At 46.2% G+C, this 72,089-nt stretch overlaps 2 protein-coding genes across 2 annotated transcripts; both read left to right on the top strand.

The window, feature by feature from the left end:
* Positions 1-23,750: 23,750 nt before the first annotated feature.
* LOC125756337 (arylsulfatase J-like) lies at positions 23,751-30,156 on the top strand. Its single transcript, XM_049410900.1, has 4 exons — positions 23,751-23,909; positions 25,550-25,662; positions 26,570-26,680; positions 30,032-30,156. Exons 2-4 carry the CDS (start codon positions 25,561-25,563, stop codon positions 30,098-30,100), a joined length of 282 nt encoding a protein of 93 aa, XP_049266857.1. The 5' UTR covers positions 23,751-23,909; positions 25,550-25,560; the 3' UTR covers positions 30,101-30,156.
* A 1,433-nt stretch (positions 30,157-31,589) lies between these two features.
* On the top strand, positions 31,590-53,788 carry LOC119375524 (arylsulfatase I). Its single transcript, XM_037645719.2, has 5 exons — positions 31,590-31,712; positions 35,035-35,340; positions 36,681-36,819; positions 38,620-38,965; positions 53,518-53,788. The coding sequence occupies exons 2-5, from the start codon at positions 35,049-35,051 to the stop codon at positions 53,680-53,682; spliced, it is 942 nt and encodes a 313-aa protein (XP_037501647.1). The 5' UTR covers positions 31,590-31,712; positions 35,035-35,048; the 3' UTR covers positions 53,683-53,788.
* Positions 53,789-72,089: the final 18,301 nt, after the last annotated feature.

The following is a 72,089-nucleotide window of genomic DNA, read 5'->3' as shown; positions in this document are numbered from 1 at the left end:
ACCGTACTGTGTTTCATACATTTACTTTTGAAATAGGAAAATGGAGATATGCTCGCGATGTACGCGTCTGACGATCACACTAATTGGGACCGCGTGCTCCCTTTCGTCACGTACGCCTACAACTCTGCGCCGCAAACTACCACCGGCTTCTATCCGTTCTTCCTTCTACACGGACGGGAACCCTTGTGCTCCACACACACACACACACACACACACACACACACACACACATACACACACACACACACATATATATATATATATATATATATATATATATATATATATATATATATATATATATATATATATATATATATATATATATATATATATGTCAGTGCTGGGCAGTATCCAGATACATGTATCTTAGATACTCTATGGGTATCTTGTATCTGTATCGCGATACGTCTCGCAAAACGAGTATCTGTATCTGTATTTCCGATACATTCGATAATGTATCGTGCATCTAAAGATACAAGATACTTCTATCGCAACACAACCGTGCGAAACAATAATAGCGGGCCAAGCTCCGCTTCTCAAGCTGGTACTGGTGCCACTAAGCCATCTGAATAAGTCTAAGGGCAGTGACGTTATTTTATTTTTACGGCGGAGTCATCCAGTGAAGGCCGAATATGAGGAAGACAAGCGCGCGGACGTGTACGCCGAGCCCACGTACCTTTTGTTTTCTCGTTTTTTCTTTCTTTTTGGTTGCGCCGATGCCGCGACACTTGCTCTTAGTCACAGTTCTGCGCCGCGTACTCCACTGCGTGCGGCGTCTATCGCGCAAATTTTGATGTTGCTACAGTGTCGTCATTGAAGATTCCCTTGTGTCTTGATTCGTAACGAAATGTAATGCGTGTGAGAATGGGGTTACTTTGCGTTTTGTGGATTTTACATATCAGCGATTTCGTGCATGTCGTTTGACTTACATGCAACGAATTAACTTATACGCAAAGATTCGGCAGATCCCACGCGTTGTGGGAATCGGTTTCATGCGAAGCGGTCAGCGAGTACTTCTATGCTGCACTTTATGGCTTAGAGCCAAGCGTTACGAGCTGGATTGACGTGTTTTTGTAAGTGTAATACCTATGTGCACATCGTGGACTTATCATGTACGTCGACAACACTGGCGGGTAACCTATGGTGCGACGTAACGTCAGCCCTCACGTTAGAGTACATACGTCAATATTATCGAAACTAATTGCACTTTATGATGCAATCATGTGAATATCACACGTAACATTCGTTAATGTATTCCACTGGGATCGAGCATTGCTTCAATATAGCTTGCTGAATCATAGGAATACAAATGTAATGTTTATTAGACTGCTATAAAAGCGGAGCCAACACTGGAACCACAGACGTTAATCTAATATGACGCCGGTATCGTAATAGTACATATGTAGTGTCTATTGCTTTCTTGTAAAATTAGATAGCCAGCACCATAAACACAACTGACGTTGCACCGACATTACGCCTACAGAGGCTCTTCATCCAAACCAGTTTATAGACCTGGCGTGGCTCTGTGGCAGAATACGTGATTGCCACGCAGAATGCTTGGGTTCGATTCCTGCTGGGGTCCTAATTCTTATTCTTTCCATTCGTTGTGTCAACGCTGCCGATGTCGGTTTTTATTAACGCTCTCTCATTTAAATTACCAATGTCCGTTCTCGCCGTTCGTGGGTAGATATAAGCTGTCAATCACCTGTGGCGCAAACCCGTACACCGTGGCCCGTGGTAAACGGATAGGCGCCACACGTGTCTGGAGGAAAGGGTTTCACGACGTACGCGACAGGATTTTCACGTTATTGATGTCATGACCCGACAGTCATATTCGTCGAATCCTCTTACCCTCCCATGCCAATTTTGGTCGGCACCAAGAAGGCGATCATGAGAGCACCCACACGTAGGCGGCTAGATAGATAGATATATAGATAGATAGATACGTAGATAGAAGCGGTCAAAGTGCCAAAGGTTCGCTAAGAAATGCTTCGGATTTAACAAGATTCTAACAACTTTAGCACCACTGGTACTGATGCTAGATCTAATACAGCAAGCGTTTACCTAACAGAAAATATTTTGGCGTACCGTATTTTTCAATTTCTGTTACACTTATTCAAAGAATTTATGAAATCATAATTTGATTATTAGCAGAAGTGCTTTCTTAGCTGTCATTTCGCATCCCATATGTTACCTAGGTCTCTACTGTTTTTCGACCTGGTCACTGAAGTATGTCTTTTGTAACGCGCTACCAAAATAAGATCTCTGCTTTATTCTTCTAACTCTCTGCTTTATTTCTCCTACTGCTTACACATTTACACGTTACCACGGCGATTTCGAAAACAAATATATAATTAGGTGGGCGTGCCTTGAGTATACAGTTACAAAACATTCTGCTTACCGCTTAGGAAAATAGCGAAATTGAGTTTGCATTTTAACAATGGAAGGTATTAGGAGCCATCTTAAAAATGTTAGGGATTCAAGAAACGTTGTTTTACTGAATGCTCCGTTTTACTTGTGAGCGTCCCAACGAGCCGTTTCAGGAAATTTTCCATAGGCACTTAATTTTCTATTGTCTCGACAGGATAAGTTGACGATACTTCATGCTCATAGCTATAAGGGCGCCGTCTGTATTGTTTTTATGCACTCATTCAATGTGAATGTTTGATACAGAACCACCTGTCTATTTTGCTTATATTTGTTTTCCTGTTTTAGGCCTTCCTAAATATTTTTTGTATTACTAATCGCCACGTAATGGGAGCTCTACGCGGCAATAGCGCGAATAGCGGCGGTGTCCTGCGACGCTTTATGCAACTAAACAAAGACTTCTGAGACGTTTCTGTGTTGCACATGTTCTCTCGTTGAAGATGAATTGCTAAAAAATTGCACGTTAGTGAGTATATCTACAAAGAATCCTTTACGCCAGCGGATAAGTCGAATATAAAAAATTCATTGCTCTTTTACGTCATCTACATATACACCAGGGGTCTCAAACTCAGCTTATAACCAGTGGGCCACAGTTGCTAAATTTAGTTACAAGGGCCGGGAAAGTGAAGATGGTGGGATCGGGGGTCGGAGATGGCTTGAACAAAATGACGTCGCCATTTTAAAGGAAGTCTTTCCCATATCTCATATATAGGTCATTTCTCATATATAGGTCATATATAGGTCATATATAGGTCATTTCTGAAGGGGTTTTGGAGTCATCATTCGAGAAACATCGACACCGATGTAACAAGTGAAATGTGGACGCGGATTCTGAAATATAGTTTTTGTTCCACTGTTATGTTTCAGCACATGGTGACCACACGTTCCTCACGGAAGGAATGCTTAAGACCAGTCATGTCTGTATAGCTCACGAACATACTTATTAAGAAAATAAGAACAAATGGGACGAAGACGGTCATGTGTGCGGGCCGGCAGCTAGCGAAAGGTCTCAAACCTCTAGTATACACCATGCCCCCCCCCCTAAAAATGTTGCTACCAGCGTTGTTGCTGATGTACACCCGTCCGGATATACGGTATTGCGTAAACTGTGTTTTACGGACAAGGTAAAGTCCACACCGGTATTTTCGCCGTCGTGCGAAGGCTTGTTATTGAATTTATTGTGATTATATGGCAACCCGCTAGTTGGTCGGCAGGCTGAGCAGCGACTCCAACCAATTGCAAAAATGACAAGCGAGAACCACTGTCAGCGAAGTGTATAAAGAGTTGTCCCGTGAAGAAGCTAAAACAAACCGCAATAAGTTTTTTTGGAGAAGAAAACTAATGTACTTTGAGCAAGAAGGGCAAAACTTTTGAGATGCTAACAGACATTTCATTCAAATGAAACAACATAGGTCGCAGTTGAGACATTTTCAAACAGACATTTTCGTGCATAGGCGTTTGCTGCTACATTATATGGATCTATAATAACAGATTTGAGAATGTATCGAAGTATCTTAAGATACAATTGCCGAGTATAGAATTGGATACAATTATTGCGGCAGTATCTTGTATCTGTATCTCCAATACTTCTTGCCTGAGTATCTTGTATCGTATCGAGATACAATTTTAACGTATCTTTGCCCAGCCCTGATATATATATATATATATATATATATATATATATATATATATATATGTGTGTGTGTGTGTGTGTGTGTGTGTGTGTGTGTGTGTGTGTGTGTGTGTGTGTGTGTGTGTGTGTGTGTGTGCATACATATATGTCGCCTCCCTAAGCGGGCGGGCACCCCCTTCAATGAAGGGAGACTTCAAGCCCTATTCGCAACAATACTTTACAATCGCTCTGCGACGTTCCCCTGCAGCGTGTTTTGGTTAAGGTAATTGAGAGAACAATTAATAAGAAGCGCCTGACACGTGCAATGTTTTTGAGCCCGACAGCCTCCTACCGGCCGTTCATGTATGTCCACAGATTGTGATGTCAGTTGCGTAGTACTCAGTATTGTACTCCCAGTGTGTTCATGCCAGCTGTACGGGCTAACCTATTTGCGTCACAAGAGAGAGGTCGCAGCAAAGAGCCATAAAAAAAAAAACGCTAGCTCACGCAACAGAGCTCTTTCAAAAACTGAAAAAACCAGCGTAGATCGCGTTATCGGTTTCTGGATTTTTTCAGTCGCTGCAGTGATATCGAACGTTATTGGACTCGAAAAGTGATGTGTTGGAGTCTCCTTCTCAGGTAAGCCTCAATGAACTTATTTCCCTACTTACCTTTTTAACCAAGCAACTGGAAAGTTCATTGGACCGTACAGTATTTCTTACATATATTTGTCAAATAGAAAAATTCCTAGCTAACATTTGGATTCTAGGTCAGCATGTACCACATATCAGAAAGGCGGAACGCAAGCTTCGCACACAGTATAACGTGTTCTGGATGTAATTGCGGCTGTCGTTCGGGCCATTAAACACGCTTCCAAGTTCATCATAAAACAGCGCGCACACACGAATACAAAAGAAGGAAAGAACCGAGGACACGAACACTGACTATCAACTCGCCCAAATAGCTACCTTGCTCAAGTTTTCGCTTCCAAGCCCTGCCTTACAACTAGCGTGTACTGTCGGCGTCAAATGAAACCCGAACAGCGGCAAGCATTCTCAGTGGTATAGTGCGCGTCCACCGGTTAACACCAAGGAGAGGAGTGCATATATGCGCAGTGCCGCCGAACCGGATGCGCGCGCCTGTCCATGGTGATAAACAGACGACGCGCACTATAACAATGCGAATGCGTGCCGCTGGTCGGGTTTCATGTGAAGCCGATTGTACCTGCGGCATTCGAGACCATCACGATCAGTAATTACCAGTTAAAATGATGGAGCTATCGCATCCATGTCTTTTTGCTGTCTGACTTTAGTGCCTATTTGAATGGTGAGTTAGTATGACTGCCTTGAAGAAGACAAGACCCCTTGCCGGCACGTTGTATCTAGCAACACCCCGTGTTCAAGGGTTTTTTTTTATCTCTTCTCGTTAACTTCTGATTTTTAAGGCTTTTGCACGTAACGCCGGAACTGCGGCAATTCCGGCTTCCCTCAACATACGCCCTCTGTGCACATTGTGTACATGTCCCTATCCAATACCATACATGTCACTTACGAAAACGGTCCCGCTATAAAGGCGAGACGTGTGTGAATCAATTAAGAGCCTCGCGAACGTTCCCCTTGAAAGTATTTTTAGTAATGGAGGTCTGCGAATAAAAGAAACCACTAAGAACAACATTATGTCACTTTTTAAGTTAACTTACAGAACATGAGTCACCAGGTTGACTAACGTGCTCGGTGGTTGGGATGAGCATGGATGCTCATATGCGAGCCACCTTGTATCAGGGACTTTGAGGTGAGCCGCCGTCGAGCAGAATTCAATTATTGCCTTCTCAGTTCCTAGCGTGAGCGCCATAAAGCGAAATTCCAGAACGCAGTGTCATCCTACCCATCAATTTCCTTTCTTAGACTTACAATATGGAAAATCCCGGCTGATTACATCAGCCAAACACCAACTTATGTATCAGCAGCAGGAATGTCTGGCATCTGCGTCAGCACTGTCTGCTGCAGCAGCAGCCATGAGTGGCGTCTCCACGGACTTCACAAGATTTTCAAATACCTACGGTCAGGCTATGCCACCAATAGTTACTCAAAAAGTCCGTGATTTTCCTGATATTAGAGTGTTCATACTTCATAGAGACTGTCGAGTGTGCACTGAATTCTACTAGAGCTGAATGCTAACAGCAACCTCAGGAAGGCCGTGATTCTTCATTTCACTGCTTGTTTGGTTCAGTGTCGCACGCAACTTGCAATTAAACTTTGACACCATACAGCAATCCTTCCATTGTGCCTGAGCTTCTTCAGGCAAGGTTCATATTCACTTACACTAGCAATATTGCACCGTGAGCCCGAACTTCATTGCCTGGATGTTCATCCCCATCGACACCAAAGTCGATACACCGGGTGTCCCAGCTATATTTAGCCAAGGGTTAAAAATACAATATCAGAAGCAGGCGAGTGAAATTAGTTACAAATTGCTGACAGCCCCTTGTGCACTACAGATAATTTTTGTTTTGTAATTAATAATCTGTTAACTTGGATTATTTGAATAAATTTCTAAATATTGACTTTAGGCAAGTAATGCGACTTGCAAAGCTCGAGAGCGTCTTCAAAAACCCCGACTGCATTATTTGCGACAAAGCAAGTCTCATGTATATCATTTTTTCCAAGCTGCAAAGAAATCCCACGAGATACAGGAAAAAAAAAAACACGTGACTATCGTATTCGCGCGCAGTGAACATGCTGCTCTCAGGCGTGGTTTGAGCGAATAAAGTTAGCTGTGGCCGCCACTCGCCGACTCCGCTGCAATGGTAGGCTGATAAGTTGGCGGTAGTTTCTTGGCCCGCGTCAGCCATTTGGCGCACTTGATGGTGCAAGTTGAGCGAGCGCGTGCCAAGAAAACACCGTTAACGTTTCGGCCTACCGCTGCAACGGAGCCGGCGAGTCGCGGCCGCAGCTGATTTCGTTCGCTCAAACCACGGCTGAGAGCAGCATGTTCGCTGCGCGCGAATGCGCTAGTCGCGTGGTTGTTTTTGAATTTAGTGGGCGTCTTTGCAGCTTGGAAAAAATTGTATAGGTGAGAATTTCGTTGTGCTCGGCCTTAAGATACTTCGCATCTAAAAGAGTGTGTGGAGAGTACTCGTTGAGTGCGGACGTTTCTTCTGCTTCGGCGCTTCGCGCCAAACCGCGTGTTCGGGCTGGCTGGCGTCCCCGCCGGTCGCGTTGGTCACCGCCGGTCTTGCCTGCTGCTGCGCCGGGACTACCAGCCCGCAACACGGCATTCACGTTTCCCGACGTATTGCCAGATGGCGTTCATATCTCACGCAGCGCCTCTTCTATCGTCTTTACACGACATTTGCAGCGAAGCACGCAGATACGCGGCCAATTTTTTATGACTAGGGCTCCATGTTTTTGGTTCTATCCGAAAAAGTCGGATAAACACTCGCCGGTAAAATGTTTGACAATTCGGATTTATCCGACAAACTCCAATTTCAAGGGCCACTACGACCTCGACCAAAACCAACCCGCCCGACGTTTTATTATACTGGTTCCGTTCTTTATCGAAAGGGCAAGTTCTAAGCGCTCATTGATGCATCTTCTGGGTTGAGAGATTTAAAGTTTACCGCGCGTAGTTGTATTTCGCGACGTAGCTGTATTGTGCTCCGACTCAGCTTCCTACATGCAGAAGCGTCACATACACTTGCAACTCTCCAACCTCGAATTCAAGGCACTTCAAAGATCCGTGCCACCTACTCAACAACGCCCTGGAGGATGGAATCAGGACGAGCTCGTTTAACGCGCAGCTCAGCATTATGTTGTGCACTTTCCTGCCCTGTTAAAGTCGTCGCGGGAGCTGCGCCGTAAGTTTGGTCTTGTGTGCTTGGCCATGGGCATGTCCATCAAGTCGGTGAAAACCATATGTCCATCGGGGTGGTTCTCGTTTACAGCGAAAGCTGTTATGAGATCATTTCAGCGGCCGTTTTTCGCGCCGTAGTTGTACGCGCCGTAGTTGTACGCGCCGTAGTTGTCCCGTAGCGTCTTGGCCTTGAACTGCAGAGGCAACTAGAATAGGCAAAAATGAGTACTTATCTTCATTGGCTGACAAATTAAATCTAACTGGCATACAGGTTGGCGCTACGTTAATTCTAATAAAGAGAGTGCCACTGGCAGCCTTGTAATAGTGATCAGCGGCGATGTTGTAAACGATGAGACGCATGAAAAGCTGAATGTTTTTTGACGTAGTTTTATTCTGTTTTCTCAGCCCCAATGGTTCTTTCCCAGTAAACATAGAGGGTAATGATAAGACGGCACTCACGCAATTACCTGATATGTGTGAAATTCATATAACTGAGGATGGGTGATGATGGATGAGTAAACTTTATTTTGGTCCCTCGGAACGCGCCCTGGCACGCTGCGGGCCGCTCCCACGTCGGAACAGAAATGCCAAGTCTCTCTGCTACGTCGAGGGCCCGTCGGACTGCCATAGCTGTTCTTCGAGTTCGGAGCTGGTAAAAGCAGCCTCCCATTTCGATTGCGCGTTACTTCGCCGCCGCGTAACGCGGGGCACCGCCAGAGTATGTGTTCTAGATTCGCTATAACCGCGCATAATGAACACGCATTAGTTGGCTATATTTGTGGATAAACCTTGTGCAATAGCGCGGGGTTAGGGTACGACCCGACCTGAAATAGCCTGAGTGTCACAGGCTGTGCTCTGTGTTCTGTGTGACTGAGGGTACTGTCTCCCGCCCCAGGTAAAAACGTTTGGTGAGTTGGGAGGGTCCCGATCCTCCACAACCTCAGCGCCGCGCCCTCCGGTAACTACGCCATCTTCTAGTCCTCGCGCAGCTATGTGGGCCGAATCATTGAGAATGGGCGGGTCTCTTTCGATCTCTCTCATGTGAGCTGGGAACCAGACGAGTGTGTGTGGCTTGATGTTCTTGTCCCGGAGGATCCGCAAGGCCTGTTCCGAGATGGTGCCCTCGAGTCGCTGTAAATCGTGGACCTCCTGTTATCCAGCAAGGCCAACTCAATCGCAGCTTGCTCCGCTATTTCGGCCGCCGTCGTCCGGACCATCGTCGAGATTGTGCTTATCCCCTCGTGGTTCATGCTGACTGCCGCATACGCCTTCCCCTCGGGATACGCGACGCGTCAACGAAGCAACAGTCCCCGGCCTGATCGTGAGCCCTTTCTAGAAGAGTCTTCCCAGCCAGTTCTCCCAGTACCTGATTGTCCGAGGACCCTTGCCCAGCGACATGAAGTATGTGAGTCAGTGTGTATCTGTGGTTTCATTTGGTGGCGTTATCGTTCAGAAGGCGCTTTAAAAGGTTCCAAGGGCCTCCCCTCCGCATCTGTCCGTCTACCGAATTGCAAACCTCGTCCCATTGCTGCTTATAAAGTACCTTACAGTGTTCATCAATGTTTTTGTTTACCTTGGCTATCTTTTTGCGAAGCCTGCGATTGAGGCTTCCACCTGACCAGGAGGGACTGCTTGGCCTCGAGAAGATGAGCTAGTCCGCTGTCCACCTTTTCTACGGGGAGGCCCGTGGCCCTCAGACCTCTCCTCTCTTAGCTTGCGGAACTTGTTCCAGTCGGTCACTCGAAACTAGGGTTGTCTTGTCCGTCCAGCCCCCAAGACAGTGGCCAAGAGGAGGTCGCTGCCAAAGTCCACGTTGAGGTTAGTCCACTTGACCGGCGTTTGTAATCTTTTACATAAACTGAACCCTCACTCTGCTCAAGGCCCCGATGGTATATTTAATCACATTGTAAATCGCTCCGCAGATCACAATGCTCCTTTTTTTAGTTATTATCTGTCGTGTTTCACTGTGACAAAGAAAACTTTCACGTGATTGGCAAATGGCAGATATTGCGCCAATACAAAAAGACGGCGATACAGTACAAGTATGTAACTACAGGCCACTATCCTTAACATCAGTCTGCTTTAAGATACTGGAGCACATCATTTATTCATGCCTTGTAAAACATTTCCACAATTTACTTTTTGCACGTCCATCTCAACATGGTTTTCGTGCACGGTTTTAAGATACAACGCAACTAACTGATTCCGTACATGACATTGCTACATGTTTAGGCAACGGTGTACAACTACATGCCGTTTTTCTTGATTTTAGGAAGGCATTTGATGTAGTGCCGCACAATCTCCTTCTTTTGAAATTGTCGTTCCCTAGAATTTCAGGCTCTTAGAATGGCTGAATGACTATCTCATAGAGAAGCAACAGTGTATCGTTATAAATGGTATGATCTCATCATCTGCACGTGTGCTATATGGTGTACCCCCGTGCTCGGTTCTGGGTCCCCTGCTGTTTTTCATTTTTATAAAGGATTTTGCACATAATCTTTCATCTACCATGAGACTCTATGCTGATGACTGTGTGTTATATTATCCCGTAAAATGTGTTAATGACGCTGCTCTATTTACAACCCGACCTCGAGAAAGTTTCGTCTTGGTGCGATAACGGGCACATGAATCTAAATTTACGAAAGTGTTTCCACTTAGCTTTACCAATAACAAAACCCCGAAATTGGAAAGGGTGCAGAAACAAGCTGCGAGATTTGTGACCAGCAATTATGATTACACCAACAGAAGCCCGGAGATTATGAACAAGTTAGCTGAAAACAAGTAGAGTCTCATCGAAAACTTCCAAGCCTTAAGCTTATATTTAGTATTTATTATGATTTAACAGGAATTGAGAAAGAGAGATATATCAAGGAACATTTTATGTGTCAGCAAGGTGTGATCACGCAAAAAAAAATTAGGGAGCACAATTTCCACCTAGGTTTATTCAAGTTATCATTTTTTAGTCCTACTACTAGTGCTTAGAATGAGCTTCCTACAGAGATAGCTTTGATTCCTTGCTTCGCAAATGTTATTTTGTCTGTTGGTAATGTTGTTAAGATGCTTCTAGAATTCTGACTACCATTTGTTGTGCGTTTTCTATATCATGTCAGTGTTTCCCAAGTGCGGCTGAGCCTTATTGCCGCTGCGAGAATGTTTCCGCGCGAAGTAGGTGTTTCACTACATAATTCAATAAACATATATATATATATATATATATATATATATATATATATATATATATATATATATATATATATATATATACGGCCACGAATTTAATTAGCCAATTTTTTTTTAAATTCTTGCTCAATTCCGTAAAATAATACCTTTACGTGTCGCATCTCACCTCAAATAACCCCACAAATCAAGGATACAATTTTTTGCTGAAATCTGTTTCGTTGTTTTTTTCCGAGAAAAAACAAGCGTGCAAATCTCGCCAAATATGAAACAGACGCGCGCCCGCGCGCCGCCACTTCAGCGCTTCCTAGCGTTGTTTAGTTGATCACCTTCAATGAAGGCTGAGCTGTCAGTTGGCGCTGTGACAAGTCTTGCTCTTTCGTCGTTCATGTAGTCATTTAAAAGACCCATGTGGAGGTTGAAGGTAAGCTCGCTTGCACTCAATATTCCATTAAAATAGAGCATGCATCAGTCTTCTAAAAATCTACGCACAAAGGTCAATTATGAGAGCTGGTCACATTTTTCCTCTTTTCTTGCTTTCTTTCTTCACCTGCATGGGAAGCGCCACCATATGCTTATCCTTCGGACACGCTGAGACGGAACAGGGCAGCAAAACTTCCAGGCGTCCTCATATTATCTTCCTCCTGGCAGACGACATGGTAAGTATAAGAGGGACTATTTTTATCGAACTCCAACGTGGACAGGTCATCGCTAAGGCAGATAAATGTGCTAATAATTGCAAAAGTCGTGTTGCGTTCAAAACATTTCGAGTGTTAAGCAATTCCATGACTATTTCATTTTCCCAGCTTCATTGATGCCTAAGGTATCACACGCCTCGTGCGTATGAATCATGATGTTTAAATAATTGGTTATAGAAGAATGGTTCAAGAAGCAAGCAGGTGTTCTTGGTGAATCCCCAAATTACTTCTCCACGGCAATTGTAGTATGATGCCCCCTTTGGCACACTCGGCCTGGGGCCTTGCACAGCGCTGTCGTTCGACGACACCTTACCCTTTCTCGCTAGAACAAAGTAAGTCATCGCCTAACAACGGTTCTGCGCAATTAATATAGAGTTTAGCGCTGCACATAGACCCATACTCGCAGAATAGTAGCAATATGGAAAGGAATTCGGTGAGCAGATCGAACAATACTGCATTAAACGAGAACTGCGCTGTGCACATCGCCGGTACGAATGTTTGCTGGATAACTACATTCGCACATTACAATCACTCAATACATTCATTCCAGAGTTTATAGGCGAATTTTTAAGGCGGTCTGGTGCCGCCGAACCAACTGATATTGCTTGAAATTAAAATATGAAAGACATAGCTGTTTATAACAATGACTGCACTGAGTGTACAGTGTGACGAAAATATCCAGATTTGTTACAGCTATCAGTTTGCTTGCAATTCTTCGTTTTAATAGGCATAAAAAAGCGTCGGTAGCACTAAGGAGACATACATGACAATCATCGTGATGAATCTCGGGCATGGCGCGCAAGCAGAACAGATAGTCAGCGCGGAATAGGTGGATGGTGAACCTGTCGCCTACATCATAACGAACACTAATGGCCTTTCCGACCTCATGGTAACAAGGGCACCTGATTTTACAAATTAGCTCACGACATCCACTGCAGCCAATTGCCTTATGCAGGAGCACCGTTAATGTATGTAGTCAGTAACACCACACAACACGCTCGGCAGCGAAATAGCTCGCACAGTAAAATGTATGCTGCACAAACATGAGCGCGGATGTGGCCGCCGCCATGGCATTGCTGACACTGCCACACAGGTGAAGAGGGTCACTGTAGATAAAGCTATCACCAGCGTTAAGGTGTTTGTAGAACTCCTTTCACTAGCCTTCACCGCATAATTTCTCCAATTCAATGAAAACTAAGTTCAATAAATCGGCTCAGTGCTCTTCTTGGCGTACTGATCTACTGGTCTCGTGTGACTGCGACTAACGAGAATCGGACCATTCATTCCATCTTCATTCCCATGTCGGCAATTCCTTATTGCCACGTACAATTATCATACAGTGCGTATCCTTGTTTATTCCAACTGTGGGGGGACAGAAAAGCACCCTCAACGCTGAAAACGTTTTCCGTGCATAATTAGTGTCCGTATTATTTTGGTGATTTTTAGGATCCAGAACATATACCCAGAAAGCAATGGCCATCTTGTGAGCCTATATTCCCCATACAAATTCAATAGCACGTGAGGTATCTTGTGGCATTGTTTGAAAAGCCAAATCTAGGTTGAGAAGCATTCCTCATACACAGACATCGCCATGCAGCTGTTGCCTTATGGCGTCATCACGATACTGTCGTCGTCAGCAATGCTCCACATACACTCTCACGCTTCACGAAATTGCTGTATTTTGTACACCACCTGGGACATTAATCGTTTTTCTGTGACAATGTGTTTTTGCAAGTGGGACGCTCCAAGCCATAGACGTATTATTATTTTTATTCATTTGTACGCATCGCAACATGTTCCAATAAATACAGTTGGCTCGTGCAAACGAAACAAGTAGAGAATCAAAAGTTACATCAGCTTGCAGCGAATGAAGGGAAGTGCAAGACAGTTTAGGAGCCCATTATTGCATATAACATTTTGCGAATGTGAGCAAAGTATTCTGATGCAAATATTGATGGATTAAAACCCAGAAGTTTCTGCTCACGGACTAGTTGGTATATTTCTATTGGAAGCCAGACAACGCTAGTTCTGTATTCCTTTACCGCCACAGGTTTGCTTCGCGCTATGCCTACGTTGTTCCACAAATGAAATATAACCTCCTAAAATACAATTGAGCAAAATGCGTGACATGGCCTGCGTTACTCATGAAAGTTCAACGACGCTTTGGCACTGTTGCCTCGATGAAATGTCGGTAATTGCCTGTATGAAATGTACTCGCTAGATCTTAACGCTCAGGTCCACCATATGAAGTACGCACGTTTCTGAGAACACAAGACCTTCTATAGGTTAGAAGTCACGAATATATAGTACTAGTCCTTCATAAAAGAGCGACCGATAAAAAAATTGGCCGCGTATCTGCGTGCTTCGCTGCAAATGTCGTCTAAAGACGATAGAAGAGGCGCTGCGTGAGATATGGACGCCATCTGGCAATACGTCGGGAAACATGAGTGCTGTGTTGCGGGCTGGTAGTCCCGGCGCAGCGGCAGGCGAAGACCGGCGGTGACCGACGCGACCGGTACGTGGAAACGCCGGCCAGCCCGGACACGCTGTTTGGCGCGATGCGCCGAAGGAGAAGAAACGTCCGCACTCAACGAGTACTCTCCACAAACTCTCTTAGTTACACGTCGCCTTGGTAAAACAGGAATGCCAGAGCGGCGCCCTCTGTCATTCGTACAATGCAATACTGAACCGAAACCGAAACACAACATGAGCTTGTGCAGAGGGCACGGAGGAAGACAAGTTTCAGCGCAGTCGCATTTTCAGCGCACCTTAGGAAACTAGAGTTGTAACATTGTAGGGCGAGTAGGGCCAGAAGGAGCGTCACGACGAAAACCTGCCTCCTCAGTCGTATTCGCCTGGAACGTTGGTGTGGCTTCGCGTTCCCTCCTCCGCTCCTGGCCTTTCCACAAAGCTACTGCCTAAGTAGGAGGGCTCCTACCGCGTCCTACGTCAAGCATCCCCAGTTAACTATATGATTGAGCCTGTTCAATCATCTACGGACCGCCTTCGTCGCGGCCGCGAGACTGTTCACGTCGATCGACTGAAGCCGCATTATGGCCCACCAGTTGTACCTGTTCCTTAGGTCGCCAGGATGGCTCAGAGCGCAGATAAGAACGCCTGCGAAAGAAGAAGAAGAAGACGAAGACGGTTGTTGTTGGCGCTCGCGCTTGCTGGGCTTGGACCGCTGATCGCTTCAGCTGTGGCGATCTTTTAATAAACGCGTTACTGTCTCAACGTTAAACGCATACCATCAAGGTCTTTAAAAGTGCGTATCTATGTATTTTCTATTAAAGGAACACACCACCTAATGCTTACCTAATGATGTTACGCCTCAGATATGCGTAATATTTACTTTTTGATCGACAACATTCACAAGTATGAACAGCCGTACCAGTTCAAGATGGGTGGGCGGTAAGCAAGTGGTTCAACTTTGGCCGATTTGCTGAATCGGGTGACGTGCCGACAAATAGAAAGACAGAAAGACAGACCAAAATTTCTGCGTATAAGTTCCCCAAGAAAGACTATCGTCTTTAAAATTGTTCCCGTATCTGCGTGCTTCGCTGCAAGTTTCGTCGAAAGACGATAGTGAGTCCTCCTCCTCTTCTATGTTGAATCGCCGCATCTGGCTCATAGCGTCGCATTTTCAGCATAGCCTCGAAAACACTGCCATTTTCAGCGCAGCCTAAGAAACATTAGGGTCTTTAGACTTGCGTAGTTATGTATTTTCTACTAAAGGAACACGCCACCTAATATTTATGCAGAGATGTTGCGTTCAGGTATGCGTAACATTTGCTTTTTGATCGACAATGCTCACAAGGGTGAACCCCTGCTACCAGTGCAAGACGGCTGGGCGTTCAGCAAGTGGTTAAACTTTGTCCGAGTGGCTGATTCCGATGACACACAGACAGACAAAAGACACCAAAATTTCTGCGGTTAAGTTCCCTAGGAAAGACTATCGTCTTAAAAACCGCCCCGTTTGCGCGGAAATCGCAACACAGCCACAGCGAAAGCTGGAACAGCGGCATTTCTAGAGCCTTTATAAAATGTCTTGCGGCTACTAATCGAAGTACACTAGCAACACACCCACTACGGCACAAATCAATTTTTGTGAAGTTGGGAAGCACCCACCACGACATTATCCGTTATTCTGCGAAGAAGCGGGTTACCACCTCTTAGTTGATGCGGCGGTTGATGACGATGAACAATTATGGCTGAGCCCTTTGCAATGGGTTGGAAGCTTTAAACGACCCACTAGTTACGTAATTCGCATTATGTGACGCCCGGTCGTTCTTTAACTCTCCCACCCTTATAATATACGTTAACGTGAGAAAGAGAGAGAGGGGGGAATGAACTTTATAGAGACCCCGAGGAAATGGATCATGGGGACCTTATAGGCTGCCTTGGCAACCATTACAAGTGCACTTGCTAGGAACCTATTATACTATAAATCATCATATTTTATTAAAGTAGGGAACCAGCGCCACGCCTTTTTTAATACGAAAGTGTTTTATGCCGGGGTTCACAGACATTCATGACGTACTTCTGTCACGGAAGTATGTCAGCAAAATGAATGCCATCAGATGGCAAAGAAAAAATATAAGGAAAGCTTCCGTTACCTGGAGTCAAACCCATGACCACTCGGTCTGCGACGATGGCTGGCGGGCATTTAGCCGACTGAGTTACCTCCAAACACATTGCGGAGGCTACATGAACGCGCCTTTTACCTTTCACGCTTTCCTCTCACAGTGCTCTTCGATGGATGGATGAATGCTATGAGCGTCCCCTTTATAAAGGGGTGGCGACATCTGTGCCACCAGGCTAGAAAAAAACCGCCGTTGCTACGAACGTCCCATTCGGTGCGTTTTCAATACGAGTTTAACTTCGTCAAAGCTTCAACACACTGTGAGGTGACGGCTTGAGCCACAGCCTCCCGCATAGCATCCATCCATAACGAAAAACACCTCTCCGACTCTCGCCTGGCTGTCGCAACGCGTTCCCTGCTTGCCCTGTGAAAATTAAAGGCCAGGCTAGAGGGAACACACGACGCGCGTAGCGTTTCTCTTCGCATTTCACGACGCTTTGAAGGAGTGCATATCGAGTTTCGGTGTTTATTATGGGCTTGTTGATGTCATCTTTGCGCGGGATTCACCATATGCGGTGTCCACGTATATGTTGACTCCAGCTACCGCAAGGGTTAGAACATGATCATAGGCGTTAGTCGTCGTTACGGAGATGTGCCACTAGGCGTCAACATGAGTTCGATGCGTCCACATAAATCGGTGATATGTCTGCCAAAGAACAGTAGACACTGTAGAAGCTCTCATATACACCTTTTCAAATTCTCACGCCAGGGAGGCGCCATATTGAAATGCGCGCCGTCTAACGTGCAAGATTGGCGAAATCGCCATCTTGGGCTGCGCGTACTCGAACCGGCGCGCTATTTGTTGGTGTGAGGTCCCTGCTAAAGCCTGTGTTTGCTGATTTTTCGTTTATTTAAGCTGTTTTGTTTGGTATCGTCGCTGCCATTGACTTATTTGTCGCTGTCTTAACCGTTCAGCGGCGCGCATTCGCCCGTGCGACGCAAGAATTAGCTCCGCGTCAGCGAACGGCAGTGCTTTGTCGTCTGTACCAGTAGCATACTCGTTCGCGGCGCGTAAGTTTGTCAGCTGTAAACTGTAAACACCGCACAATCCTTCTTCACAGATACAGTTGACCTACATTCACCCCGACGACGTCGAAGACTAGGTCGAGGAGACCTGTGAGTGGCCAGAAATACCGCGAGCGAACATTTGCGTGGGGTCTTCGCCAGGTGTGCAACTACGAGGCACTGGAGTCGCGCAGCTACGTGCAGTTTGACTGTGTGGGTCAGTCGCTGGCGCACAGTGTGAAGGAAAAAGTCGTGCTGGTGAAGGGGAATGTGACACCGTCGCAAGCCGTGAACAGTAGGCCCCATCGCGCGTGGGTTTCCGCGAGGCCGTCCGCTGAAGTACGGCGCGCGCAGGCTGCACATGCGTAACCGGGCAAGGCGGAGTTTGGAGCCGTGTCGGCCGCTGGGTTATGGATGATATGAAGTGTGAATCCGCAACATTCTCACGAGTTAGTAGGTGAGTCAGCTTGCGTACCTTTCTTTCCTATCTAGGATGCTGCTTGGGAACGTTGTTCTCGTCTTTTTCTTGCCGCCAACGAAATACCGGGAACAGAGGCGTGACCAGGGCGACACGCGCAAGTTCTTACTATTTAGTGAAGCCACCCACTGCTGCCGCAATTCAGGCGACGAAGGAAAACGATGCAGCGGCGCGAACATGCCACGCTTGCACTCATCGCGTGGCGTACATGCGCTGCGGACACACGATTGCACCTTAAATATTTCTCTTTCGCTGCTTGTTCGTTCACCCGTACACGACACAGTGATGACCAGATGACTTGCTATGCGAATGCAGTAAATTTTCTGCCATGGTAGTCACTTCGTATCGGACACAGGCGCATAACACAGTCACACAAACGCGTACCGAAGCAACACACACACATCACTGGCGCAGCCCAAAGCACGGAAGTTTTTCCGATTTACCGACGCCACCCATTTCTTCTGCAATTCCGGCGACGACGGAAAGTGATACAGCGAGAACATGTCACACTTGCAATCCTCACGCGGCGTGCTGTGCTGCGGGCACACAATCACGCCTAAAATGTTCCTTTTCTGCTGATTGTTCGTGCACCCGTGCACGACACAGTGATGGCCAGACGATCGGTTCTTTGAATACGCACCATTTCCGGCCATGACAATCGCTTTTTATCGCAAAGAAGGGCCTAATTCACACACAACATCCAAGCGTACCAAGCGTACAGATACAACATGCGCAGCCCAAAGCGCGATGGCAACACTGAAAACATACCCTCTACCCCTGCAGCGCACTGGTGCGAGCATGGGTGCGAGGGTGCTCCTGTGAAAAGGTGCATACCAATGCACTATAAATTACAAACTACTTCTGTTACGACACGTCTCATTTTAATGTTATACCGATTCCTATGATGGAGGGATCAACCAACCATATTTTTCGTCATTCTGCGGATAAGCGTGGTACCCGCTAAACACCAGTAAGGCATTATGTGCACACTGTTGAGTCTGTGGCTGATGACAATGAAGAATTATGGTAGAGCCCTTTGTAATGGGTTGGAAGCAATCAAAACACACTCGTTGCGCAATTCGCATTGTGTGACACCTGGTTACGGAATTCGCGTTGTGTGACGCCTGACTCTTATTTTATTCTTCTACCACACTACATTACATATGTTAATGCGGTTCCTTCCAGACTTGAAGCCTGTATAGGATCTATTTGCAAAGCTCTTTCAAGCGCGTGCATGGATCCGAGGTAGAATACTGGGCCCCCTTTTTTTTTCCCATGCAGAGGGTCCAGGTTCGAACCTCATTCCTTCCGCAATTTTTTTTCTTATTTAGTTTTTTCTTATTTCGCGCGATAGTGGTCACGGACAGCGGCGGCGGCGGCGGACAACTACGGCGCCAAAAACGGCCCTTGTGACCTCAAAAATGCCTCGCTGTAAAATTGCAGCTTGGAGGATAATCAGAAGAGCTTAACTGCATTGCGATTGAATACAAAATGTGAAACTGGAGACGAAATAAATATGTAATCGTAAAAACTCTCGTGAGAAGCTAAGCTACACGATGTATATTGTACCAACATTTCTAAGGAAAGAAAAACGGGCGTTTTACGAGCTGTGGCAAGAGCATCACGTCCTCAAAGCTTCACATTTACTGCACAAATGACCTCAACTAACCACAAAAATTGCGGAAATAATCATGCATGTTCATCGAAACAATACCTGAGATGTTCAATTCTTTCGCTGCGTAGTGAATCGTGAGATAATTACGGGTTTCGGTGGAGATACGCTCCACCTTTCAGAGATTTCCGTCAACGTACTTTCTACCTAATCCATGCATTCTTTTTTTTCTTCTCCGCGAAGCAGCTATGGTTAAAGAATTTCTTGAGCGATCTATATTTATGAAGGACAAATAGCTACATCACAAATTCAAATTTATATTTTTCCTTAGACGAATATTCGCCTTTGCGGGAAAGTCAGATTTTAATTCAGAATGAGATGCATGTCCAAGTTTGTGCGGTTCATGTGAAAACTTCGAATCTTGGGAAATGCTCCTTGTAGAAGATATTGACAGCTAAAAAAATCACGAAGTACTAAGCGAAGGGACAAAGGTAAGCGCTCTGTGTGTCCTCTCGCTTCGTCCTTCGTGCAATCTTCGCGCTGTCAATATCTTGTGCGATGGAGTACCAATTGGCCTAAACCTTCACGCAAATTCTCCTAGTGACCTTAACAAAAACGTATTCATGCAACGTTCAGCCTTCGACTTTCATCAAGACTCCTTCGAGGTGACGCTACCGTTCTGTGCAGACTATGGTTGGGCGTCACGTTTACACGTGCGTACGAGTTCCGCATAGGGATGGCTGACAGCACCGCCTGCGTATACTGCCGAGATGAAGAAACGATCCGTAATGCTCTGTACGACTGCCCGGAGTATAGCACACAAAGACAATATCTTTTTAATGCACTCAACAAGTTATATGACCAGCCGCTATCAGAGGAAAAATTGTTACGCCATTGTCCAGACCTAACGTCACAGAAGAAGGCCGTAGAAGCCTTACGAAGCTTCCTGCGATCTACTGGCCTGTCCGAACGACTCTGAGTGGAACGCTGTCCTGTGTGTGGATATATATATATATATATATATATATATATATATATATATATGTGTGTGTGTGTGTGTGTGTTAATCTAATATTCACCCACTCCTGTGCAGGATAGCATACCAGATACTACCACCTAGTTCACCTCCCTCCCTTCCTCTTCTCTCTCTCTCTCGCTCTATTCATTGATTTTTAAGATCAGCATTCGTGATCGATACGTTACGGTTTTTAAGTTGAATTCTCGCACACAGAATGCAGAAATGATTATTTTCGCAAGTACTTGAGTCTGGCCTTGTTGCTTTTGAATATCAGCCAACTGACGCGAAAGTGACGCGGAATCTATGAATAACTTTTTTTCTAGACTTGTGTTTGGTACAAGTTGGATAACTATTTTCATTGAGCATACCATTGCAGGCATGGAGTGATTGGGTGAATAGTGCCACATTTAGGAACTGCCTCGCCAGGTTCTTAAGCTAGGGCGAAGTCCCGCGCCGTAACCTGCATCCATTTCTCCCTCTAGCTTGGCTCAGCGCACGCTCGCGCGAAAGAGAAGTATTCTTCCTCTTGTTCTTCGAGCGCCTTGATAATGATGATATTAACGCAGGCAAAACCACATATACCATTGCAGGCATGGAGTGATTGGGTGAATAGTGCCACATTTAGGAACTGCCTCGCCAGGTTCTTAAGCTAGGGCGAAGTCCCGCGCCGTAACCTGCATCCATTTCTCCCTCTAGCTTGGCTCAGCGCACGCTCGCGCGAAAGAGAAGTATTCTTCCTCTTGTTCTTCGAGCGCCTTGATAATGATGATATTAACGCAGGCAAAACCACATATACCATAGCCAACTGTAGCATGCGGCGCTCACTCCACTCCGGCGCATACTAATAAAATGAGCAAAGAAGACAAGGCGGCGGAGTGGAGGGCTCGCAAGGCAGCACCAGCGTGGGCACGCCGTCAAGACCCTGCGGTGAGACCTCGCGAGGCCGCAGAGAGACGTCAGCCTCGTGCGCACCCCGATATCAAGCCCGCGAAGCCGAAGCAGGCAAGAGAACCTCGAAGAGGTACGGGCCTGGGATGCAGCGGCCAAGCGCCGAAAGCGGTCGTTACCTGAAGTTGCGGTCGCTACCTCAATCGGGTTGCTGAATGCAAAACAGGTTACCTGGCCAAATTCTCTGTCGAGGAAACTTCCAGGCCGAGGATCGTCAAGGCAACGAACGTAACACATTGCATGAAGGATGATGGCCAGTTCGGCGTGCTGGTATACGTTCATAATGGCGAAGAGCTAGAAAGCTACAAAGAAGGGATGCTTCAGGCGTTCTTCTAAAGCCTCCGTTTCTTTGTGGTGGTTCACCGTCATGTACATGAAGGATATTGGCCACAGGAACGTCGCGCACCCAATGTTGTGCCATTCGCTGCAACGTGTATAGACGCTGAAAAAGACTTGCTGACAGCCCCTTTGGTTATATGTTTGTGCGCAGCAGGCGGGGGCAGGGGGTGCGGTGGCTGTCACCCTATTGATCCAAGAGGGGCGCCAAGTTTTGTTTACACATTTACTCGGATCTTGTGGGTCAATGTTTAAAGTTCAGGGTTATGAACACGCAGATTTCGGACGATACTGGCAGCCAAGGAGCACAGATGTTGCACTTCAATAGCTGTTAACCTTTATCTCCCGCAAGCAAAGGACCAGAGACAGGCACTGTTAGCAATCATGCCCCAGCTGCGTCTTCATTTTTGCATCAGCTGTGAAGATTGTTTTCTTTCGGACTCGCTCAACGGGGCTCGGCGGTGAATCTTCCCTCCCCCTAATCGGGGAGCCTTCGCAAACCTATGTCTTCGGCTACGCTTGGACACTAAGCTCACTGCACCAATTCTTTTCGATTTGCGGAATACTCCAGTGACTGCAGTACAGTATCCGATCATGTATCCCCATCGCGAGTCGATAGAAGACTTTCGTATGAATACCAAGCGTTACGATTCGCACAGTTATTTCAAGATGCCTATTTTTGTCGAGTGCCGATGGTTTCGCAATAGCGACAAACACTGAGCATTCAAGAAATTTATTCTTGAATGCTTGTTGGGAACGACGCATAAAAGTCGCGTGATCGTAAATGACGTAATTAGGACGTCATCATGACGTCACACAACATGTTACATAATGATGTTATCATGTGACACCGTCGATTGGTCAAATGTGGCCCGATACGGAGGCTTTGCAACACCACGTAACTGCAGAAAGGTTTAGTGCGGTGGAAGAATCAATACAATCGAATGAAAAGAAAAAGAAGATGACGGCCTTTGCCTTCGAATCATCATACGTGAATGCATGTCACCATGTAACTTTTTACTTCGTCCTATCAACCTATAACTGACTATTACAATGTTCGTTTCCTCTCAAATGCTAAGCAATTTCTTTTGAATAATAACCAACGAATCTTTGAGCACATCATTACGCCTTCTAGTTCATTCGGAAGGGACTGTTTACTATATTCTATTGGCTGATAAAATTACCAGCTTCTTTCAGCCTTTTTAATTATTTCACTACGATTACGGATGCTTCGCATTTAAGCGAAGGTACTGGCCCTTATCTTTCTTACCCACTTCAAATGTTTGCTTTGTTTGAAATAACTAAGATTCTGTGATCTCACAGCGCTAATTCCTCAAATAGCGCCATGGAAATACCTTTATTACTTCTCCCATCAAACTCACGGCGATTGCTCAGGCACTTGCGTAAACGAGGCGCCCGCTCAAAAAACGCGGAATTTTTGCGTATTTCAAATTTTCTCTGAACTGCTTCCGCTTTAGATAACTTTCATCTGTCCCACTAATAGCTTTTCTGTATTCGTCCAAGCAATGATTCGCTCTCACTAAGGACGGACAGTGGTGCTCAATATTAGCTGCAACTCGCTAACCACAATTGAAGGGGCCCAAAGCCCATACTTTAACACAGGCAGACGTGAAATTTGTTTTGGAAATAACAGTAGTCTAAACAGTGTTTACATCACTCATTCTTTTCTATGTCGGCGCCATCGCATAGTGTTGGCGCCGCTTTGACCATGGGCAGCATGTTGCAGCTCATATTGGGCGCGACTGTACATCACTTTATCTAGATGACGATGCTCTGCAGCGCAACACGAGTTTTTATGTAACAAATCACCCAAACCACTTGATAAAATTTCCCTGGAAGCCGAAACTTTCTGTCTACCACAAACGCTGTTACGGTGTGCTTACTGATGCCACGCTATTTTTTCACGCCTCTGATCTTCAGGGATGGAACGACGTCAGTTTTCACGGGTCCCGGCAGATACCGACTCCGAATATAGACGCCCTGGCCGCTAGTGGCGTCGTTCTACAGCGCCACTACGCGACGCCTGTGTGTACGCCATCCCGGGCAGCTTTCGTCACAGCGCGCTACCCTACACGCGTTGGTAAGGAAATGTTCATAGTTATGGCGGTTGCCATGCTTCCCTGGCAGAAGTCCTCGAAAGAGCAAACAGTTATGCCACTTGAGAAATACGCAGCTCGGACAAGTTTCTATCGCGGGTTCATTTTATGTGAATCACTGTTGGCGTCCAGTAAAATTTACGTTCTAATTACTACACAGCAGTTAAACACAGCAATTAATGTCCTGTATGCTTCCTTGGCCTAATTGCCTGTTGGATTCATTTACGAGTGTATCAAGTTAGATTCTGTTTTCCATGCAAAACATTCATTTTAATTTGAATATTTCGCGTAATACGTCTATATGGCGTGATATCTAGGCGCTTGGGATTGATAGGTGCTATGAGAGTTTCGTGAACCACAATTATATATATTTAGCAGAATAAATAAATGAGAACAGATTTGCCAAGTGCATTCATGACCATAAACAAAATATTTCCTTTACATTCCAAGAGGACAATCGATCGCATAAAATTTCTTGATATTAAAATGATTGGTAACTTGAATATAACTGATTTGCCGTATCTTCGTCCTGTCACAGCTCGAAAAACAAGACACACTAGACATTCATTCATTGCAACAGATTTTGCAAAAACTAAGGCATTTCAAAATAGTTTGGTCCCCAGAATTTTAGCAGACTGGAATAGACTTCCAGATTCAGTAACCATGTCGCCAAATTTCGTTCAGTCTCTGAAAGAGCATATTTTCGGTTAGATTTGATGTTTCTTTGCTGCTGATGTTGTGTTTCATTTTGCTATATGAGTGCTCTAAATGATTATGCAAATATTGTCTTTTGCTGTTGTTATTGTTGTTGTTCAACCTCTATTGCATAGTCTAATACCGTACCGCTATTGATTAGATCTGCACCGTTGCGTGTGTTAAGCTATCCATGCATTTATTTATGTGTACTGCCCCTCTTGCTTGGGACAAGTTGGCCTACAGTATATTCAAATATATAAGTAAATAAATTTCAGACAAACCTTTGCCTTGCAACGCCCTCTTCTGGGGCTCTGTATGTCTAATGATAGCTCAAGCAAAGCACTACCACGTCCGCTACATAGAAAAAAATTTGCCAAGCTTGCACTGTGTTGCGCAAGACATGAAAGAGCAAAATGGACGATCTGCTCCTCCTTTTCTTTCTTTCTTTCCTTCTTTCTTTCTTTCTTCCTTTCTCTATCTTCCTCTGTACTTGTTGTCAGGGTTATTACAGGCCACGCCGTAACGATGAGCAGTGGGATCTGCCCAAATCCCGTGGAACATACCGGTTGTTGTGGTTGGCGAGTAAATGGCGAACAGCTGGAGCTGGTCGCCGCTTTCGCAGCGCGGGTTGCCGCCTCTTTCAATAGTGGGTGCCACGCTGTGTGCAGCGTGGTGCAGCGTTGAGGTAGCGTATGCTAGCCAAAGCACGATATTTTTGTCACGCAGTTACACGAAACAATGATTTCCATATAGACCAGTGGACAGTGTAGTGCGATAAAGTTTAGTGGGGCGTGGCCATGCATAGATTGTGGCTTGTATCATCTCCAATCAATATATTTGCCGGACGCCATTACACGCTTACATCTACTCTCGATTAGAAAAGAGCGAGCCATTTTTCTCGCTATTCCATCTCGTTGTCGCGCCGCAGGTGTCGGGTACATGCCGTTACACCCTGGTGCAGCGGCCGCTCTTCCTCTAGATTTTGAGGTACTCCCTCAGTGGCTCAAGAGGCAAGGATACAGCACGCACATGGTGGGAAAGGTAAGAGAAAGAGGCCGCACCTGCCAAGCAACAAGAAAGGTGCTGAAACACAGGAAATTGTTTTGTGCAAACCATTGCAATGATTGCTTTTATTTCATTCTCCTAAGTCAAGAAGATATGTAGTGTTACTGTAATCGAAAAGAATTATTAGGTGAAGAGATGATTTTAAGATGTTTGCAGCGATGACGCCCAGAGAGCAGAAATATGACGCCCTTATTTCTCCCATTAACTCGGTCGTGCCCAGATAACACATGATTGGGTTATGAGAGAGGTATTTGCTCTGCGATGAACATTTACCAGGTTAGTGATGAAAACGAGGATGATATCTAACATGCACTCCTGCCACCATAGGTACCACCCGTTTCATGGCCGATCCCCCACGGTGGGTTGCGCCAAGTAGCTGAGGATGACCAACCAACCAACAACCAGCCAACCAGCCAACCAATTACTGTGCTACAGTCTGCGTAACTCGCCGCCTTGTAGCAAGGGTCTTTGTGGGGCTTTTTTTTTTCTAAAACAGCGAAATCCAGGGAGCGTAAAGCGCGCCTAAGTATCTTTCACTTTTAAAACAATTTTAATCAAAGTGGGGCAATTCCTCATTTTAGCATGAACTCAAGAACGCAAGTTTCGAATAAAAATTGAGCCAAATCCTGCATCTGTTTGATTCAAACTGAGCCAGATCTATTAAACCAGCGCGGCGGTGTCGGCTCCGCACAAATGTACGTTAGGCGTGCGGTGTTTTGGCAGGCGACCAAAACGACCATTCTGCTGTACGCACAGATATGCTCACACTGGTTACAGGCCGACCATACCTTGCGCTGCTGAGAAGTATCTTTGCTGATCGTTTTTTATACCCGTCCAAAACTGCATTTCTTCAAAATCAGGCTCTTTGTGGTATGTTGCGCAGTGGCACTTGGGATACAAAAGCCTCGAGTACACACCTACGTGGAGAGGCTTCGATTCCTTCTTCGGCTACTACAACGGCGAAGAATTCTATTTCAATCACACAACCGTCCATGTGAGTATCTCTTGTATCTGGATTATACTAAGGCTAAGTCGACAGTTCGTTAGCGCTAGAGCAAAAAGAGCAAAAGTTCAGGGCCGCGCAGAGTCCAATGGAACGTAAAATGATTGGAATAACCTTAAAGGAGTGGTGACACAAAAATTCGGACACAATTTGATTGTTGAATCACGCTAATGGGGGCATATTGGTGCCATCTATACAATATGAGCCACAAATACATCCTAAAAAGTATTTTAATTGATTTTTGAAGGTCGTGAAAGTGCCGAGTCGGAAATAGAAGCAAAAGACGATGAGGTCATCGAGGGGGTACCACGCACGTCACGAGTTCTGGCCGGGTTACTGGAGGTGTGTACGAGACGGACATAGGGTGCCTTGATGCCGGGGCGCGCGCATCGAGGCACTCTAGACGGACATGACTTTAGACGGACAACGCTGGTAGCGACGCCTGATGATGGGTAGCCTAACCAGAGACGTACAATATAACATCGCAGCGACTTACCCGCTTACTGATTCTGTGTAAAGCATTAGCAATGAGATAATTAGCAACTCACAGTATTCTCATTGCCTTTTTTTCTCGACAAGAGCAGCAACGCGACGGAAAAAATAGAAAAAAAAATATATTATAGTTGTACAAAACGCCACAAGATGTCGCTACGGGCTCCGAAGTTGCTGCTACTGCTGCAGCCGTCAATAGCTCCGGTAACAAGGTACCCGCAAACGTTAGGAAGTCTACAGACGAACTAAAGCTCTCTGCTGCCGGGATCGTATTGCGTAGTGGACAGAGAACTGCTTCAGCCCTCCGACGTGCGCACGTGGGATTGGTATGCGTTGAGAACGCGGCGTTGCCCGATATAAATACGAGTAAGTAAAGCGTACATTTCGTCACTTGCATGTTACGCAAAAACACTGTTACAGAGCGCCAATGTTGTGATTTCACTGCTTCCTTCGTCACTTCTCATCCGGCTACTTTACGAATGGTCGGAGCGACAATATTTCAGCACGTCTAATGATGCGGCTACTACAAGCCTGGCGGAAAACGTCGCCTCAGTTGGAAGACGACGACAAGAACAAAATCGCAGCCACCGGCGAGGTTCGCAAAGTGAATCGAGGTTTTCTTGCTGATTTTTACACTCCTCCCAGCTCTTTCGTTCATCGCCGCACTAGATAAGCAGCGTAGTTTGACGATCGAGGAAACAAGCACTCGCAACGCTCAACACCTGCTCAACGCAGCAGACGAAACAGCAGCGCTGACAACATGCAGAAGCTGGCCAGTGAAGTCACTGGTTCTTGCGGTCTTGTTTAACAAGTAGTGCGACTACGTCACTGGGCCACCGAGTGCTCTTGGAAATCGAAACTGCCTCCGGTCGTAACATACGAGCATATAATTAAACATTCACCTCGCGCTGGGGCAAATGAGTTTCGTTGCCGCTATTATCGAGTCAGTAAACATTGATTAAGAGCAAAAAACAGAGGTTCACAAATTTTCTGTCACCACTCCTTTAAGAAACCGGATCTCTGCAGAATGGGTCAGGGAACAAACAGGCCGGCAAAGAGCTTAGTTGACATAACGAACCTTGGCTATAGCCACGGAATGCATAGAACAGAAAACTGGTGGACAGTAAGAGCAACAGAATGGTTATCAAAGGATGGGAAACGCGGTCGAGGAAAGGCAGATACTTAGATAGAGTGACGAAATTAAGAATTTCGCGGAGATAAAATGGAATCACCTCGCACAGGATAGATAGTACAGTGGACTAAAACTGGCTGAGAATGATGTTGAAGTCGACAATTACGCCACTGCCTTCAAAACGTTGCTTTTACGCGTTTAGCCTACACTCCAGCAAGCTGAGGGGGAATTGAAGAAGGTAACCGTAGGCGTTTGTCGTTATCAGGAGTTGTAGCAGCGGAGTCGACAGATAACGTTGCCGGCCTGCCGCACAGCCGTGAAAATACGTCATCCGTGAATCTGATGTATGGCACACGGTTATTCAAATATTTCAGCATGCCTCTTTGCAAAAGACTGCATTTCACCACACCATTTCAAGACAGTGCGTGCAGTAGCAATGAGACTGGCGCTAGAAGTGTGCTGTTTTTGATGCCTGTGATAAAAAGGACGGGAGTGTTTCGTCCCGTCATAATTGACACCTTCATAAGGGACAGCCTGTATTATTATGATGAAAGGGTCCTGTGTTTAACGGGCTCTTACTATTGCTCAATATTCCCTCCTCAAGGCGTTTGCTATGTTCACAGAAGTTACATGGTTATTGTCGCCCGTAATTGGAAACAAATAATTGAAAGCAGTGGGATATGTTTTATACATGTAACGTCCTAAAGCCGATCATTCATACATTTCTGAATCACAAGTGCCAACGCAATTTTTGGAGAGCGGCGTAAACAGTTTTCGAAAAGCTACGATTTCGTTGCTTAGCGCAGCGCTCCCGATTTGGGCATTTCGCGTGTGAACGAGATTCGTCCATAATATGCGTAAGGGCAGGCTTTCGAAATAAATTAAAAAAACTGCACAAACTGTCGCATTTCTCGCCCAAAATTTGGTTGTGGTATACGATCTTCTAAACTCAACTCTTCATCACCGCGAAAAACATTTCCGGCGCTAGAGTTTTCATGTCAGAACCCTCCCCCCCCCTGCCCCACTACTTCAGGAAATTATTTGAACACCTCTGTGTTGGTTAGCAGATGGGACGACGGGGACGAAAAAAAATACATTACGTTAAACATGTTCCATCAAAATGTGGCTTTGTCAAGATTTGTTGTTGTTTCACCATAGAAAAACATTCCTTGATATCACCATTGTTTTTCCGACTGCGAGCGCTTCAATGGGCGGTGCGGGAAACTAAAATTCGTCTGTGTTTGTTTCAAATAAAAGCTTTCAACCCGAAGAACAGGGCGACTAGAGTTCGCCATGTCGTCGAGGCAAATCACACGTTCTCGGACTTGTCGTCGCGTAGTCAAACTCACTAGTGGGGAGTTAATTATTTGTAAATACGTCTCTCCTTTTGGGCGAAACATTACTTTGAACGTTTCCTGGTTTTTTTTTTACTTATTCGTAGTATTATTAGTAGTAACACAATGGAAGACAAACTAAACCCTGTAAACTGCGTCACGAGTGCGAACGATAACTTTCTGAACATTACCGACGTCATCCCAAGGCTGGGGAAATAGGCCTAGAAGTAAATGTGAATTGAGCGCCGTTTTCATTGATGACCATTTGTTTGCCCACACAAAATGTTGGCAAGTTCCCGGTTATTTCACAGATGAGGCTGCGCATTTTTTCCACACATCTGCCTGGAAGGCTAGTTCGCAAATCTGCTGTCGCATACTTTGCAGGATGGACATTGCGGCCTGGATCTCTGGCGCAACGTAGGGACACACAGCGCAAGCTGTCACCGACCTTAACGGCACATACTCTACGCACGCATTCACACAGGAGGCTAAGCGCATCATTGCCGATCCATGACAGTGAAAAGGTAAGCGCCAGCTGCGTCTAACTTTTCGTATAAGCCGTGCCTAAAAAGAAAGACGCAAAGGACTGTGTGTGACAGCATGTCTACTGCAATAATGGCTGAAATTGAATATACCGCTCCCTAACATTGTGAGCTATAACCTGTGTACCAAATATTGACAAACTGATTGCCCATGATTGCCTAATGTTTCTCTAAATCGAGCTAGATGTTCGATATGACTAAGTCACTGCGTCTACTACCTAATGAACAGCCACCTCTTCCGAGTATTCAGAAAGTATTTGTGCAGGGGGCTGTTTATCAAGCACGGCACCAATATTAAGAAAATGTAAACTATAGCAAAGTTGCACCTTATCATGCATCGCGAGCGTGGTGGTGTTCCGTTGACGCCGTCAAGCCGCAATTGGCACAGTCAGTAATTACTTCATACTACGCGTAATTAGCACTTACACATTTCGCGAGCAGCATTCTCTGTCGAAAAAGTCTGTCACCATAGGTTTTGGGTGGCATATAAGAACATGCATTTGATGCTGCAACCTCACCAGCCCCAAGTGATATATATATATATATATCCAACGAAAGAAGGAGGCGGTAAACGGAAGGAGACCAGGTACCTTGTTATAAAACGCCGTGGTGGTGAAGAGGTGCCAGTTGTTTTAAATCATCTTGGCGTTTCTTATTTCTGCAGCACTTCTTGCAATTGTTTGTGAACACGCGCATTTGCCAACAATGCTCTTTTCCCTGGGGGTTCTATTTATGCGTAGCAATTGTATTTCTCTTGTTTGCAATGGGCCTTTTAGGTGTCGAATACCCGAAATTTAACTCGGCATAAGAATTTTAATAGAGCGTTTAAAGTGAGGCATATCGTGTTCTGTAGAACCCCGTGGAAGTGGTTCACATTTAAAATCAAGCAATCCCCTGAAGACGGACGGGATGGTTGCAAAAAGTCCTAGTGCTTGCCACGATAAGCGGAAGGCAAGAGATGTTGTTACACACAGATACGGTAAACGATGTCACAAAATGAGCTTATAACTTCCGAGGACGTCGTATATTGGCTTGATAGTAGAGGTGGGTATATAAACCGGCTATTAACGAGCAAGAGTAAGTGACAGGAAAAGCTGAAACTAATCGTTGCAAGAGTAAAACTTCTTTTGGGCGTAGTTGGTTCATAATTCTAGAAGTACATTTACAGCGCAAACGCAAAGAAGCACACCAGCGCTTGTGTGTGTCGTTTCTTTCTTTGTGGTGCGTCTTTGCGTTTGCGCTGTAAATGTACTTCTAGGATTAATCGTTGGAGGCTCGTTTACAGCAGTTTTTTGTCAAGTGCATCAATCTATTTTTTTGTTTCCTTTTGCGCACTTGTTCCTACGTTTGTGCCGAGCAATGAGCAATCACAAATCTTTTGCTCGTACCATTACAGCCCCTATTTCTGTATCTGAGCTACCAAGCAGTCCACTCTAGCTGCAAAGGCTGTGACATAGATGCGCCCGAAGAAATTGCCAGCAAATACGCCTACATCAAGGCCCGCAATCGCACGTTGTTTGCGGGTGAGTTTACGACTGCACACATTTATTCTGCTTGAATCATATCGTAGAATATTCCCGGAATTTAGAACCGTGCATCACTGTTCCGCATACATTGTAGAAAATTCATCAGTAACATTCGGGGAAAAAGAATATCATTCTTGGTGTTTTCTTTCCGGAACTGCGATCCGCATGTGGAGCGCTTTGAGGAAGTAGTAATTAATCAATAACCCGTGGAGCTTCTCAACGTGCACGTAAGTCTGGATAAACGAATACTTTAGTGTTTCGCTACTTCAAAATTCAGCCACTGTATCCTACTAGGCTAAAATTCCCAGCTTTGAACTGAGCAGTTTAACCCGCTACCCCATGAGCATTCGCGCCGGTTTACAAACCGTATTTCTACACGCGGTGCGACGGCTAGATGCTGGTAAGATCGTGATCTTGAAAATATTCATATTGTATTCCCGAGAACCTATCGTCATTGTCACCACATGAAGTTATATGAAGTGAACAGAAGTGTTCGTGTCAATTAAATGCAATAACGTGACATCGATTGATGGAAAAGGTAGCTTGAGCTTCAAGCCTCTACATTTACATATCTAAGACAATAGTGGGCTTACTCGCTAAGTTCGCGAGTTTGCTCGCGATGTGAGGAGGGAAGTTCGCTTACATAAAAAGGTGACCGCAAATTAAGCCGAGAATGACAGTGTGTAAGCACACAAAATACTGGAATTAGGAACGACTGGATTGCAAGGTTTTGCTTTTTTTTTAATCCACACTGCCTGCTCCCCCGGAGACAGTCTCGGGCATGAAATGTGTAACCGCATTTCACTTAAAAGCTATGTGCCCGATGCAGGACATTAGTTTCGTGCAACTTGGGCCAATTAACGCCGCCTCCATTTTTAACTTCTGTGTTGTACCAATATGGTATGGTGACTATGAAAAGGCGATGAAAGGCTAGAAGGACGTTTTCCGTCATTAACATGAAAGAAAACAGCCACGTGACTGGACCATGTCGACAGTACCAAACACAGCTTCGTTCTTCTGGAGTCACTCTCGATCATAGGTTGCATTTTTCACAAGCTAACTTTGCTAGATGCGGTGCTGTCCTATATTCTGAGTGATTAAAGTATCGATGCGCACTAAAGGTTTCGCATATTAAAAAAATAATACCAAAAGGAACCTGTTCAAGCGATACCGATGGCTTGTTTCGTTGTTCATCGCTTCTTAAGCAACAGGGTTCGTGTTCAACAAACTGCCGCGGTAGCTTAAGAGCTATGGGGCACTGCTGATAAGCTCGAGGACGGGGACTCGTTTCCAGGCCACGGCACCCAAATTCGGATGTGGGTAAAGTTGCAAAACATCCTTGTACTTAAACTGAGGTGTTGTCTAAAGAATCACAGGTGCTAAAGATTAATCTAGGGAGCCCCTGTAAGGTCTACCTCATAATACTACCATGGGTCTGGGGCGAGACTCCCCTGCACTTAATTACCTTTGTTTAGAGACGGGCACACACAAAGTAACAAACACAGAACATGGGCGCTGAACTAAACTTGCTACATGTGTCAAATTTATTTTTGGAATTTTTATTTTAAATTTTCTACATAGCGTTTTCTCTATTTTATCAAATGCTACACGAAAACCTACGTAAAGGAAATTATAGGCGCAACTCTAACAGATAGAAAGACAGCAGAATTGATCAGATAAAAAACCCTTTTTTGTTATCTGGTCAATTCTGCTCCCTTTCTATCCGAAAGACTTGTTTGCTCTCTGATCAATTCTACTGTCGTTCTATCATTTCTTTCTATTTGTATTCCAGCCGATGTGCTTGCAGATATTTGAAGAGTACCAACCTGGGCAGGTCACGCCCAGAGGAGAGATAACTGATGATCATTTAAAGCGTAGGAATTGATACTAAGCGATGGGAAGCACTGCACAGGACCACGAAGGAGTAGATTGAGAAAAGAAATTCAGGAATTTGCGGGCATAAATTGGAATGGTGGTTTGGTGGGTTTTGGATCGTCGAGAGAGACTATCGTCCTGTAGTGGAAATAAGGTAGGCTGACGAAAACGACCAAGGTGATGCCGAAGGTGATGGTGAGGATGATTATGATAATGATAACACTAAGGCTTTTTTAACATTACACTCGCTGTAAAACATCTTGCATGGCTGCGATTCGCAACGTTCTGCCATGTCGGCACCTGTCAATATACGGCTGGCACATTCTGATGAAGGAAGACCAAAACTTCGCTGACCAAGGCCATCAGTTAAGGGGGAATCAGCGCAACATGATTCGCGAACTTTGTACTACAGCTTAAGAAACGCCTTAAGAAACGCTACTCCCACAACCAGCACGCATGACATGATATCGCTGACGAAGCTTGCCAGTGCACAACAGCATTCACTGTAAGGCATAGTTGTTTAAAAACGTGCACAATATCGGACGATAGAGGAAAATTGAACGCTATTGGTGACATGGCTTGAAAAGTTGTCGGGATTATCGTAATGAAGTACGGCATTCTTAGACAAACCGACACCGTGGTATCCGTATGGCAGGTGGCCGCGGCCACATACGAAGACAGAGACGTGGCTGTGGCTCCGATAACACTGGCCGTCTCCATAAGGCAGGGACATCACGAACGATTCATGAGCAGGCCGACAGGCTGTGTCGGCACGGTCTACAATATCACAAATACGTTTCGAATGACCCTCAATCAGCAGAGAGAAATGCATGAAGCGTTAGAGACGTCTCGCCTTAGCAGAGAAGATAAATAAAGCGAAGGGATGGTAGTGTCATATTTCCGGAGATGGTAGTGTGATGCTTAGTACGAATTCTGCCTGCATACCACGCTGAGGTATCAGGGAATCGAATTGTTTGAGAGTCTCATAGCGTTATTGTTTGATGAGGGCAAAAAGCTGACAAAATGCAATGGCAATCTTATATTAATGATATAACGCATGTTTACGAGCTTTTTGATTGCCTGAGAAACGTGACTTCTGCAGCAAAAGAAAATGCACCAGGCACAAGCACATCGCGCTTGACACATTGTCCTAAAAGAAAGACACATTTGACTCAACATTGTCTTTCTGTGTGTCTTTCTTTTGTCCTTGTCCTTAGCCTGTGCTACCATAAATTATAATGCTAATGGAACAAACCTTTGGTTACCTATTTATTCCTCCCACCAAATAACTAAACATCTGCTGTAGCATGCATTTGTGCGTTCGAGAGCGCGGAGAGTGTGTGTGCGTGAAGTTATACAAAAGTAGTACAAGTTCGCAGCCTTACGTATGCAAATTTTATGATGTGACCGTCGTGGGTCTGCAAATCGCCATCACTGTTTACAGGAGCACTAGATGTCATGGATCGTTCCATCGGTGAAGTTCTGGCAGCCCTGCAGACCCGAGGGATGCTCGTCGACAGTGTTGTAGTGTTTGCCAGCGACAACGGAGCGGCACCAGTCAAGGATATCACCGCCTCCAACGCTGGCTCCAACTGGCCTTTGCGCGGAGGGAAATCAAACGTGTGGGAAGGGGGCATGAGGACGCCCGCGGTGTTCTGGTACGGTCGCCTGAGTGGTCGTTTGCCACGGCCCCCTTCGCAGCAGATGATGCACATCGTCGACTGGGCGCCCACTTTCTACGCAGCGGCAGGTACGGGAATCGTGCGCTTTACGCACGCGCAGAGTAGACAGCGATGTGTAGGGCGTTAAAATTATGTGACTCACAATGCCACGGCAACAGACTCCACCTAATGGCGGAACACCGAAGACTGGTAACAGCGCCTGCTTCAACGCTAACGCAAGAACATTACGAGAAATGTGAAGGAGGTATAAGAAAGCTTCAGCACACAGGCAGGACGGGACAGGTTGAAGTGCTGTTTTCCAACAAATAGATTGATTCGAAAGGAACCTTGCTGATATATTTCCCTCCGATCTACACATTCCCGCAATCCCTGCATTGCGTCGACCCCCTTGTCTTTTTCCATGTCCATTTCCGTGTTCTGAAGTTTCATTATGAATATGAGCCAACATGGCCAACTGGATAGCTTAACAAGTCAAGGAGGCGCATAATACCGCCGCGTGAAGCGCAATGAATGTTGTCACGAGTGGAAGCAGATGTTAACTGACCCTTTATTTTGCTGTACTACATGTCGCGATCGCTGTCAAGGCTTCCTAACTCCTCGGCGTCACCAAGCTTGTCCCGCTCTTGAAGCGCAGGACGAACCCACGACAGCCGCCGGCGTCGTTTCTTCATCGGCGAATGCTTCTTTCTGCTGGCCATGCATACCTAGAAAGCTGCTTGCCAAGAGGCCAAGCAGTACGAGGCAACCGCTGCATGAGAACGAGAACGCCACTTGAGCGGGGCGCCGCGGTTCACTAACTGCTCTGGCCGCAGCAACATCCGGGATATCCGGCGCTTGCTTGTTGGTTAGCACTTTATATGGCAGGTGGCGTTTATTGATGTCCGAGAGCCCGCGGGGCAAGCAGTGTGAAAGATGCTAAATTTCAGCGGTTGGAGCATTCCGTTCACTGTGAAGGCGGATTCTCCTATGTAAAGGAGCCTTTACTGTCAATTTTGTATCGATGGTAAGAGAACGATGGAGAGAGGGATAGAGAAAGTGACTGCAAACTCATATTACTATTATTTCATAAACAAAATTCACGTGTATTGATTGACTGCATAAAGTAAATGCATTCCAAATGCGCCTTGGTTTTACAAATATTTCTTTGCATCGAAGACCACCTAAGCACCTACACAAAACAATCACTAAATATGAATGTTGCAAAGGTTACAGCAGTGTAACATATTGTGTACACTTTGAAAACGGCGACAACACTAACATCAAGTCACTAGATGTTAGACTTTTGAAGCGTACCGATGCTGTCAGCGCAAAAGAAGTTAGACACATGTCATCGACTGAAGTTCTTTGTATGAACAGAAGTCGATTGTTGACCAACTTTCTCAAATTCATTTCATTCGCTTATGTGAAGGAGGAGATGTCTCGGCTCTCGGCGACGTGGATGGAAGGGACCAATGGGAAGCGCTCTCAGCAGGAAAAGGCAACGGACACGAAGACATGATCCTAGAAATTGAAGGTCGCAATGAAGCATCGGCCATTATCTCTGGCAGGTAAGCGCTACGCTGTTCAGAGGCACGTGTTGTACTCCAGCTTTTGCTGTCGCAACAAAGTTCAGCAGGATGGACTCTTGGGAAAGTTGGTATGTTATCCGGAAGAGGGTAACGAGCGTAAAGGACACTAACGTAAAAATAAAATTAACTATGCATTGCGTGCGTTTATACTTCTGTGTTATGTTAGTCTCCTATTTGTGCATTACTACTCTGTCTGCTGAAATACTTGCGAAGAGCAGCCGTTCACACATAGGCAAACACGAGAATCAAGTGTTATTTAAAGTGGGACCTCTAAAGAGCGCACGATAATGTTCGCCATATTACCAATTAAGGCAGGGGTTTCACACTCACCTCAGTCAGCAGGTCGCAGTCACTAAACATAGGCTCCCGATGGGCCGGCATGATGAAGGTTGAAGAAGGTGGGGGGGGGGGGGGGGGGGTGCAGTTTCAAGGAAATGTCAGCCCCCGCTGCCATTTAAAAGAAGACATTTTCCATATCTGCCATAGCGGTGTAGTTTTGAAAGAGATTCAGCGTAAGGGTTGGAGAAAAATATTGACATTGACATCCACAACGAGTGGAATCTGGATGCCGAATCCGAAACATCGAGTTTATTTTCTACGGTTATGTTTTACCACGTGTTGACCGAATGGGATGCCTCATGAAAATGATGCTCGAAACCAGTCACGTCTATGAAGCTCACGAACATACTTAGTAAGAAAATTATTAAAAAATGGGACAAAGACAGTCATGTGCGGGCCGGGCTGCGTGTTCTAGAACCCTGAATTAAGGTATCTGATGACAATCGCTAGTTTCTCTCTTCGTACTTAATTTCGTAACCCCTGAGCGTTATCAGGGATGGTGAATCCTTCTGAAGCCACACTGCATTCTTCTATGCTGTAGATACCAATCCCACAGTGATTGCTTTATGGGTACAAGTTGGTTAGAAGCTTTTTTTTCTTGTGGAGCTCATGCTGACAAGCGAAAAAGTAAGGCACTAACAAAAAATACACGTTGCTTTTTGGTCGGTGTGTGCGAAAATTAGGGAAGTTCGAGTAGCGAATTGTATGGTGTTTTATTCGATTCGAGTAGAGAATCGAATAGTGAATACCCGAAATTCCGAATGTTTGTCGCATAAGTTTCGAATAATAGCACCGACAGGGAAACCGCAGAGGAACAAAGTGTTGAGCAGGAAGATATGGCTTTCTTGTTTTATTCATTGAATTAAAAGGATACATGGAGCTCAAGCGTTCACGGAACTGTCCGTGCTATATTTATCAATGGATAAGTCATTTTTACTTCAAGATCTAATGTCGGCGAAGTGTTCTCGAACTGTTCTCAGTGTACTATCATCTAGATGACATTCATGATGATGTTGATTTCTGAAACGTTTAATTTCTAGGTCCTAGATTTATTTCCAGCTTGTGACACGGAATAAACTTCAATACGAAGATAACCGCTGTATTTCAATCCACCGTTGCAAAATATCTCGAATCCTCTAGTCCCTGCTGTGTGCAAGCTTACCTCAGTTACGTGCTTGGGACAATTTTCGTCTCTTAAAAGAAAATCATAACATTCATTCGTTAAGGTTTGTGAATATTTATTCCAAGTGGAATGTTACTGAATTCGAGGGCAGTCTTGAAAAAGGTTGCCTTACTATTCGTATAGTAGTCGACTCGTTGTGATCGCTAACTCGTACTGGATTCGGTTCCAAAATTCACTATTCGCCCACCATTATTTATTGTTCCCGTGCGCCACTCTTTTGCACGAACGTACATGTTTGAAGAATAATCTACTTCCAGGTACAAGTTGGTGAACCGTTCGGAGGCACTGAGTGACCCGCTACTCGACATTCGAATGCGCCCACCGGAAGGAGATCCTCCCATGGAGCTCGAACTGGACTCCCTCATGAAGTCATCGGAGGCTTGGAAAGCCCTGCAAGAAGCCTCCCGCGACGCCGGTGCTAGTGGCAGTTCAGCACCCAGAGAAAACTGGCGCCAAGAGCTCATTGTTAAATGCGACGGCAGCCCTACCTCTCGAGACGATGAGTCAGTCAGCGATAACTTTGACCCGCACGACACCACCTTCGTGTTCGACATAATCAGCGATCCATGCGAGCTGAACAACCTTGCATCATCCGAGCCTGAGGTAAGAACAGCAAGGCAGACACGTTTTGCACAAGCGAAAGCATACACGAACCGAACGAATAAGAGAAACAATTATAGGGGTGGGATAACGTACAACTACTGGGTCATGTTTCTGTACATTTCTACCTGGTCGCAAAATTGCCTCCCAGCCGACAGAAGCACTGGTGAGAATCAGCACTGTTTTTGAAGAGACCAATCAAACTTTCTTCCCGTTTACCGGAAATCCGTTTCATTTGTTGGAAAAAGAATAGGATTACCTTGTCTGACGCAATTCATTATGTGCCCCGCTGACATCATTCAATAAGCGCGCGTATATGGAGATGGTTTAGCCGAGCTCTCAGAACTACAGCTTGATCGGAGTCGGGCTCGGCCTGCGTCTCCAATCAATTCATTCCCCATTGCTTACCTAGCAGTGGATTCTCACAATCGCGCACGCTTGCCGCTAGGTCTTAAACATTTCGTGGTGTTAAAAAAATGTGTTTCAAAAGTGGTCAGCAGCTACGAGTAACAGCTGCCAAAATGTTCGGCAGGAGGCTATTTTTTTATTCTGTTATGAAGCGGGCTCTGTCGGGCTATTCTGTGAAAGTGTAGGCTTCGTTCGGCACATAAATGAGCTATTGGGTGTGTGCTAGTCATTCTATGTCACGAGTTTTCATAGTCCTGTTACATCGCGTGAGAGATCGGCAATTGGTTGGTAGAATAAGGGGCGATTAGAAGATTCCGGTAAATTGGCTAGCCTCGCTGGCTCAAGGGAAATTCAAATCAAACTATTTCCATCAGCCTCAAGGAAGAAGCGAAAATTAGAGGAGAGAGCCGGGCCTGAGAGAAGTAACTGTAGCCAGTTGCTCTTAGCCGGGAAAGTTGTCCTGGCAGAAACAACAGAGATAGGATGTGAATACGAAGGTGGGCGGTGTGGTTAGGCTGATAATAAGGAACGCTGCGCTACATGATATCGCAGGGCAAGGCCTACATGCACTTTCGAAGTACCGGTTTTTTTGGAGGGGGGGAAAGGTCCGGAATAATGAAGGGTGTTTGCTAAGGGATTGTTTATAGTTTGCATAGTTGTCGCAGCTGTCAGTACTACCTGTAGATAGTAAAATCATCATCATCATCATCATCATCATCAGCCTGTCTACGCCCACTGCAGGGCAAAAGCCTCTCCCATGTTCCGCCAATCAACCCGGTCCTGTGCTTTCTGTTGCCACGTTATACCTACAAACTTCTTAATCTCATCTACCCACCTAATTTTCTGTCTTCCCCTCACGCGTTTGCCCTCTCTTGGAATCCAGTCAGTTACCCTTAATGACCACCGGTTATCCTGCCGACGTGCTGCGTGGCCGGCCCATATCCATTTTTTCTTCTTAATTTCAACTATAATATCCTTAACCCCGTTTGTTCCCTGACCCACTCTGATGGAATTGTGTAAAAAGGCCTGGGGTGCAGCCTCACTGGCGACCACAGCCAGCAATGCACTCCCTCACCAGAGCAGGATTGGCCACCCTGGTGTAGTACTTGGCCACTACCTCCCACATGAATACACCAATAGTAAAATCAGTAAGCGCTTATTACTTACTGCATAATGGCCCTGATATTGTGTGACAGGGATGTCGTCGATACACCTGCTGTTATTCCAGGGTGCATGTTCATGGTTGCAATCGTGGCAATAATATCAATTTCGGACTTTCTTTTCTCGCTTGAGGCAGTGGTGAGATTTGCTAGCCGATGTCAATTTTACCATCATGATTTGGCCGGAAGACCTCCATAACTGGAACAGGGCAAACTCTTCTTCGTACATGAAGTTCTGCCATGTAATGAACACCATGGCCTTTCACTGTGCCATGGGCCTGAAACTGCAGGTGACGCTGCGTGGCGTCACTGAACATCCCTCTCCATGCCTGGCTTGCCGGTTTCGATTAGTACAAAATGCAAGTCATTGCTAGCGAATGCAAATCATTGTGGAGTAAATGCGTCGCGATGCACCGTTTGTTCGGTGGGAATTGGCGACAATTACTTGCATATGACATCTTGCAGCATGGCTTTCGTAAAGAAGCTAGTAAGCTTGTATACACTGTTGCGCCTGAAAAATTGTAGACACACTTGCGCTGCGCTGCGCTTCCAATTTCGAGTACCTACCCGCCAAGTCATGCGGTGTGAATCTAAGGCGGTATATGTCCCAGTCAATTAGTATACATAATGTTCAGTGTATATTCTCAATGATGAGCAATGAAATGCACAAGCCGCTTGTTCTTTAGCGTTACTGAGATGACAGTAATACGTCAAAAATATTATAGGTATATTTTTGAAGTGTAAAATTTACATTACTGCATGACTGCTAGGTAAAACACGCAAATTAGGGGGCTCACTCAATACACTCCTGGCAAGTACTTATCCTCGGAGTGAGAGTAGTAGTAGTAGTAGAGCCTGGAAGCTATGGCTCATACCCACACTGGGGGATTGGCCAAGAACCGGTTAGTTTTTAAAGGAAAAATTGAAATTAAAGTTCAAACTTTGTTTAATTAATACGAAAGAAGTATAAATGAATTAGAGTTAAAATTATATTACTAATAATAATATAGAATAGAATTGAATCAATAAAACCGATAATTTTGGGGAAAAATAGAAATAATATTTTGGAAAGGTAAATTTTACAATCTAAATCTTTTTGAACCTTTAAGAAACTCCTGCAATGCATCAGCAATCTTCCCGTCACTGTGGCCCAGAGAAAACGCCCCGAAAGACAGTACATTTTGTTCATTTAATTCTAATCTAAGCAGACGGAAAACAACACCTAAGGTATTTTTGCGCAAGGTAGAGTACCTCTTGCAGGAAATGAGAAAGTGCTTCGTTGTCTCATGTATTCCGCAAAAAGGACAATTAGGCGATGCTGCCAGACCAGCTCTGTGTAGATAAAAATTTAGATAGGGAGTTTGATAACGTAGTCTTGTGATTGCGACTTCTATTGCTCGTGATTGACATACTTTACTATTCCACTGATGATTTAAATGCTGGAATTCTAATATGGTCGTTAATGACGGTGCGGAAAATTCTTCTAACATCATTTTCCTCCTAAATCTAGCACCTGTAATGAATTTGGATGCGGGCAATACCTGAATTACCGGGCCATTCAATGATGACCTGGCTAGCGCGTCTCCCATTTCATTCATAAATATGCCCTTATGCCCCGGAACCCACACTAATTTGATGAACTTTATGTGCACTGGAACTAATGATTTGAACGCATCCAAAACATACGAGTCCTCGTTTGCAGTGAGGGAGGAACATACTGATAGTGAGTCCGTCAAAATTATTGCGGAGCTTATTGATGCTTCTAATTTACGTAAGGCTAGACTGATGGCTAAAAATTCTGCTACAAAGATGGGCACAAAATCTGGAAGGCGAAGTGAAAACGACCAGTCTAGAGTAGGAGAGAAAATCCCAATTCCACATTTTTCTTCATTTTGGGAAGCATCCGTCGCTATCACTGTCCTTAATTGGCGTATGCTCCAGGTAATCACTTAATATATCGTTTAATAGTCGGTATGACATTAGTTTTGCATTTTTTGGAAAATGTCATCAAACTGTATTTTAATAGAGTTGTTACTATTACTGATTATACACAGATCATTAATTTGAACGTTTATTTTGTCAAGAAGGCTTTCTATAACTAAAATTTGGGGCTTATGAAATCGCGGCCAATATAATCCAAAATATAAGTCAGGACGTGCAATAAAAACTGTTTCGGAACGTCTAACGGAGGATTCATACAGCCTTAGAAATGCCTGTACTGCTAACAATTTAAACCGGGTAGCAAGCGAGGGGAGTCTAGCTTCCATATACAGGACCTTTATTGCAACAAATTTAGGAAGACCTAGGCATAATCTCAAAGCTTGTCTCTCGAGAACTACAAGAGGATGAAGCTTGTAAGCAGCAGCCCCAGCGTATAATATGCACCCGAATTCAAGCACTGGACGAACATACATGCAGTATATTGCTATAAGTGTATGTCTCCTCATACCTAAGCGGCAATGACTGATCTTCCTTAATAGTCCGACTGCTCGAACACCCTTTGTTGCGATGTTTTCAATATGCGCCTTCCACGTCATAGATCGGTCATATATGACACCGAGATATTTTACTTTCTCTACTTGTGGAATAGGCTCGAGATGATAGGAAGTGACATGTGGATAGGGTCTTTTAATGGAAATGTTAGCACGGCGCATTTACTGACATTCAAATGTAGATGTATACTATCAAGCCAGCTTTCTAGTGCTGACAAGTATGACTGTAATATTTGGAGCAGTTCGTAAATGTCACCTGCTGATGAAAAAAATGCGATGTCATCAGCATATACATAAGTGTGGACATCGTCATGTAGAGGGATAGAACTCATTAGGATATTAAATAATACTGGGGAAAGGACTGCGCCTTGCGGGACACCTCTAGTTTGAGCGTAAATAGAAGACGAGATGCCGTTTTGGAAGCAATAGAATGTTCTATTTCTTAAGAATTCCGCAATCCACGCCTGAATATATTTTGGAAAGTTAAGGTTGTGAAGCCGATTGATTAAAACGATGTGTTCAACGCTGTCGTATGCTTTTGAGATGTCAAGAGTGACTAACGCTGCATATTTTCTTTCACGCCTAGCTAATAGTATACGACTTTCGAGATCTATATGGGCCTGCCATATAGAGCATCCTGGCCTGAACCCAATTTGTGCTGGATTTAATATTTGTCTCTCATTAATGAAATTTATTATGCGGGTGTTTAACAGCCTCTCGATTAATTTTACAAAATTTGAAGTAAGCGCAATGGGCCGAATGTTGTCCAATACATACCCCTTACCCGGAATCTTAAGTAATGGTATTACCTTAGCTAATTTCCAATCTGATGGTAGCCATGCCATTCTTAGTGAGTGATTGATTACATCCAATAAAAACACTTGGGATTCCTTATTTAGCATTTTCAGCATTGACGACGTGACTCCATCCGGGCCAGGAGCAGCTGATGGTAAGTTACCTAACATCTGTGATAATTCCGAACCGGAAATTTCTGAGAAATCTTCATCAAATAATGCTTGCAAAGGAGGTAGTGATAGTTGAGAGGAAAAACGATGTTCTAGCCCTCTACCAATTGTTTCCAACGATTCCTTTATTTCTTGCGGAGACAAACTGATAGAATCTGCATTGATAGGCCGCGGAATCATTTTTTTTTTACGCAGAAATCTATATAATGCGCCTTTATTGTTAGATTTAGAAAGGTAATCGAAAGTCCGAATATCGTAATTTTCTTTTGCGTTCAGAACAGTTCTTTTAAAAACACCAGCGTAGAACTGGTAGTCCTTCCAATTTTGAGGACATTGATTGCACAGCAACTTTTTCCAGGATGCTTTTCTACGTCTGTAGTCCCTAGAACAATCGTGAGTCCACCAAGGAGAGTTAGGATTGTGCGCAACTGACGAGACCACGAATTCAGCTTTCTCGCGAGAATTCTGTAAGACCGAGCAGATGCTCAACGCTTTCGACTTCGTGCTCATATGGGATATTGAAGCGAGTGAAGAAAGCAGTGATTGTTTAAATTTTTTGTAATTAATGAACTTATGCGCGTTCGAAACTGATGGGACAACCGGACTTATTATATCAAATGTTATCGGCAGGTGGTCGCTATTTGTAGCGCAGTCAACCACTGACCAAGTCGAAATATTCAGGCTGGAGCTAGCGAAAGTCAAATCCAAGGCTGACGCGATGCGACCTTTCATGTACGTAGGGCTTCCTGAATTTAAGCATGTTAAGTGATTATCCTGTGACCAATCCCACAAGCGGCTGCCGCACGCATCAGTTTTTAACCCCCACGTAACATGATGGGAGTTGAAGTCTCCTGCTAATAAAAAATTTCTTCCACACATGCCAATTATCGTGTCTAATGGCCGGGTGTCGTGCACGCCTGAAGGGAAGTAAGCATTGGCTATTGAAAAATTCTGACCAGACGGAAATTTTATGCTTATAACTAATATTTCATATTCTGGATCGAGCAGTTTTAATGTCAACTTTGCTTTGTGACAAATCCTGTTTGATATCAGTGTAATTATGCCACCACCTCGAGAAGGGCGGTCTAATCTAAACGAACGATAATTCTTAAAATAAAAATTGTTCTCTGGAGAAAGCCAAGATTCTTGTATTAGAATTAAGTGAGGATTTAACTGAGAACTAAGACAATGCAAATCAGTAATAGCAGCAAATATCGAGCGACAATTCCACTGTAAAACTTTCAGGGATCCTATTTTGGCTGAAGAATTGTTGTGGAGATAACTTTCTCCAAAATACTCTCCTTCAGAACCTTACTGGGCGGAAGCTTTTTTGATTTATTCTGAGGAGAAGGGGGAGCAGCACTGTTCAACGGGGACCGGCTGCGTTTTTGAGCCCGGGCCTCAAGATCGACATCTGTGACCACATGCAGGTCAAGCAAATGTTCCTGACTAACATCCGAATGACACGCTGGGGAGCCACAGATGGTATCGGCAGCATTCTCCTTATCGTTACACAGTGTATTAGCTTCACTTGCATTTAGCAATTGAGGGGACTCCGGAGTGCCTGTTGGTGCTGGCGTTAGAAGCTTAGCAATTTGATTACTGACAGCTTGAGCAATGCACTCGGTAATACTAATTGCTATTTGATCCATTACCTTAGCCATAGCTTTTCCTACAGCTATCTCAACCGCCTGTGCAAGAGACGTCTCAGTGTACATTTGGCGGGCTGTAACGCCAGCATAACCATGCAACCTCTCCTTTACAGTAGCAATGGCTTCTCTCCTAGAGCACCGTCGTTTGTCTACAATTTCTAGGACTTGCATTTCTTGCTGTCTAATTGGGCAATCAGCATTGTCCGCAGCGTGTTGTCCACCACACAAGCAGCACATGTCTTCTTGGGCCGTACATTCTCGATTTGAGTGGGCGTCGCCACATCTGCAACATCGACCGTCTGATTTACATCCGCCGGCGCTATGCCCAAATCTCCAACAGTTCCTGCACTGTAATGGACGAGACGCAAGCTGATCCACTCTGAAGATTAAGGGCCATGCTTTAATTTCAGAAGGACAAGAAGTACCAGCAAAAGTCGCAATCACTGACTCCGTGGGGACTCGCTTGTTGTCTACAACATGTTATGTACGAGGTAGCTGAGGATAGGCGCCCTAAGTCCAGGACACCTTAAACCGGGGCAGCATCCTCGGCCATGCGGCCAGAATGAATCATTCTTTTGTTTGTTGGCACGTGTCTTTCTTTCACGAGCTCTTTTGAGATTTGCTGCCGAGCATTATGCGCGAAGTAGTATCAATCCTAATCAAGGTTTACTAGCATTATCAAGAACTAGCCGTCTGGTAAGATTAGCAATCACTTGAAAATACTACATTCCGCATTGTGGAATGAACGCAACGTGCCAGTGAGGCTATCAGAAATGAGCGCAACATCTTGAATGCCTCGAGTAAAAATGGCACGTGAATGCATTGTGGTAAGCTTCCAACACCTCAACATGATCCCCGCTTTGCAGCCCACAGAGATGCATAAGCAGCATCAATCAAAGCTGCTGCGTTTAGGACATGTTAAATTTCATTGTTGTACAATAATACTTTTACTTTGGCTTAGCCACATGATTCTTATGAATTATTATTCACGGATTCACCAGTACAGGCCGTCAAGGCGCTCCCAAATTCTATGTAAGGATTAACTACCAGCAATGGCGACACGTATGCGTAGGTGTCGTTCTCAGCAAAATAGTTTGAAGATTTCTCAGTTGTCTTAAGTAACATCGCTCATCGAGAGTGTGAAATGAATTTGGAGATAAAGGAACAAAGTGATAACAGCAAGGTTCTGGCGTATTTAGTTTTAGACGCATTCACTAAAGCCTTGCAGAGTATGAGATTTACTATGCTCTGGAAGAAAACCAGCAAGAAAATCCAAAAGCGGGATGTTAAGCGCAAAAGTTCAAGGCGCGGCATTCAAACTTTCATTGCGGTAGCAGTTACATGTATATTGCCACGCCCACTTCTTGTCTTGTTTTGATGTATTCGGGTTTGACCGGCAGGGACGGTTATCAACGCTCGACGCTGTCCGCGAAGTAGTGTTCTAGAAGCGTCGCGATTGTTGTAGATCGGTTTGTTAAGATTGCGCGCCGCACGCGAATGTTCCAGCTTTGTCTAGAGATAACGCCGCCACCAGCGATATTGCTGGAAAGTTCGATAGCGCCTGTATAAAAGCCGACGGGCTCGATCGCTTGTCAGTTGATCGACGGACGACGCCCTGTTCGCCGCTATCATTGTACAGCTTGTATTGCTGTAGTGCTAGTTCTTATTTTCCGGCCACAAGTTCGGCCAAATAAACAGTTTCACCCTGCAAAGGCCGGCTGCTGTCTTCGTCGACGTCACAACCACGTGACATCTGGTGGAGGTGCTGCTTCATGATCCGGACGCCACCGCGGAGCGCTGACCCAAGCCCAAGCCGCGAAGAAGACGACTCTAAGGACAACCCGGATCCTCGAACCAGCCGCCGGCAGAAGGGACTGCAACCAGAGTACGGGCTCCTTCCCGAAAACGCCAGGCAGCCGAAGATCGTCACATCGACCGCTGAGACGATGACTGACGCAGTGCCCCCTACGGCGATCGTGATGCAGCCACCCAGGGAGCCGCCGACGTTCCGTGGCTCGCCATGTGAAGACCCCGAGACTTGGCTCGAGACCTTCGAAAGGGTCTCAACATTTAATAACTGGAACTGCGAGGACAAGCTGCGCCACGTATACTTCTACCTAGAAGACGCCGCGAGGACGTGGTTCGAGAACCGAGAATCCGCCCTACAAACATGGGATCTCTTTCGGACGACGTTCCTAGGCACGTTCACGAGCGTGGTCCGCAAGGAACGGGCCGCGGCTATGCTGGAGACCCGTGTGCAGCTGCCCAACGAAAATATTGCCATCTACACGGAAGAGATGAATCGCCTGTTTCGACACGCCGACCCAAGTATGCCCGAAGAGAAGAAAGTGAGGTTCCTCATGCAGGGTGTCAAACAGGAACTCTTCGCTGGATTGATAAGGAACCCGCCGAAGACGGTCGCTGAATTCGCATCGGAGGCTTCCACGATTGAGAAAACGCTTGAGATGCGAACACGGCAATACAACCGCAGCTTCTCGACCACAAGCTACGCCGACGTTCAAGCGCTAGGATCCGCCGACCTACGTGAGACGATTCGAGCAATCATGCAAGAGGAGCTGCGAAAACTTCTACCTTCGTCGCAACCTCAAGTAGATTCCATCGCCGACGTAGTGCGCCAGGAGATCCAGCATTCACTCGGTGCGCCTCAGCTAGTAGAGCCGCAGCCACAAGCTATGAGCTATGCTGCTGCAGCCCGCCGTCATACTCCTCCTCCACGTCCACGCCAAGACGACACATCGCCGCAGTACCGTCGCCAGGCGCAGCCGCCGCCACCGACGCCCTACCGTCCACCTGTCGGCCAGACGCCGCCGCCGCCACCGACGCCCTACCGCCCACCTGTCGGCCAGCGCTACACCCCGAGGAAGACCGATGTCTGGCGCGCCCCTGACAACCGCCCGCTCTGCTACCACTGCGGGGAGGCCGGCCACACGTACCGCCGCTGTCAGTACCGTCAGATGGGGCTACGCGGATTCGCCGTCAACGCGCCGCGCCCGCAGCCAGGCGAACGGCCTCGCGACATCGACGACTACCTCACCGGAACACAGTGGCAAGAACGACGACCTTCCCGCTCGCCGTCGCCCGGCCGTTACATGTCACCGCACCGCCGGCAGTACACTGGCCCAAACCGCGGCCGGTCGCCTAGCCCGTATCCGGAAAACTAAGGGCAGCAACCGATGGAGGTGCGGTTGCTGAACGACGAAATGCTGAAGATCCTCCGCCGTCGACGACGACGCCGCGACGAAGTTCCGAGCCCCCGCCGCACGCCGAACGACGTCCTGAAGACGAAACTTTGCGACCGGAAGCAGACCTGACGACGCAACGCGGAAGCAGCGGTGCAAACCGACGCAGCCGTGACCCCACGCCACGACCTAACTGCAACGCGAGACGACGAACTAGCGACCTCGACGTTCTTATCGACGGCCACAGCGTCACAGCCTACCGGAGCCGACTATTCTGTCTTTAGTGGACCGTTCGCCACCAAGCTGAAGAAAGTAAAGACCGCTTGGAGTGGACCCGAAATCCGGACAGCTGGAGGCCACCTGATAACGCCGATTGGTGTCTGCACGGCGAGAGTCACCATCAATAACCGGACTTATCCTGCGAGCTTTGTAATCCTACAAAACTGCTCCAGGGATGTGATACTTGGAATGGACTTCCTAAGTGACCACGGCGCCGTCATCGACCTGAGGTCTGAGTCGATAACACTGAACTCAGACAAAGCGCTCCCGCCCCACGCGATGCCAGGCAACCATGAATTGAATGTGATAGAAGAGCAGGTGACCATTCCGCCGCGCTCCAGCGTCATTATTTCCGTCGGCACCGAAAAACCTGCGAACCTTGAAGGCGTCATCGAGGGTGATCAGCACCTACTCCTGAACCGTCAAATATGCGTCGCACGAGGTATAGCCGAGCTGCGTGACGGTAAAGCAAAAGTAGTGCTGACAAACTTCAGCCACGAATATAGGCACCTCAACTTTGGTACGACGGTTGCCTACATCGACGAATGTGTAACCGCCAGCGCTGCTTTCGCCCTCTTCGATGCTGCCGAACCTGCTTCGACGAATAGAGGTCCCGAACCGGATTTTGACGTCAACCCGATCCTTTCGAAGGCCAAGCAAGACCAGCTCAAAACCCTGCTCTTGCAATACAAGGACTGTTTCTCGTCGTCATCGCGGGTCCGACAAACGCCCCTCGCGAAGCACCGCATTATAACAGAAGAAAATTCTCGACCACTCCGTCAGAGCCCCTACAGAGTTTCTACTCGAGAGCGCGACGCGATAAAGAAACAAGTCGACGAGATGCTACCCGACAACATCATCCAACCGTCCAAGAGTCCGTGGGCGTCACCCCTGGTGTTAGTGAAGAAGAAGGACGGGACACTGCGCTTCTGCGTTGATTATCGGCGCCTGAACAAAATCACGAAGAAGGACGTGTACCCCCTCCCACGAATAGACGACACCCTGGATCGACTTCACAACGCGACGTACTTTTCGTCGATGGACCTCAAGACCGGCTACTGGCAAATCGAAGTCGACGAGAGAGACCGAGAAAAGACTGCCTTTATAACACCCGACGGCCTCTTTGAGTTCAAGGTCATGCCTTTCGGTCTTTGCTCGGCACCTGCGACGTTCCAGCGTGTCATGGACACCGTACTGGCCGGATTGAAGTGGCAGACGTGCCTTGTGTATTTGGACGACGTCGTCGTGTTTTCCTCGACCTTCGACGAGCATCTCCGGCGGCTTGAGGCAGTACTTCAAGCAATCAAGACCTCTGGACTGACCCTGAAGCCAGAAAAGTGCAGATTCGCGTATGACGAGCTCTTGTTTCTGGGTCATGCGATCAGCAAGTCTGGAGTGCGCCCAGACCCGCGGAAAACAGCTGCCATCACCGAATTTGCGCCACCCACCGACAAGAAGGCCGTGCGCCGATTTCTCGGTTTATGTGCCTATTACCGACGCTTCGGTCAAAAACTTTTCACGGATCGCCGAACCACTGACGCTTCTCACGAAGAATAACGTGGAAATTCAGGTGGGAAACGGCGCAAGTGCAAGCCTTTCAAGAACTTAAACGACGCCTGCAGACACCACCCATACTTGCGCATTTCGACGATTGCGCCGATACAGAAATACACACCGACGCAAGCAGCGTAGGACTCGGTGCCGTCCTTGTGCAAAAGACTAACGGGCTTGAAAGGGTTATCAGTTATGCTAGCCGGTCACTATCCAAGGCAGAAGCAAACTATTCCACAACAGAAAAGGAATGCCTTGCCATTCTCTGGGCTACCTCAAAGTTTCGCCCCTACCTCTATGGCAGGCCCTTCAAAGTTGTCAGTGACCATCACGCCTTATGTTGGCTAGCTAACTTGAAGGACCCTTCAGGTCGTCTCGCACGATGGAGTCTCAGGCTTCAAGAATTTGATATTACCGTCGTGTACAAGTCCGGACAAAAACACTCTGACGCCGACTGCCTGTCTCGTGCCCCCGTCGACGCGCCGCCGCAAGACGACGACGACGACTGCTTCCTCGGAACTATAAGTGCCGACGACTTCGCCGACAGGCAACGGGCCGACGCGGAACTGGGGGGCCTTATTGAGTACCTCGAGTGCAAGACCGCCGTTGTCCCGAAGGTATTCAAGCGAGGACTGCCGTCGTTTTTCTTACGGAACGGCGTTCTCCTGAAGAAGAACTTCTCGCCACATCGAACCGACTTACTTCTCGTCGTGCCCTCATCATTGCGACCAGAAGTCCTCCAGGCCCTACACGACGACCCGACGGCTGGACACCTCGGTGTTTCCCGCACGCTCGCCAGAATACAGGAAAAATACTACTGGCCACGCCTTGCTGCCGACGTTGCCCACTACGTCAAGACTTGCCGAGATTGCCAGCGACGGAAGACACCGCCGACTAGGCCAGCGGGACTTCTGCAGCCAATCGAACCACCTAACCGGCCGTTCCAGCAAATCGGGATGGACCTACTGGGGCCGTTCCCGACGTCGACTTCCGGCAACAAGTGGATCGTCGTAGCGACTGACTACCTCACCCGCTACGCCGAGACAAAGGCCTTGCCCAAAGGCAGCGCCGCCGAGGTAGCCAAGTTCTTCGTGGAGAACATCGTCTTGCGACACGGCGCCCCAGAGGTTCTCATCACCGACAGAGGTACGGCGTTCACGGCTGACCTAACTCAGGCGATCTTGGAATACAGCCACACAAGCCACCGCCGCACCACCGCGTACCACCCACAGACCAACGGCCTCACCGAGCGTCTAAACAAGACTATCGCCGACATGCTGGCCATGTACGTCGACGTCGAACACAAGACGTGGGACGCCATCCTTCCGTACGTGACCTTCGCGTACAACACGGCCGTACAGGAAACGACGCAGATGACGCCATACAAGTTGGTCTACAGACGGAGCCCGGCAACGACGCTCGACGCCATGCTACCAAACGTGACCGACGAGGAAAACATCGACGTGACCACCTACCTACAGCGCGCCGAAGAAGCACGACAGCTCGCCCGCCTACGGATCAAGAACCAGCAGACGACTGACAGTCGCCGCTACAACCTTCGACGACGCCACTTGGAATACCAGCCCGGTGACCGTGTATGGGTATGGACGCCAATACGCCGACGAGGACTTAGTGAGAAGCTTCTTCGACGATACTTCGGACCGTACAGGGTACTTCGACGCCTCGGCGCACTCGACTATGAGGTTGTCCCTGACGGCATTACGAACTCTCAGCGGCGCCGTGCGCGACCTGAAATCGTCCATGTCGTGCGCCTTAAGCCGTTTTTTGCGCGTTAGCGAGCCTGGGGACTCTATCTTTTCCTTTGTTATTGTAATTTAGTTGTGTATGCACTTGTTTTTTCCTCTTCTATGTTCTTTCACAAGCATCGGGACGATGCTTTTTCAGAGGGGGGCAATGCCACGCCCACTTCTTGTCTTGTTTTGATGTATTCGGGTTTGACCGGCAGGGACGGTTATCAACGCTCGACGCTGTCCGCGAAGTAGTGTTCTAGAAGCGTCGCGATTGTTGTAGATCGGTTTGTTAAGATTGCGCGCCGCACGCGAATGTTCCAGCTTTGTCTAGAGATAACGCCGCCACCAGCGATATTGCTGGAAAGTTCGATAGCGCCTGTATAAAAGCCGACGGGCTTGATCGCTTGTCAGTTGATCGACGGACGACGCCCTGTTCGCCGCTATCATTGTACAGCGTGTATTGCTGTAGTGCTAGTTCTTATTTTCCGGCCACAAGTTCGGCCAAATAAACAGTTTCACCCTGCAAAGGCCGGCTGCTGTCTTCGTCGACGTCACAACCACGTGACAATATGGACACTGTCGACGGGTTTTTGCCGTCGCCGTCATGTTCCCCATAAATTCTAAATCGATAACATCCCCCTGCGCATCGTATGTTCTAACGGCGGGAGGCCAGCCATGGATTGCTCCTCAAGAAGAGCCCCACCCCTCTTGAAAGAGAATGGGACGCCGTGGATGGGAGGGGGGCTCTGTCGCTCGAGCAGCAGCATTGTGATCTTTGATTATAAGGGCGCGGTCGCGATCGCTGGCGCGCGTTCTCTCGACAGACATCCGCATACAGATCGTATACCATTCCAAGTGGTGTGCTCTCAGCGCGAAGGGTTTGCACAAAAACCGATTCTCTCCACGGAGCGGCCGCAATATCTTGCTTCCGCGTTTTGTAGAGTAATGTGAGACCGCATCCGAGAAAGTTAGCTTCGTATAACATTACAATTTGTTGTGATCTAATTCATTGATTCGCCCTTACGGTGAAACTGTGATTATTTTGCAAAAAAAAGTCGGACAACCAGCATTCATTACAATCTTTCATTTTTGTACAGTTGCGGGACAGGCTGCTCAAGAAGTTGGCCACATTCCGCGCAGAAGTACCCATTGATCCCATGACTGATGAAGTGGACGAACGCAGTTTTCCGGAGTACCACCACTGCACATGGTCAACCTGGATGGACGTGGAGCCAGCAGACTACCAGAGCTGTCCGTGCTGAAAAGGCCACCTGTTCATAGTGCTGTAGAAACGGTGTTTTGCCTTCGGGCGTGTATTTGCAATGTGCAAAGACTGACCGCACCATACTTAGTTCATAATGTACAATTGTACTTCCATTGCACTTTCGGGTGTTTGTGTCACTTACTGCACGCGTCGAAGCGTACGCATGATACAGGATGCGGCCTGTTTGGATGAGAACTGTTTGGTTTAAACACTAATCACGTTTCACAAGCGTGGTTGTGTCGCGAGACACAAACGTTTCTAAGGGCGCTCTCGAATCCACGAGATCTGGTAGATACACAGCAGAAACCAACGAGAATTAGGCCTTTCTTCCAGGAACTTCTAACCGTATTTATCGCCCCGAAATTTTCATTGTCAGGTGGTACTCAGTTTGCACAGCCATATTTAAGCGAAACACCTACCTCCGCTTCTACGCTTCGAACGCGATTCCCCCACAACCATCCCCCGATTTCTTTGTATATTTTACTGTTTCGTCTTTGCTTTCTCCTTTCTCCCCCTACACCCGTTTTCGTACTTGCCCTTCCTCCTGTTTTTGGGTTGGAGAAGGGTGCAGTGAAACTTGCAGGTGCACGCGCTAAGATAAGCAGCTGTAGTCTTGAGGACAAGGCTGCTTGTCCAAACATTGGTACCAGCGACACCCCGTGATCGGGAATTTTCATCTCTTTAAGCTCCCACCTTCAGCTGAACTTCAGTATTTTTGTTATTATTTCAAACAAAGACTAATAAAACTGCATTTGACTAGGCTACAGTGCATGACAGCCACTGCTGATAATGCACTCATTACAGGCTATCAGTGTAGGAAATTACCTGCTTGAGCCCTCTTCACGTCCTTTGACAACGCATCTTTGGCAACACAGAGGGGGGAAGTAAACCTGAAAAAGGGGAAATGAACGTGAGTTACAAAAAAAAGTGATTATTCATGTCTGCTGTTTGCTGTTTACTAGGTTTGGTCGTGTTTCATCTGGAACCCAAAGCCCTGCTTAGCATTAGACGTTATCAGTATATACAATAATTGTGGTTTTACGTCCCAAAACCACATGATTATGAGAGACGCCGTAGTAAAGGCCTTCCGGAAATTTCAACCACGTTGAGTTCTTCAACATTGCACCTAAATCTAAGCACACGGACATCAGGTATATTGCCTACACCCAAATGCGGCCGTCGCGGTTGTGATTGGATTCCGCGACCTTCGGGTAAGTAGTCGAGCGCCATAACCGCTACACCACTGTTGGGGGTGTATGTTGCCACTTAGCCGAGCGTTAGGAGATGTTCTATGGACGCTTTATTTTATGCAACACAACGTAACATAAAGATGTATGCAGTTGCGCTCAACGCGAAACCTGTAGGAAGCGCGGAGCAGTACCTCGCCTGCCCTTAAGCGGCGCTCACGTTCACGGGCAAGCGAGCAGCTGGCGTTCCAAACCTGCAGCCTGCTCGGTGTTTATTGCGAGGAAGGAAACCCTCACTTGTTATGCAATGTCCCCACTCACCTCCTCCTTTTTTGCCTCCTCACCCTTACTTCCCTTTTGCAACCCCTCGCTATAGTATCTTATACACGGCTATCCTATGCTTTCCCCCCGCTCTTCCTCCCCACCCTCAGATATCTCCTCCTCATCCTTACTTTCCTTTTCAGTCCCATGGTATATTATACTATACACGGCTATACTATGCTTTACCCTCCCTCTCCTTTCCATCCTCCCCATCCTTACATCACCCTCCTCACCTTTAACTCTCTTCCCCACCCCTTGCTGTTCAGTACTACATATGGCTATGATTTAACCTCCTCTCCTCATTTCCTTCTCAACCCCAGTTTCCCTTTCCCACCTATTGCTATACTGTACTAATGACTATGCTATCCTTCACCCTCCCCTTCCTCCTCATCCTTATATCTATCTCCCTCACCCGCAGTTCCCTTTCCATCCCTCGCTATACTCTACTACACATGACTATGCGTTACCCTATCCCTACTCCTTTCCTTCCTCCTCACACCCACACATCTGTTCACCTTCGCGTCCCTTTCTCCCCACTTTGCATTACTGTACTATACACGGCTATGCTATGCTCTACCCTCCTCTCCTTTCCCTCCTCCTCACCCTCACACCTCTGTTCTTCACGCTACTTCTTTTCTCAACCCTTTCTATACAGTACTCTACACGGCTATGCTATGCTCTACGCTCCCCTTTCCTTCCGCCTCATCCTTCATCGTCAGTTCCATTTTCCACACAACCTTGCTATACTGTACTACTACACATTCATAGGCTATTCGTTGATCTCCCCTCCTCCTCTCCCTCATCTTCACACTCGCACCTCTTTGCCTCACCCTCACTTTCATTTCTCACCCTCTTGCATTATTGCACGGCTATACTACTGCCACGCGCGCTCCTTTTTATATCATTACCAGCGAAGCTGTTCTAGCTCGGCGTAAAATGCCATGATCCGAAACTATCATTACCATGAACCGGCACACGCTCTCTTCTTACTCTTATGCTTCGCCCCCAGACCACGTGCGTCGATTTGTCGGACGCATAGCAATGGGGAAGCCCAAAGCGAAAAAGAGATGTGAACGTGAAGAGGAGGGCGAAGAAAGAAAGGGAGAAGGAAACAGCTGGACAGGCGGAAAGAAAGATATAAAGAGAAACAAAAATCTTGGCGAAAAAAATTCATCATTGAGGCGATGGGATCCGAAGGCGATCCGAAGGCGAGTGTCCCAAACCACTCGGCAATGGCAGGCAGCAGACAGAGCATAGCAGTAGCCGTCATCTTCAAACCAACGCATACACACGAGAACGGAGACAAAAGGAACAACACTGTTTTCAAGCTGAATACCAACCAACTTGCCCAAATCACCGTTCATCTATAGCATGGACCTTGTACAGTATCGTAAAGCAAAGGGGTAGAAAGAGAATTCGGGCCATCCAGGCACTGCTGACAGAACATAGCATTGCCTTGTTATCGTATCGTACAAAAAGCGGGTGGAAAAGTGAGTTTTCACGCGACCACGCGAGGCGGTAAAGAAACAAGTCGACGAAATGCTATGCGACGGACATCATTCGAGCTTTCCAAGAGACCGTCGACGTCTCCCGTGGTGTTAGTAGAGAAGGATGGAAGCCCTACGTTACCGCGTGGACCATGGTCTCCAGAAAAAAATCGCGAAGAAGGATGTGTATCCTCTCCCACGGATAGACGACGCCGTAGATCGGCTCTACAACGCGAAGTACTTTTCTTCCGGTTATAGGGAAACCCAAGAACGGCAATTTGGAAATCGAAGTGGATTAGGCAGACCGAGATAATTCCCGAATAAGGAGTTCCGTACCTACGAGTCATGTTGAAGCCTTCCTCATCATCACAGCCACGTGACACTATGCTCTACCCTTCCCCTCCTCCTTTGGTTTCTCCTCACCCTCACATCACTCCTTCTCACCCTCACTACCCTTTTCCACCTCTTGCTATACTATACTATACAAGGCTGCACTGTGCATAGTTATTCTATTTTCATTTATTTATTTTGCCCTCCAACGCACAAAGCTCTAAAGAGGGCCTGTTCCGCGGTCACGTGTTTTTTTTCTTTTGTGATTGTGCTCAAGCGCTACATAAATGCATGTTAGCAAGTACCAACTCGCCCAGAAACATGTTATTCTGCTTTACAGGGGGGAGTGGAGTACACAAACTAACAAACAAAAGGAAACAAAGTAACATCCAATTAAGAACAAGTACAATATATATGAAGATACGATGTTACGCTAATACAACCTAATGCAAATGTTGGTACGATATCAAATACAGAAAAAAGCAGCAGATACTTATGTATATTGTAAACTTCACGCGCCATCAATTAAGTAATGCTGTACGGCGGACAAAAACAAGCCATATTTCTTACATGCAAACGATGTCGGAGGAAAGGTGGTTCCAGTCGTCGGACCAGGCCCGTAGCCACGGGTGGGGGCCTGCCTCCTCCCCCTTCAAATTTTTATGAGACATGGTGTTTTACGGAAAATAAATAACGAAAATGGACCTTTTTGTCAAATGGTGAAGCTTTCAGCAAGTGCCCCCCCCCCCCCCCCCCGAAAAATATTCCTGGCTACGGGCCTGCGTCGGACGTCCGTGGGACGTAGGTATGATAGAAAGTGTTACTGCGGCATCTAATGACGTGTTCGTTATGGTGATGATCTAAAGGAGCTGAGCGATCAGATGCAGTCGTAACGAACTGAGATTTCGAAACGGCATGATTGAATAACTTATGAAAAAATAGGAGACGAGATGCTTTTGCGACGTGACTCAAGTGACTACAAGGAAAGGGTGCGTTTCATTGACTGTGACACTGCTAGTGCGATCGGTAGTTAGATAATATGAAGCGTGCTGCGTTATTCTGTAGCATTTCAAGCGAGTGAGTTAAGTGCAATATGAACGTAATAGTGTGTGGACGTACTCTTTCTTTGGAGTACTAATTTGGACGTACTAGTTTTGGACGTACTAGTGTTTATAGATTGTCAGTTTCACGACTTCAGAGACGTGACTAAAGTAGCGTCGTAGTTACCTTAGCGTACGGTTGCTCTTATTAATAATGCAGTTCATGTGATGTTTCCAGCTCAAGTCAAACGTTATGTCAATTCCAGGGTGGCCACTGACTTTCGAGTAAATGTCAGCAAACGGCGAGCAAAAAGTCGCCAAAAGTCGCCATTCTTCTACAAATTTCGCCAAAAAAGTCACCATTTTAGACATGTGCGGCATAGCTAGTAATAAAAATCTCCACTCACGTACAACCCGTAGAGTACAGTACCCTCCAAGATTCTACATTATATTGACGTTTCTCAATGGCAGTCGTATCGGCCCGCTTCCCCATGGGAGTGCATGGTGATGCTTGAAGCGAAACTTTAGAGACGCTGGAAAGCACCGAAAGCCATCAACTTATAGTCAAACACCGCCACCTCGCGGTACGCAAGGCGGTCCTCTGACTTACATTTTGCTAGAATGTCGCTAGGGGACGCTCCAGTACCTCCTGTATCTAGATTAATTGAGGAGATACAGGACGAGTTACAGGACGGACATACGGAATGGCGTGAATGTGCACATTCTACTCGTGGGTCCAAAACCAAGACAAATACAGAGAATGTTGCTTGCTCATTCGTTGGGAAGACACTGAGCTTAGGATGCATAAATCAGTGGAGACCTAAGCCGAAAATGGCCAAAAATTCGTCCATGTCGCCATTCATAATTTAGGTCGCACGGGCCCCTCAAATTCGCCGCTTTGGCGAAAAGTAGCCACCAGAGACAACCGTGGTGAATCCTCAGATATTCATACGAAGCAGCAGAATCAAAAGTATTGTTATCTAAGATGTCGTTAGCAGGAGGTTTGGTAGTATGACAAATGCGTCAAACTTCACATTTGTTAGCGCTAAGGTCATGTGCCAAGTTCTGCAGCAGACAGTACATCAGGAATTTCAGTTTGCGAAGTGTAGCAAGGAATGATCGCTCAGACCAGGGAGTGAATTTAGTGAGTGAATATTCTCGGTCATTGTCGTAAGAATCAAGTCAAGAATGTGCTATGATGAACTGCTAACGCGAGTTGGGTGATTCACCATCTGTGTAAAATAAACAGCTTGCTGATATCATGAAAACAGTGGCCGTTAGAAGGAAATGGTACGACTTGTGGTAACGATGACGTGCACATTCTGGTAGCACAGTTGAAGTCGCCTAGGATAGTTATTTAGGCTGATGGGTACCGCCTTACACTTGCACTGATGTTATTGTAAAACTCCTCAACAAAGCTGATGTCCATATCGCGGGGGGCGGTAACAGACAACAAAGACAAGCGTTTTATTATTAACGACGACCCCGCACGATATCATTTCCAATGCAGACGTCACGTGTATAAGAAAACACTTAAAACGCTTTGAAATGGCAAGGAAAGTGCCACCACCTTGTATTCCGTCCCTGTCGCGGTGATAAATTTGCAGCGACCTCGAAATAGCAAAATGTCGTTAACCTAAACATGAGTATTCAACCAGGTCTCGGTAACAGCCATCACGTCAGCTTCGCAGGAATCGATGATAGCGTCAAAAGCCATACGCTTTCCCATTATGCTACAAATGTTCGTGTAGAGCACCGACATAAGATTTTCTTTTCGCAGTATATGGTTTTCCCTGCGTGACGCCAAGCGCAGACATGAGATGACAGCATATTATCACAGCCTACAACAAACCAGACATCTGAAGTGCTCCGCACTTGAAAGTTAAGGCATCTTAGCACTAGTGAGGCGCCAAGCCCGTAGGAAGTGGAGAGCTGGGCGGCCTGCTTTGTTCCTCTTTATTCTTGTCTTGTTTTCTTCCTCTCTTTTTCTGTGTTTATTTCTATATCTTTCTTTCTGTCCCTATAAATGAAGGAAAGAACATGACTTTTAAGGGCTTGTTTTTCTTTGTGAGACACAATATTAATGAGAACTAACCGACAATAATGCGAAGGAAAGTATAGGGGATTTTATTTTTTGTACGTATAGTGTAAGAATGTGAAGAAAGTGACTTGCTGCCGAAAAAGAGGACTTGCCGTCAGCAGGGACCGAACCTGCGACCTTCGAATAACGCGTCCGATGCTCTATCATTGTGGTGGGGCGGCTGTCATCCTCCCGTCCAAGCATCGGACATGTTATTCGAAGGTCGCGGGTTCAGTCCAAGGAGGTTTTAAAAAAAACTTCTCAAGTGGAGGTCACCTATGCGCACCCACGCGAGCGCGTGAAGCCTGGGAAACCGGCTGTTGGCAGCCATCTTGCTCCAGGCAAGAGGCAGAGCAGCTCGAGCGCGCGCAGCGTAATTGTGAGCTTCCGCGGGGGCATTTCAGCATGAGAAGTGGATAGTTAGTGTCACTTATATGGCCGAATTTTTTTTTTGTGCTGCAAGATTGAATAAGGCAGTCTTTCACGCCATAACACATGGGCTAAAGCGTGCCTGATAACACGTAGAATTCACTTCCAGCATTCCCGAACTGAATCACATGGTGGAGTGATAAGTGGTACATAATATTTTATTCAGCCCGGCTTTTATACAATTTCAAAAGAAAGAAGAAGCACATACAATGTGTTTTATACGTGAATCAATAAAGCAACAAATTCAAAATAACTTCAAAATGCATCAAAATGCAGACCGTCACGAAACTAACCGTTTGAAACACGCGTCCTTAAAAACTAAACACAGCAAAAGAAAAGTTACAAAAGCAGAGTAGTTGACCAGTTTGCTGCAGCTCTTGTTTATGCATAATACAGACAGTCCCCATATGAAACACACACCCTTAAAAAGTAAACACAGCAATAGAAGAGATGCGAAAGCAGATGACTAGCTTGCTGCAGCTCTCGTTTACACCCGTCTACAAATTTTTAAAGATTACAGTCCTTGTCAGCCGCAGTTCTTACTCCGCTCTCGGTTTTAAATGCGAACCATTTCTTCGCGAACTTTTGGCACATTCAGCATTTCTGTCTACGAATGTATCTACCTAGCCGCCTACGCCTGGATGCTCTCATGATCGCCTCGTTAACTTGGGGTAGACCAACATCGGCATGGGAGGGTAAAAGCATTTGACGAATATGGCTCTCGGACCATGGAATGAATAACGGGAAATCCTGTTGCGTACGTCGTCAAACCCTTTCCTCCAGACACGTGTGGCACATAGCCGTTTATCACTGGCCGCGGTGTACGGGTATGCGCTGCAGGTGATTGACAGTTTATATCTACCCAGGAACGGCGAGAAACAGACATTAGTAATTTAAATGCGACAGCGTTAAGAAAAACCGACATTGGCAGCGTTGAGCCCGACGAATGGAAAGAATAAATATTAGGATCACAGCAGGAATCGAAACCCAAGCATTCTGCGTGGCAGTCAAGTATTGTAAAAAAGTCAGCCCAAACAAGACGGAACACAAGAAAGATACAGTATGCATCAGTTCCTACTCGCCTACCTCTCTACCTTACTGCAATCAAGTATTATACCACAGAGGCCCGTCAGGTATATAAAATGGTTTGGGAAAACAGCCTATGCAGGCGTTATGGCGGTGCAACGTCAAGTGTGGTTATAGTGCTGGCTATCTAATTTTGCAAGAAAGCAATGCACAGTACGTATGTACTTCTACGATACAGGCGTCACATCAGATTAACGTCTGTGGTTCCAGTGTTGGCTCCGCTTTTATAGCAGTGTAATAAACATTACATTGTAGTCCTATGTTTCAGCAAGCTATATTGAAACATTGCTCGACCCCAGAGGAATACATTAAAGACAGTTACGTATGATGTATGGTTGCACCATATTGTGCACTTAGTTTCGATAATACTGAGGTATGTACTCTAACGTGAGGGCTGGCGTTACATTGCACCATAAAGTTACCCTTTAAACGCCAGTGTTGCCGACGTGCCTGGTAATCCGACGATGTGCACACAGCTACTACACTTACAAAAACACGTCGATACACCTTCTTAACGTTTGGCCCATAGCCATTTGATACAGCATAGAAGTACTCGCTGATTGCTTCGCATGAAACAGATTCCCAATACGCGTGGGATCTGCCGATTTTTTTTTCCGGTTGATCTCTTTTGAAATGAGGTGAAGCTTGATTTTACGCCGGACGTCTTTATCAGATCACAACGGCAGTGGGGTAGTTGTCCGCTGCCGCCGCCGGTGTCCGTAACTAGTATCGCGCGAAATAAGAAAAAATGAAATAAATAAAAAGAAATTGGCTCAGATGGGATTTGAACCCGGGTCCTCTGCGTGGTAGTCGAGTTTTTCTACCACAGAGCAACGCTAGTGACGGGAACTCCTTTGCTAAAACATCGTTACAGGCGTCATGTCGGCCAAGGAATCACCTTAAATGGTTAATATTGCGTGTCACAAGAGTAAAATAACGACCAGGCGTCACACAATGCTAATTGCGCAACAAGTGACCAGATCGTTCATTGCTTCAAATCCATTACAAAAGGCTCAGACATAATTCTTCATGGTCATCAGCCACACGAAACAGAAAGACCAAGTCTCTCTGCGGCCCGCAACGTGCTAGGGCGCGTTCCGAGGAACCGAAATAAAGTTTATTCATCCATCCATCCATCAGCCACACGAAGCATCAACAAAGTTCACATAAAGCCTTACAGATGTGTAGCGGGTACCTCGCTTATCCGCTGAAAGGCGAATAATGGCATAGTGATTGCTTCGCTACTTCACAAAAATTATGATTTGCAGCATAGTGGGTACCTTGCAAGTGCACTTGAAGAGAGTTTAGAAGAGGCTCTAGAAACGCCGCTCTTGCAGCTTTCGCTGTGCTGCGCGCTCCGCGCAGGCCCGGCGTTTTTAGGAACATCTTGGCAATATTCGACATATTATAAACGTGGTTATCGGGTGGATCGCAGTCCAAAAAATGGTACATCCACAACACTCGCTTGTCACCAAAAGAGTGGAGAAATTCGCCATCTGTGGAACTTCCGCGCGGGCTCAAGCGACGACCGGCACGTTTTTTGCCTGGAGCAATATGGCGGTCGTCGGCTTCAGCGGCGGCGCGCCGCCTCCACTCCAGAAGCTTTGTTTCAACCTCCTTGGTTCAGTCTCTACCGGCGGCAGGTTATCTGTTCGTCCACTTTACTTTCCTCACATTTTTACACCATAATTAAAAGAAAATAGCATCCCCTATACTTTCCTTGGCATTATTGTGTGTTAGTTCCCACTAATATTTTCTGTCTCTATGTATTTCTTTCTCTTTCTCGCTCTTTCTGTCTTTCTTTCACTTTATTCCCTCTCTTTGTCTCTCTCGAATTCTCGTTTCCTCTCTCTTCCTCTCTATTGCTTTGATTATCTCTCTATCTCTTTCTTTCCCTATTTCTCTCTGTACTCGTCCTCCCGTCCATCATAGTTATTGCATCCCACGCCTGAGAAATCGGCGCACGTGTTCTCGGAGGTCCGCCGCGGTGGAGCAGTGGTTACGGTACTTGACTACTGACCCGAAGGTCGCGGCTTCGATCCCGGCCTCGGCGGTCGCAATTGGATGGAAGCGAAATTCTTGAGGCCCGTGCACTGTTCGATGTCAGTGCGCGTTAACGAACACCAGATGGTCGAAATTCCCGGAGCCTTCCACTACGGCGTCTCTCATAATCATATCGTGGTTTTGGGACGTTGAACCCCAGATATTATTTATTATTTGCGTTCTGGGAGCAAAGCACAAGGCGAGAAAACGCGTGCCGGTTCGTGATGACGATCGTTCTCTGTTCGCTCTGCACTGTTGTCTAAAGCAGCTCTGCGGTTAGAAAACTTGGTTTTTGAGACCATCGCTGCCTTTGGATACTCTGAAGATGCTTTTGATGGCAGGCACGTGCAAGAAATTTCAGAGAACACAGAAACGCGAAAAATTACATATTTACACGTGCTACGTGACGCCAACAGGCAGAAAAAGAGTGTTTCCACACTCGCCGCCATGGCTGCGATCGGCGCTAACACTCCTTGGTTGAAATACACATATATACCCCAAAATGTGGACGGGAGGATGACCGCCGCAGTAGCTCAGTGGTAGAGCTTCGGACGCGTTATTCGAAGGTCGCAGGTTCGGTCCCTGCCGGCGGGAAGTCATCTTTTCGTCCACTTTACCTTCTTCACCTTCATATCCTAACTACTACAAATAACATGTCCTATACTCTCCTTGCCATTATTGTCTGTTAGCTCTCATAATATTTTAATCGGTGTTCTTTTGCTGGAATCATCGACGCTAGATCTCTAGCACAGCTCTGGCATCAAATTCTGTTCATATGACCATAATATCTTAAAAGCCGCCGCTCTATTGCAGCGACTACGATGATCGGCTACTGCCCCGAAGGTCACGGGTTCGATCCCGGCAGCGGCGGTCGCACTTCAAAGGAGACAAGTGGTAGAGGCCCGTATACGTAGATTTAGGTGCACGTTAGAGAACCCCAGGCGGTCGAACTTTCCTGAGTCCTCCGCTACTGCGTACCTCATAATGGTATCGTGGTTTTGGCACGTAAAACATAATGTATTGCTATTATATCTATAGACAGCGTATTGCAGAAGATATCAACCGGGCATAGCTGTCATACACGCAAACATTCACACAGACACGCACGCTGACACATTAGAGAACCCCAGGTGGTCGAACTTTCCTGAGTCCTCCGCTACTGCGTACCTCATAATGGTATCGTGGTTTTGGCACGTAAAACATAATGTATTGCTATTATATCTATAGACAGCGTCTTACAGAAGATATCAACCGGGCATAGCTGTCATACACGCAAACATTCACACAGACACGCACGCTGACACATTAGAGAACACCAGGTGGTCGAACTTTCCTGAGTCCTCCGCTACTGCGTACCTCATAATGGTATCGTGGTTTTGGCACGTAAAACATAATGTATTGCTATTATATGTATAGACAGCGTCTTACGGAAGATATCACCCGGGCATAGCTGTCATAGACGCAAACATTCACACAGACACGCACGCTGACACATTAGAGAACCCCAGGTGGTCGAACTTTCCTGAGTCCTCCGCTACTGCGTACCTCATAATCGTATCGTGGTTTTGGCCCGTAAAACATAATGTATTGCTATTATATCTATAGACAGCGTCTTACAGAAGATATCAACCGGGCATAGCTGTCATACACGCAAACATTCACACAGACACGCACGCTGACACATTAGAGAACCCCAGGTGGTCGAACTTTCCTGAGTCCTCCGCTACTGCGTACCTCATAATCGTATCGTGGTTTTGGCACGTAAAACATAATATATTGCTATTATATCTATAGACAGCGTCTTACAGAAGATAGCAACCGGGCATAGCTGTCATACACGCAAACATTCACACAGACACGCACGCTGACACATTAGAGAACCCCAGGTGGTCGAACTTTCCTGAGTCCTCCGCTACTGCGTACCTCATAATCGTATCGTGGTTTTGGCATGTAAAACATAATGCATTGCTATTATATCTATAGACAGCGTGTTACAGAAGATATCAACCGGGCATAGCTGTCATACACGCAAACATTCACACAGACACGCACGCTGACACATTAGAGAACCCCAGGTGGTCGAACTTTCCTGAGTCCTCCGCTACTGCGTACCTCATAATTGTATCGTGGTTTTGGCACGTAAAACATAATATATTGCTATTATATCTATAGACAGCGTCTTACAGAAGATAGCAACCGGGCATAGCTGTCGTACACGCAAACATTCACACAGACACGCACGCTGACACATTAGAGAACCCCAGGTGGTCGAACTTTCCTGAGTCCTCCGCTACTGCGTACCTCATAATCGTATCGTGGTTTTGGCATGTAAAACATAATGCATTGCTATTATATCTATAGACAGCGTCTTACAGAAGATATCAACCGGGCATAGCTGTCATACACGCAAACATTCACACAGACACGCACGCTGACACATTAGAGAACCCCAGGTGGTCGAACTTTCCTGAGTCCTCCGCTACTGCGTACCTCATAATGGTATCGTGGTTTTGGCACGTAAAACATAATGTATTGTTATTATATCTACAGACAGCGTCTTACAGAAGATATGAACCGGGCATAGCTGTCATACACGCAGTCATTCACACAGACACGCACGCTCTCACGTGCGGAATCGGCAAGCGACACTAAAATCGGCAATAAGCTGAAGAAGTTATGAATGCGAACACCCAGGCTCGACTGATTGAACAAAAGTCTGTCATACAAACTTCACGTTGTAATAATGGAAGAACACGTAGTGTGAGTGAGTGAAACAACTTTATTCGGTCCACAATAGACGCGAGTGTAAAACATTTTTTAAACCACCTGAAGTGTCCGCATCGAAACACTGCCAACTCTCCGTTAGGGAATGCGCCGCTCGTTGTAGCCGACATTCTTTTACGATCGTCGCTGTGTTTCAATAAAATTTGTATGAAACTGTGCTTGTGGGAGTGAAAGTTATTAGCCAGCTCCCGAATCATAAAATTATTACAAGCCCCCCAACGGCTCGCCGGATGCTTTCAAGCGCCGACGCATTGTACACGCCAGTAACGTTGCAGTCCATATCCTGTTGCCCGTATCTCCTAGCCAACTGTAGTTGTAGTGCAGGCAAAACTCTCTGGCATAGGCAGCAGAAGTAGCAGTTAAAAGGCAGATAAAGCGTGGCAGCTCGCGCAGTCATCTAACAGCTGACCCAAGGTCACGAAATTACCGTCGGTAACGCTGTTACTCGGCCGGACCAACGTAGCTGTGAGAGTGGCAGACTCGATAGGCGATGTTCAGGAATTTCGTATTCAGGTAAGCGTGAACGATCTACATGACTTATTTAATGTTAGTCAGTTAGTTTTCATGCTCATTCGGTTGCGCAATTCTCAAATTTATTTGTTGGTACACTAAAATACCGAAGCGAGAACTGCCTGTGCGTGAGTGTTCTACAACAGCGGCGAAACCGTGCAACTCGGACACTGCACGCGAATGAACGTGTTCTTGTTGCCCGCGCACCATACCTACCTGCGCACGCTAACTGACTAGCATCATGTGCCTGCGGCTACTCAGACCATCGCCACCATGGCTGCCTGGCTCAGTGCATGCTTTAGCATAGTCTTGCTTTTATGGCCAATTCCACACTGTTCGTACGAGAACGCTGAACAGAGGCACACTGCACGGCCGATGTCTGGCTCACAGGCAATTCATGCTTACCAGCATGTATGACCAGCACTAATTTTGTTTTTTTCAAGCGGCATATTTTGTCCAGGAACTGAGAGTCATACAGTCATGTGTGGAATATCAATTCATTATTGCGGCAAAAATTAATGTGGTAGCTTTGTCGCCCTTTTCCACAATTCCTACCTATGTTTCTTTTAGTAACATTATGTAATAAGTGATAAATACAAAATACTGATTAATGCGTTGTGTCGATAATTGTCTTTATGTAACGGTCGTCGCACCCACGTCCGCGAATGTTTTGCTCGCACAAGTATGAGGCATACACCTGAAGGAGCCAAGTCGGTAATAATCACAAGTGTGTGCGTTTTAAAAGACCCATTGAAACGCTTTCATTGCGTTAGATTGCGCGACATTTATTGGCCGTTGGTCCGCCACCTTCGTAAGTGAAAAGTTTAATGATAATCAAACAAACCCACCTCCTGTTAGAGTCGCCATGCACTTTTCTCATATGGCCTATTTACGAAACGCGCAATTTACAGGTTCGCTCTGCGCAACTTACAAAGACGATTATTTTTGAAACCATAACTGAGCTATATTAGATATTTCTCGTCGTAATGGTCTAGCCTTCAAAGCGAGAAATGCTATGAAGGCATCTCAAGCATTTCTTTTTTAGATGTCTAGGCTCCGGTGCTTGCACCGACTTTTCAAAACTGATTCTCAACTTACTTTCATCCCGCCGTGAGACAGGGAGGTCTGCTGAGGGTGAGGACGCCGTCGTGAGGTCTCGTCCTTGTGAAAGCGCTTAGGCCTCTTTACAAGGGCTGTGCGCGTGACGAAGAACCATTCTGACAACGACGCCGCGAAGTGCTACCGTACAACAGTGTCGTGCACATGTACAACAGCCGTAATGTTCATTTCGCGAGAGAACACCAGATAGTATCAGACGGAAAGGCGGGGCTCGTTGTATTTCTCTTCTTTTATGACAGCCAGACACCCACACCAAGGCAGCACCACCGTCGCCGATATCAAACCTACATATAATTTGCGAAGACATGGCTGAAAATACAGTTCAGCGGGTCGTTCACAAGGCTTTGGCTGACCGCAGCAGTTCCCACGTTCACTCGCACCGCGCGAACTACGAGAGCAACACTCACTGAGCGTACGAACCGCCAAGAGTGTAGACGCGAATTATTGCGGCTGAAAGGTCAGTGCCACTCACGCTGACTGATGCTCAGAAAGAAACGCAAGATGAAGGCTTTGTCCTGGCGAAAGATAGGGAAGTTCGCGTCAGCGCTCTGCGGGAGCGGTAAAAGAGGGGAGCAAACTGACGGAACTCGAGAAACTGGACAGGCGTCGATCTCGTCTCTTGCGTCTAACCATGTCCTATCTTAGCCGCAAGTCAGGGAACGGACAGTTTCCGCGAACGTGCGCCGATTTTTCGGGCAATTTAGCGAGCCTTCTAAACGAGTACTACATCAAACTTTGGCATCCAAGTGATTTTTTAGTCTCATTCGCCTTGCTATGAACGCCAACGGCAGTGCCTAACATGGCGTAATTGCCATCATTACTTTCCAGTTTGTGATAAGCCGTGACGGTGACAGCTTGCTTGTTTGAACTTTGAACTTTGAGCTTTGAACTTTATTATCATTAAACGAAATACAGTAAAACAAAAACATGTTAGCAACATCTGGATCCATCTGGAACATTTGACAGACAGAGAGCTTTTATTGAAAGGCAGATAATTTAACCGGCGTGTCTATATTCGCTGACTTGCTACTCCGCGTGGGGAAGGGGATCGGGGACTGAAAGACACAAAGAGAGAGAGATATATAGAAAAAATATAACAAGTTAAAATAGAATAAAAAAAGATGTAAAAACACAAACTGACTTTTTTTGTCGCTTGGGCGGGGACGTGCGCTGACAGTGACTTATTGCGCACTTTCAAGGTGCCAATAAAGTTTGGCGAGCAGACCGATGCTCTCTAAATATCTGAATAGCAGTTTCATCGCATGCCTCTGTTGCGTGGCGCAGGGTAAAGGGCCCAAGACACAGTCAATTGATAAAGTTCTTTGGGTCAGCATGTGCATGCAACCTTCATAGAGCGCACGCTCTTCGGCATACGCTCGGCACACAAACAAAAATATGTTCGACAGTTTCTATGGAGCCACACTCATTGCAGTATGGACTTTCGGTTTGACCGAAGCGGTACCGTAAGCTGTTTTCATTAGCACTGTTCAGTAGAAGACGATGGTACAAAATTTGCAGATGTCGAGGAATTCTGCATGGGAGTCTTGTTCTTAGATGTGGGTCGATAGAGTAGAGGAAAGCATAATGATGTGTCGCAACCCTCGCGTCTTGTTTTCTTCGGAAGCAAGTCTCTTAGCCAGCTGGGAAGCATCAGATTTAGTGAAATAGGTTCGTCTATAAGTTCTACAGCGACTACAATGCACTGCATAGGGCAATACCATGAAGACCCTCAAGTTTCGGAAAGGGCACCATAATTATCGAGGTTTCAGCTAGATTTGCACACTGGAGTGACTTGACACTCCGTAGGCCTCCATAATCATGATGCTTACAAAGAATTATGAGTGTAGTTTGTGGCGCCCTCGTACTCGTTATTCCATAAGGCTGGTGTAGATAATCAGAAATGTCGCGCATTTCTACAGGCCTAACTATCGATAACACAATAGCGTAACTTAAGACCTAAGGGAGATCCCAATCCAAGTACAAAGTTTTCACCTGCTGCATTTGTAAAGGCACGTCTATATGCCAGAGGAACTATTATGAACTTTAATATTGTTAGTGTCCTTAAAATCCTTCCGCTTAAATCGCAAAGTTCTCAATTCGCAACTTATCGACAGCATTCTCTAATTATATGCCTTTACAGCATATGTCAAGAAAGTTCTCGCGTCAGGCAGTTCCATCATAGAGTGCTTTTTGTGAATACGAGTGCTTAGGCTCTTAGGGGCGCGTCTATCCATGCATGCACGCATGCGCACGTTAGTAACTTATTGTCATAACTTCAGTATGATAATAATATTTGGGATTTAACGTCACAAAACCACGACATGATTATGGGAGATGTAGTAGTGGAGGGCTCCGGAAATTTCGACCACCACCAGGGGGTTCTTTAACGTGCACGTCAATATAAGTACACGGGCCTCGAACATTTTCGCCTCTATCGAAAATGCAGCCGCCGCGGCCGGGATTCGATCCCGCGACCTTCGGGTCAGCAGTCGAACGCCATAACTACTAGACCACCGTGACAATTTCAATATGGAAGGTGTGCCTAGGTGTGACACTGCTGATGAGCAAATAGGCTTCTTCAACATTTTCATGCTTCTTTGTAGAATATTCGAAGACTAAACTTATATGTAGAACGAATTATGGGCACTTGCGCCTGCGTGTCAATTTTTGAGCGCGTTGGGATAAACAGACTACTTTGAACAAGAGAGTTGTTCAACAGGCAAAGCAACAAGAAAATATGCATAAAATACCAAGTGTGAACAAATGACATCGTCCAGCAAATAGGAAAATATAGACTGCATTGCACATTTATTGTCGAGTGTTCAACTGAATCGTCTTGCCTTCGTATGTTTTTTGCTCGTTTCATTTGACCGCGATATTGTTGTTCATAAAGCCTTTGCTGTGTGCGGCATTGGTGCCGCATTTACTATATCTGTATACTCTGTGATAAGGCAGATATTTCGTTTTGTTTGTTAGTATTGTTTGTCGACTACATACCATTGAATTCGGGATATTTTTTTTTCTCGCGGCTTATTGCGGCATTCACTACGTGTCATAAATGACAATGCACTCGACATTGCAGCTTTAGTAGAAACAATGACGCAGATTGGTATACGACCGGCGCATGACGCAAGAACAACGCCCAGATGCATGAACCAAACCAGCCATAAAAGCTTGCGTTATTTTATTCTATGGCATTGAAACGCGTCAGCATGCTGTCACGTGGCAGGGTTGCTGACGAAGATGACAGTGACGCTGCAGAGAGGAAACTCTTTATCAGGCGAACCTGTGCCCAGAAAATTGACTCAGAGTACAAGAACTGCGCTCTGTGCACGTGTAGTGGCGATCACAGTCGTCGGCCGTCGGTGATGTGATCGGCGGCGTGATGCGCACACCTTTTACACGTTCGCCACAGTATGTTCTAGTGTGATCACTGATGCTCGCGTACCATCTGGAAGGTACTGAAGCATGCGCGTCGGGCATGCGATGTTTGTAGAACAGTCGGTGCCGTTCGCGAAGCAGCATGCAAGTTGAAAGCGCGGCCTGTGTAGAGAGGTAAAGCGCGCCACAAGAAAGTGAAAAAAAAAGAGGCAGTCCTCGTGAAATGAAAGCAAGCAAGTACGCGTGTTAATATTTTCCTAGACATGTTCATGTAGTTAACTTGCTTGGTGAACAGAAGACGCATGAAAGGCACCTGCTTTCATTCGAGCATCCATTCGGCGCAATGAGCGGCATAATACTTATCTGTACGATTAGTCAACAGGAAACTTGAAGCGTGGTTTTTCTTCACCTGACTTTGAGATGGAATACTATAGCAGTTTAAAAGGTTTTAAACTTGTACTTATTGGTAAGGCTCCATATCAAGACACATCATGAACACAGCGGGACGAGAAAGATACAAAGGACTACGCGCTAACAACATGACCGCGCACGTCGTAGGTACTCATATAAACTCTTCCTCAGAAAGGAGGATGACGAAGAAGAGGAGG

This window comes from Rhipicephalus sanguineus, chromosome 11 (assembly GCF_013339695.2).
Source record: "Rhipicephalus sanguineus isolate Rsan-2018 chromosome 11, BIME_Rsan_1.4, whole genome shotgun sequence".
In the NCBI taxonomy this organism is placed as follows: Eukaryota; Metazoa; Arthropoda; class Arachnida; order Ixodida; family Ixodidae; genus Rhipicephalus; species Rhipicephalus sanguineus.
Note: the sequence above shows the minus strand (reverse complement) of the source record. Positions and strands in the feature narration are given on the sequence as shown.

Bases quoted from the DNA above. Each gene is read 5' to 3' on its own strand.
- LOC125756337 (XM_049410900.1), top strand. From the start codon at position 25,561: ATGCCGTTACACCCTGGTGCAGCGGCCGCTCTTCCTCTAGATTTTGAG. The intron at 25,663-26,569 runs GTAAGAGAAAGA...TATGTTGCGCAG, and splicing joins GCACGCACATGGTGGGAAAG to TGGCACTTGGGATACAAAAG. The intron at 26,681-30,031 runs GTGAGTATCTCT...CATACTTTGCAG, and splicing joins TCAATCACACAACCGTCCAT to GATGGACATTGCGGCCTGGA.
- LOC119375524 (XM_037645719.2), top strand. From the start codon at position 35,049: ATGGATCGTTCCATCGGTGAAGTTCTGGCAGCCCTGCAGACCCGAGGG. The intron at 35,341-36,680 runs GTACGGGAATCG...GCTTATGTGAAG, and splicing joins CACTTTCTACGCAGCGGCAG to GAGGAGATGTCTCGGCTCTC. The intron at 38,966-53,517 runs GTAAGAACAGCA...ATTTTTGTACAG, and splicing joins TTGCATCATCCGAGCCTGAG to TTGCGGGACAGGCTGCTCAA.